This window comes from Eretmochelys imbricata, chromosome 21, assembly GCF_965152235.1.
Source record: "Eretmochelys imbricata isolate rEreImb1 chromosome 21, rEreImb1.hap1, whole genome shotgun sequence".
NCBI lineage: Eukaryota > Metazoa > Chordata > Testudines > Cheloniidae > Eretmochelys > Eretmochelys imbricata.
Window position 1 is genome coordinate 14,806,513 of NC_135592.1, and position 69,797 is coordinate 14,876,309.

General features: G+C 58.0%; 1 protein-coding gene across 1 annotated transcript; it reads right to left on the minus strand.

Moving 5' to 3' along the window:
• Positions 1-1,732: 1,732 nt before the first annotated feature.
• LOC144278174 (receptor-type tyrosine-protein phosphatase V-like) lies at positions 1,733-53,855 on the minus strand. Its single transcript, XM_077839379.1, has 39 exons — positions 53,796-53,855; positions 51,814-51,880; positions 47,894-48,160; positions 46,514-46,783; positions 44,932-45,201; positions 42,696-42,968; positions 41,672-41,938; positions 40,543-40,815; positions 38,965-39,234; positions 35,041-35,310; positions 33,667-33,939; positions 32,239-32,511; positions 31,415-31,684; positions 30,222-30,494; positions 28,023-28,295; positions 25,616-25,888; positions 23,695-23,967; positions 22,960-23,238; positions 22,584-22,718; positions 22,266-22,476; positions 21,727-21,794; positions 21,077-21,203; positions 20,695-20,742; positions 19,909-20,002; positions 19,057-19,147; positions 16,090-16,166; positions 15,092-15,226; positions 14,354-14,476; positions 13,294-13,454; positions 12,658-12,793; positions 11,532-11,611; positions 10,184-10,271; positions 9,394-9,484; positions 8,832-8,908; positions 8,536-8,670; positions 6,708-6,830; positions 5,977-6,134; positions 5,262-5,397; positions 1,733-1,845 (listed from the first exon to the last, which is right to left on the minus strand). Exons 1-39 carry the CDS (start codon positions 53,853-53,855, stop codon positions 1,786-1,788), a joined length of 6,828 nt encoding a protein of 2,275 aa, XP_077695505.1. The 3' UTR covers positions 1,733-1,785.
• Positions 53,856-69,797: the final 15,942 nt, after the last annotated feature.

Sequence of the window (69,797 nt, forward strand, 5' to 3'; positions counted from 1 at the left end):
AGTGCAGGGGAGAGGACATGGGGCAGCGACGGGGTTAACACTCAGCCAGTGGCTGGCTTTGTCATTTGCCAAGGAGCCAGAGGCCGTGGAGGGGACAGCTGGGCTGTGGGATGAGGACGAGCTGAGGATTTAAAAAAATAAATAAATCAGGCGAATTTATTGTCCAAAAACTTCATTTATGCTCTGGCCAGGTTGCCCGATGGTGCCAGCCCCAGACACAGCAAACACAGCTGAGCGTGTGCAGCTCAACGCTGCAACTGGAATCAAGACAAACCCCTCCGTCATTCTTCCTGTCTACTTCTTATGGCACCCCCCCAATATTGGCACCCCGTGCCAGCTCCAGGAGCCAGAGTTAAGGTCCCATTGCAGGGGTGGTATGTTGCTGGCTTCTAGGGCTGTTTTCTTTATTGTTCATGCCCATTGCTTGGTGATCCATTTGTTGAGAGACCCCGCTGTCCCCCTAGGTCCCCAGCCCTGGGTCACAGAGTCCCACATGCCAGTGGGATGAAGAGACAGCTCCTCTGGCGCGAACGCTAGAGGACGTGGCTGATACACATGCTCCCCTGGTAGAGGGTAGCAGTGCGCTGAGGCCGAATTAGTGGACAATGTTTTTCCCCCACATAAACTGGGATCATGCAGCAGGCCTTAGAGACAGGGTTATATGGAGGGTGACTGGCCAGCAAGGGTCTTCTCATTTAATTGCCATTCCTGGTTTTGCTGTCGGGCCTTGGCCCCTGCTCACAGGCCCTGCATAAATGCGGGGGTGACATGACGCTGTCAGGGGGAAGGGAGTCCTGCCCCTGTTCTCCCAGCTAGGAGAGGCGAGAGTCCCATGGGAAGGGTTGTCCCGAGGGTCTGCAGAGGTCTGCTGCTCTCGCGGTTGGGACTCAGTTCTCGGAGCCGAGCTGCCCTTTGGGGATGGTGCACTCCAGTCCAGCTGGCTGGAAGGTCGCAGGCCAGGCCAGGGCGCGCGCTAAAACCGACCCTTGGTTAGAGGACACTGGCTTCTAGGGCTGTTTTCTTTATTGTTCATACCCATTGCTTGCTGATCCATTTATTGAGAGACCCCGCTGTTCCCTTTGGTCCCCAGCCCGGGGTCACAGAGTCTCCAAAAGGCACTAGCAAACCTGGAGTGTCCGCTCGACGCTCTGAGAAGCACTGTGTCGCGCCTAGGCCCTCCACCCCTCCTGCCGGACGGAAATAAACATCGCCCAGCAGCCTATTCTGTAGGACGCGCCGGCTCTGAGCCAGGCGCGGCAGGAAGGGCGCCCCACGTATTCTGTCTTGTACTCAGCGGGGGATGGAGGGCAGTATGGAGGCCGGCAGGATCCCAGAGCAAGTGCTACAGCGACTGGATTCATGGCCCTTCCAGAGTCCCAGGAATCCCGGGCAGCAGGGATGCAGCGTCGCTTCATGCTTTGAATCCTGGACAGGGTCCCGTGCCCTGCACTGGGTACTTGCAGGCTGAGTGGGCTGCAGCACTGCGGGCGGCAGAAGGGCACTCCCTGCGGGAGGCTGGTGCAGATGCTGCATGTGGCAATAGGCTCTCCCACCACGTCCTGGGAGGAGGAGACCAGGAGAGTCCGAGATTCTGAACCGCTCATGCAGGTTAACCCAGCCTTAGCGCCTCATCTGTGCTGGCCTCCAGGGGTGGGGAGCTGACTGGTGCCTCTGCCCCAGGCCGGTCCCCTTCTCTGCGGAGGGAGTTGCAGTCGGGTTTGTGCAAACAGCCCTGCAATGTGCTCTCCTCAGCCTGCCCCCAGCGCCGGGCTCTCTGTGATCTTCCTAGGGCTGCCTCTGGGTGAGGATGTCCCGGATGCACGTGTACAAGAACACGTACTGATCCTGAAGGGAGGCAGGAGCCAGAGAGAGGTAGATTAGAGATCAGATTAGAGCGTAATTTAGGCCGGCGGGGCTTGACCCTGCCTCACCCCATCAGGAGTCACTGCAGTTACCCAGGGAGCCCACTGACTGTCATGACACTGGGCTTCTGCAGTCACCCCATTTCATATAACCAGGTCAGATAAGCTCTGGACTAGGCTCCCAAGGTTAACTACCCTGCGAGTTAGACAGGTTTTGTCGAATACCTGGCTGCCGAGGAAGCCTATTACTTCTTATCCTACCTTCAGTGGACACGGAGAACAAGTCAGGTCCCCCTTCAGTCTTCTTTTCCAAGACTAAATACGCCCAGTGTTTTTAACTTTTCCTCATAGGTCAGGGTTTCTAAACCTTTTAGCATTTGTATTGCTCTCCCCTGGACTCTCTCCACTTTGTCCACATCTTTCCCCAAGTGTGGTGCCCAGAATTGGACACAGTACTCCAGCTGGGGCCTCACCAGTGCTGAGCAGAGAGGGATAATTACCTCCCATGTTTCCCGTATGACACTCCTGTCAATACACCCCGGAATGGTGTATTTTTTGCAACTTCATCACACTGTTGGCTCTTATTAGTTTCCTCTAACCCTAGACCCTTTTCACCAGAACCACCTAGCCAGTTATTGCACCTTTTGGAGTTGTGAGTTTGATTTTTCCTTCCTAAGTGTAGCACTTTGCACTTGTCTTTATTGACTTTCATCTTGTTGATTTCAGACCAATTCTCTAATTTGTCACAGTCGTTTTGAATTCTAATCCTGTCCTCCAAAGAGCTTGCAAGCCCTCCCAGCTGGGTGTCACCTGCAAATGTTATAAACAGACTCTCCACTCCATTATCCAAGTCATTAATGACAATATTGAATAGTACCGGACCCAGGACGGACCCCACTAGATACTCCTTTCCAGCTGGATAGCGAACCATTGATAACCACTCTTTGAGCACAGTCTTTCAATCAGTTCGCACCCATCTTACACCACATTTCTCGAGTTTGCTTATGAGACTGCCATGTGGGACTGTGTCAAAAACCTTAGTAAAATCAAGACCTCACATCTACTGCTTCCCCTCATCCATTAGGTCAGTACTCCCGTCAAAGAAGGAAATTAGGTTGGTTTGTCATGATTTGTTCTTGACAAATCCACGCTGGCTGTTCCTTATAACTCTATTATCCTGTAGGTGCCTACAAACTGATCATTTAATCATTTGTTCCAGTATCTTTCCAGGAACCAGAGTTAGGCTAACTGGTCTATAATTCCCTGCGTCCTCTTTGTTCCCCTTTTCAAAGATGGTAAATTCCATGCCTGAATTACTGGAATACAGGGAATTTCAGAACCCAGCACCATAAGCTGCACTGCGCTGGCCCTGCTGGTGTTTGGATACTCTTCTTGGGAGGAGTCTGTACGAAAAGGTCAGGCCAGTTGTACTGCAGAACAGCAAATGGGTCTGGGTTCCGGTCTAATGACGCGCCTGGGGGAGTAAACACAAGTGATTCAGACGTGGAGAGACCCTTCCCGGGATCTGGGGTGGGGATGTGTAGCAGGAAGTGTCATTCCAGGGAAACTGACTAAAAGGTCGGTAATCACTCAGGCTTCCCTGTTGGTTACTGGCCTCTAGGAGAACTGACCACCCCGGAGTGCGACTGCAACTCGGCCATGGTGGCACCAAAACAGGACCAGCTCTAGGCAACAGCAAAGCAAGCGTGTGCTTGGGGCACAATTCCAGGGGGCATTCTGCCCCCCCCCCTTTTTTTTTTGCTTGGGCAGTTGCGCTCTCGGAGCTTGGGGCGGCAGAAAACCTCGAGCCGGCCCTGCACTAACGTCACGGTTTCACCCAGGGACCCATGTAAAATAAGAGCACCCTAGCCTAGATCCACAGCCACAAGCGAGCGCTCTGCTTCTGCCCCCATGTGTGGTCTGGAGGGCTCAGGTCCTACTGGCCCTTCCCTTGCCCGGCTGAGCAGCAGCTGGGAGGGGCAGGGGGTGTACATAAGAGAACCCCGTGTAACAGCTCTCCTCCAGCTCCCAGGGCCCACGGGGCTTGGATTAATTCGTTAACTGACTGGCTGTTTGCAGGGTGCTTGGCAGCAGGGACGTCACAGAAGGATTTTTATTACCAGTGGGATCGGGAATGTGGGGGAACTCGTCCCTAAAGGCTTCTGAGAAATAAACGAATTAACTTCCAACCCCTGTCCAAAAGCACGTCTGTGGAACCAGAGCTCGGCTCGGGCTGCGGCCAAGCCCAAGCCAGCAGATTCCAGCCTGCGCAGGACGAAATCCTGGGATTGGCACCCTGAGGCTGGTGTCACAGTACCATCTAGTGGTGCGATGCCTCTGCGCTGCTCCCAATGCGGCCTCAACCCAATCTGCCATTGGAATGCGGGCAGAGGTGCCTCTGACGGCCCTCTGGGCTCCTCACCCTGACCTGCGGGCGAGCTGGGTGTCTCCCGCTGGTGCCCCGGCTGCAGGGCGCAGGTCGGGAAGGCTCAGATAAACACTCAGGGTATGGCTGCCCTGCAGCCGGGAGCGAGCGTCCCAGCGCGGCTAGACAGACGCAAGCCTGAACCACCACCCGTGTTAGCTCATGTCTGCCCACCTGGGCTGGGACGCACACTCCCAGCTGCAGGGCAGCCAGACCCTCACTAATGAGCGGGGTGTAAGAACCTATCTATAAGAGAAAGCGGCACAGGATAACCCAAGAGACTTCCAATACCCCAGCGTACCAGGGCCTGTGGTTTTCAGTGCCCAGATCCTGAGGGGGAGGCGGCCGGGGATTTGCCCACATGGGAACAAACTAGGGGTCCATGCCCTGGCTGTCAGGGATGGATGGGAGCGGGGCTAGGATTGTGAGGATTTGATTTTTAGCTCCACCTGGTTGTTTCCTGGGTCTGGGCTGAGTGGAGGCTGCTGGCTTTAACCTTAACATCAAAGGCATTTACTGCTGATCCTCTGAGTTTTTAGGCACCTAACTCCCATTGAAATCAGTGGGAGTTAGGGGCCTAAATGCCACTGAGGATCTGGGCCTGAGAGTCCTTCCCCTGAGCTCCCAGCTGGGCTTGGGGCAGATGGAACGACCCCCCACCGTAAGCTGCTCCCCCCGCCCCCCGAACATCCCCTGGCAGGGCATGGAGAGAGGGGCACAGAGCCCGGGCTAAGAACCAAGCCATGTGTTGGGCTTGGAGCAGGATACCCGTCTCGGTGAGCTCAGTCGGGGCTGAGGCTGGGTGGGGAGAAGCTGCCCGAGGAGAGAGGAGGCTGACAGAGAACTCAGGGGTCCGTGGGTCTTCTCTGAGAAACTCTCCCCTATTGCACCTGGCTCCGGGCCTCTGTTCTGCACCTGGCCGTTGCTTCCCCAGGGCACACCTGGCCCCGACACCCTCCCTCCTCGCCACCTACCGGTGTCGGGGTCATGAGGCAGCAGCTTCTCATCAGCCTGAGGGAGACTCCGTAGATGTCCACACTCCGTTCCGCTTTCATCTGGTGCAGCAGGCAGTCCAGGGCGATCAGCGTCCCCATCTGGTCAATGCCACTACTGAAAGGGGCAGCCGATGGGGGAGAGCCATCAACCCTCCTGCCACCCGCTACGCAACCCAGGGCACAGGCGCAGACGTAGGAGACGGACAAGGCCCGGATGATCATGGAGCCCGTCTCCCAGCAGGGCAGGGCAGGGCACAGACCCTCAGGAGAGAGGGACATTCACAGAGACCATGCCCAGGCAGGGCCGGAAAGCTGGCCTGGCCTCTGAATGAGCACTGAGGCAACCAGGGCATCTGGGCAAGCTGGGGGCTCATGGATGGCTATCTGAGACTGCGCCCTGAACCAGGCTCTCTGGCCAGCCCCTGGCATCTCACATCCCCACGCTCGCTCCCCCGACGGGACCGCATACACTGACTGTCAGCATCTGAGCCGCAATCTGGCCCTGAAGGGACCTCTGGTCCTTACGTCTTCCTGGACACCGGCAGGGGAGAACTGCCAGGTCATTTGGTCAGCTCCAGGCTGCCCCATGACTGGCCCAGCCCTGCAGTTGGCTCTCCCACGGGGATGTTCGTCCAGGGGGTTCTGGCCCCAGGGGACTCACAAGGGCATGGAAGAGGGAGTCACGTGACCAGACCTGCAGTGCAGGAGCAGTGGGCCGGCTCGCTTCCTGTGTGGCATGCACCGTCTAACTGCGGCGAGAAACTCCACCAGAGGTTGGGCATCTGGCTGCTGCTGGCACCCCCACAGAGGGTACAGGAATCGCTGCACCTGCCTCTCCTTCACTTTCTTCTCCTGGCAGGGCAGAGAGAGCTGCTGTGGTTACGGAGGAAGGGGGCATGCGTGGACGACAGGATGGGAGGGTGCTGCGATCAGCACGGACAGGCCTGGACACCAGGGGAGCAGGGAGAGCCCTGCTTCCTAGCCTCTGGCCTGTTAGGTGCCCTGCCACAGTGATGCATTGGGTCCTGTGGTGCCCCGTCACCCGGTCCGTCTATGCTGGGTCAGCAGTGCCTGCGGGGGCAGGGCCCAGCCATCTCCCCAGCAGTGGGGTGCTGCAGTGGTAGCAGACAGAGGGACAGGGGCATAAAAGCAGAGCTGTTCTCCCTAGGTCAGCTCCGCCCCTCACACAGCATCCGGTGGCATCTGTGTGACGAGTTAGCAGGTTCCAGTCAATGTCCCAGGGGTCCGCGACTCCCAGACCACCCCTGCACTGGTTCTCGGGAGAGTCCAGTAAGGCAATGAGCCACCAAAGCTGGAAACGTCTGCAGGCAGTGCCTGTAGGGCAGGGCTGAGGTACATCTGCAGGGAGTGGGGGGAGCTCCCGGGGCTTGAGAAACCAGCTCCCCTGGCCTCAGAGGCACGTACGTGTTTCAGTTTGAGCTGAATGCACCTCCATCCCGAGACGTGCTTCTCCGGGCCCCGCTGGATGGTCAACATCTCTGTGTAGACTGGGCTACCCTCCAGGGGCCAGCATGCCTCACTCAGGACCTGCGCACAACAGCAACAGGTGCATCAAGCTCCCGGTGGCCCCATTTCGGATCAGCCCCCACTCGGCATTGCTCACAGATGCCGGGCCAAGGGCACAGACAGCATCAGGATGACACTGTCCGGCAAAGGGCCATGTGGGTGGCCATCCTCCCGGAAGCCGACAGCCCACCGGTACGTTGGAAACATCGTTGCGGATTGCAGCCACCTTCACCTTAATACAGTGCGGCAGCCCAATGAGACTACAGCTCCCAGCGTGCCATGCTCCACCATAGCCGAGCTATCAGGCTGCATTGCATGCTGAGGGATGTAGTCTCTGGGGGCTGCACCTCCAGCATGAGGAGTGAAGGGTGGCTGTGACCCACTGGGTTTTATGCAAATTCTGCATGTTCTTTGGCCTTCTGGAAAGTTGCCTTTGGGAGCCCAGAGGGAGGGGAGGCAGCTGAGGCCTTGGAGGGGGTGCCCCTTCCTCAGGAGCACAGATTAGTGGAGAGAGATCCATCTTGGACTGCTGTCCCCTGTAAAACCAGAGGTCTCCATCGGGCTGCTGCCCTACTAACTAGCTGGGGTCTACCTCCCAAGGGGGCCACATGGACCATTTACTGCTTCCAGAGTTGGGGCTCATTTTGTTGTCTACCTCAAATGTTACAAAGGGGTGGTGGGGGAAGGGAGCAGACTGTCCCCACAATAGTGCCCACGGTCCCTGTGGTGCCATGGAGCCAGGCATCACCCATGCATGTCAGGGGAGCAGGGTCCTAACCTGGACCACAGCCTGCTCCACCCAGGGAGTTTCCAAGTCTGGCCCAAAGCTTCAGGAAACGGTGGCAGAGGCTGGTGAGACAAACCTGCGTGTGCGACAGTGCAGTGCCATGGAGACCACGCAGAAAATGCAGCACAGCCTGGGGGAGGGAGGTTCAAGGAGCCCCTCCCCTTGCCCCCAGTCAGCACCTACCAGGGCAGTATCACAAGTCACACCTGAGGTGGCTCTAGCCTATTTACCCAGGTGGTCAGCATGGCTCTTCCCCACTGGCAGAGAGCAGAACAACGAGATGCCCATGATGCCAGACTCAGCAGGCCAGTGGGAGGAGCAGTGCCAGGCTCCCACGTGGGCACTCTCCTCCTCCGACCGCATGGCGGTAACAAAGGTGGTAGGAAATTTTCTGTCAAAACTTTTTCAATGGAAAAATGGATTTTTGACCAGCTTTTCTCTGGGCATGCCTGCCCCAGTGGGTACCTCCGCTGGTTTGTTGACAACGGAACACCTGAAACCCAAACTCTTTCCACTTGGAAATGCTGCCATGGTGCCCGGTGGGACTGTAGTTCGGTTGCCTCGTGGCTCTATTGTTATGCATGGGCAAGACTCCCTGATTAGACTACATCTCCCATGATGCACTGCCTCCCCTCTCCAACAGGGGATATTGTGGTGCATCATGGGAGATGTAGTCTGACCAGGGAGCTTGGTCCATGAAGGAAAATGGAGACATGAGGCAGACAAATTACAGTTCCCAAGAGGCACTGTGGCGGCTGCATTTCCAAATTGAAATATTTCAGGGTTTGGCCAAAATTTTTCAGGATTCAAATTTCTGCCAAAAAAATTGAGGTTGTCTGTAGAAAAAAAACCCTCCATTTTTCAACCAGCTGTAGCCATCACCTCATCTAAAGAGACCCCCCCAGCTCTCTTGCTAACCATGCAGCACCTGCGCCTTACCTGGCCCTTCTCCTGGCATGGTAGCAGGGTGACAATGGTGTGGACGCCATGGTCCCACACTAAGCGCCAGAATTCCTCCATGGTTACCTTGTCAGGCCCTTGCACGGCCAGATAGTCCCTGGCTGAACTGCAGCCCTGTGTGAAGAACCAGAGTCTTACTCGCCTGCCCCAGGGGTAGGGATCCTCAGAAGGGGTGAGTTCTGCTCCCCAGGGGATCAGGGTGGGTGGAGGGCCAGGGGGCCAGGCGGGGAGGTGAGGGAGTTCATTTCCCAGGGGATCAGGGTGGGGCAACTCACCGGGAGGAGCCAGGCCTGGCTGAGATCCGAGAAAGGGCCTTGTTCCAGCGGCGAAAATTTCACTCTTGAGCGATCATCTGCCAGACAGGCCAGGCATGAGGGGCTGGGGTGGGGGGTGGGGGGGCAGTTCCGCCTGGCTCAGCTCAGCACACCCAGCCCCACACAAGGAGACCAGCCTTCTGGCTCCAGCCCAAACTCCCTGCCAGCCTGAGCCATAGCTACATAAGGCCTGTCACTCCTGCACTGGGTCTCTCCCTCAGTCCCTCTCCCCTTACTCTCAGCCCGGGGCGCATGCCCTCTGCCTGCACATAACCCCACTCCAGCCCCAGTCCATTCACTTCCATGCACACTTCATCTGTGGCCAGGTCTTGCCTTGGGAACTCTCTGCCACAAGGCTGGGGGGAGGAGATAAGCCTGGAGATGCTAGAGAGGGCCTCATTTCGACAAGCTCCCCTGATCCTGAAGCTGCAAGTCCAACCCTGGTGCTTCCCCCACCCCGACGCCACCCCATGCACACAGCTGGTGCCAGCCCTGGGGATAGGGGCGCGTCAGTGGCACCTACATGGGAGGATGCTGGAGACAGGGCGGCTCTCCTGGATGCCTGAAGATGGTGCTGCAGAGCTGGCTTTGTCCTTTGCAACCTCTAGGAGGATCTGCCACAGGGAACCGGAGGGAGGAAGGGAGTGGGAGAGATCAGGCCCTTTCCAAGCTATGCCCAGCCAGGGCGACGGGGGTGGAGGGAGCGCGCTGGGACTGGGCGGATGGCTGCTGTGGGATGCCCTGCCCCGGAAGACAGCAGGGGGTGAACCCAGTCCACAGGGCACAGCTCCCAGGGCGAGCTTTCATCCGCACCCCAGCTCAGGGAGTCAGCCCCGTGCCTCAGTGTCCCCATTGGGGCTGCTGCCACGCTGCCCGCTAAGTTTGCTTCCCTGGGAGATTTGGTGCAGCAGCCACGGGGGATGCCCGTGGAGTGTAGCACTTCTGCCTGCCCCCTGCCTCCGATTCCCTGTGTGGATCCGCCCCTGGGGAGTCTCAGGGAGGGCTGGTGTCCTGGCCGTGTCTGCTCTGCAGGGGGATCAGGAGGGAAGCAGCGCCGGCCATCCTCCAGCTGGCGGGGTGTCCCAGGCCTGGCAGCGTTGCCATGGCAACGGGTGCCCCCAGCGCCAGCCATCTCCACAACAGTCAGATCTGGCGGGAGCCTGACTGAGCAGGGGCTGCTCGTGGGGGTGCGGGGGGTGCTTGTGCGTCTGGCCCAGCCACTAATGCTCCCGTCACCCCAGCGCGTGTGCGTGCGTGCCTGGGGGAGCTGGCATCTGTGATCCCCAGCAGGGCGCTGCTCCCGGTGCTCCTACCTCATACTCCCGCAGGAAGCCCGCGTTGGACTTGGCCGATTTCTGGGCATGGTGCGGCAGGAAGCTTTTGAGAGGGATCGGGCAGGAGCTGGGAAAACAAGGGGTGGAGGTGGGGGGTTAATAAACCCCCTCATCTCACGAAGAGCCAGGCCACTCGGTCGACAGGGTGAACCCCCTCCCTGGCCTGACCCTGCTAGTTCCATGGGAGCAGCCAGGCACCGGCCAGCTGGAAAGGGCATCCCAAGGCCGGCCAGCTGCCATGAGCCCTGCTGGCCTGCAAGGTGCATCTCTGCTGAGGGTGGGAGACCCAGTAGCGGAGCCCACTGCCTTGGGGGGTGAGCTCCGCGGAGGCTGCCCAGGCAGTGTTAGGCCCCTGCGGTATCAGCGCAGGAATGGTGCTAGGGAGTGCGCGGCTGCAGAGCCGGGTGCGGGGCGCCCCACTGTGGAGGTGTGACAAAGTGGGACTGTTCTTAATGTTTCCTCTGAATAGTGTGGGGGTGCCTCAGTTTCCCCTAGGCAGTTCTTAAGTATCTAGGTGGTGGGGTAAGGGTGTATGATCATTGCAGAGCCCTAGAGGGCAGGTGTATGCAGGGGTCTGGACACAGAGAATGGCCGACACCCTGTTTCCTGGCAACTGATGGCCTGGGCCCTTCCCCCCTGCAATGTGAGAGCTAAAGGGTTGGAGAACAAAGGAATCCGGTGACCTCCTGGCCCAGGAAAGGGACAAAGCCCAGAGGAGTAGGGACTGGAGAGAGATTGAGTTGGGGGCTGGCTGGGGACATGGAGTGAAGTGCAGACGTGGTTGTCTGGCTCACTGCCCCCCAAAATGGACTCAGCTGAGGGGTCCTGTTCTCTGCACCTGCAAACTCTGTTTTAGACCACGTTCCTGTCGTCTAATAAACCTCTGTTTTACTGGCTGGCTGAGAGTCACATCTGACTGTGGAGTTGGGGGGCAGGACCCTCTGGCTTCCCCAGGACCCCGCCTGGGCGGACTCGCTGTGGGAAGCGCACGGAGGGGCAGAGGATGCTGAATGCTCCGAGGTCAGACCCAGGAAGGTGGAAGCTGTGTGAGCTTTGTGTCCTGCAGACAGTCTGCTCACAGAAAGGAGACTTGAGTCCTGACTGGCTATGTAGGGAGCAGTTCCAGAGCACCGCCCAGGGACTCTGTGACAGGGAGGGAAAGGTCCGAGGCCAGACTTTGGCCCTGCCTCGGTGCAGGGAGCAGGCCCGCTTGCTGGGATTTCCGAGTCCCTATTGCTGGGAGCCGAAGCCCAGGCCTGGGTCGGGATCGGAGTCTGAGGCGCTGAACCCGAGCGCCCACACGTCTGGGACGGGCTAGGTGCCTTACATCTCCGTCCCGGACTGGCCCAAGAGCAGCTCCTCCGTGATCTTCTCCAGAATGCAGCTGTGCAGAAAAACATACTGGCCCTGGAAGGCAAGGGCAGGTGGTCAGCACAGAGCGAGCCCACCTGAACCGCGGCACCGCACAGAGCACGGCCTTGTGCAGCGAGTCAGGAGCCCCAGCCAGCCCTGCCGCTGGGTGAGTCAGTCTCCCTCTTTGTCCAGTGGGGCCAGTAACACTGGCCCCATCACCCCATCCTGGCCGGGGGGGAAGCACTAAGCTTTGTGCCCGGCTCTGGGAGCGTCCCGTGTGCCAGTGAGATCATTCGGGTCAAAGAATTCCCAACAAGGGCCCAGCATGGAGTCGAGCAGCAGGATCATGCACGCTGCTCCTGGCCGCCGTTTTCACCATGCTTCGCGGGATCCCCTCCGGGTTACCCAGCGCCCACAGCCAGCCTTTCTGAGCAGGCTCCCGCAGGCCTCATTAGCCCCTGGCAGCTCGTCCCTGGCTTCTGCTGTGGCTGCATGTTCGGGGGTGCTGCGAGGGTCTGGTGGCTGGGGCGAGCCGACCTCCGGGCTGCAACTCACGGGCGCCTTGTGCAGCTTGTCGCGGCCCCGGACGTGCACGGGGCAGCGTGGAGCTGCTCACACCTGGGGTCTGCCGAGTTGTTCTGGGATAGGCTCAGGCCAATCTGATTTTGATTACACACACCCTCCCAGCTACCACCCGGGCCCCCCCAGCTCATCCTGTCCCTGGGTGCTGTTGGCTACGATGCTTCCCCAGACTGATGCTCCGGGCCTGCTCCCACTGAATTCTGGGCCCTGAAGAACCGTGTGTTCTTGCTGGTGGTCTGGCCGGGCCCACAGCTGCTGGGAGACGGCAGGGGAGGGCAGCTCGAACAGGGGCACATCTGAGCCCCGCTCGGGACACAAGTCCGTATGGGGCTGAGTTCAGAGCCGCGCTGGGGCAGGGGGCCGAGGCAGCAACGTCCTGCGGCCGACGGGGGCACGGCTGAGGGATGTCAGGAGCTGGCTGATGTGCAAAGGGGCGGGAGGGCTAGCCGAGCTCTGGGCTCCCTCCCAGGCCCGCTGATTTGGCGGCAGGGCAGAAGGAAGAGGGCCCAGGGCCTCACCAGCGTCTGAATCATCTGGTAGCGGCTCATCCGCATGGTGTAAATGGTATTGAACACGTCCACTGCCTTCTCTTCCTTCAGCTGATGCAGCAGCCTGTCCAAGGCGATGAAGGTGCCGCTGCGGCCCACCCCCGCACTGCAAGAGCACAGACAGCAAGGGGTTAACATGGGCAGGTCTTCCTCCAGCCCTATGATTCCACTGCCCCCCCAGCAGGCAGGCACCAGCCCCAATGAGGGGGGAGGAGATGGCCATCAGCCTGAAGGAGCTGTGGGGTTGTGGGGCCGAGGAGCTGTCCCAAGGTGGGGGGGGATCTGTGGGGGTTGTGGGGCCCAGGAGCGGTCCTGGGGGGGGTTGTGGAGCTGGGGAGATGGCCCCAGAGCTGCACCGGAAGGTGGGGAATCATCTCCATAGTCTCCAGCACTCGCAGAGATAGGGCAGGGGCAGCGTCCCTCACTCACTGTCAGCTGGGAGCTGCCTCTCCAGACCAGACCATTCCCAGGGCTCTCACCGCCCCACGGCTCCAGCCCCCACATACAAGGAGGGGCCCAATTTCCCAGGTCATCTCCCAGCTCAGGGAAAGACACCCCTTCTCCAGCAGCCCCCACCTGGCAGAGCTAAGGCAGGCAGGGCCTCACCTGCAGTGCACCAGCGTTGGCCCAGAACCCTTGGCCGTCTGCATGTGACCTCGTGCCAGGTCCCGGAAGGCCAACAGGGAAGCTGTGGACTCGGGAATGCCGTGGTCGGGCCACGCCGTGTAGTGCAGGTGGGTCACACGTCTCTCCTCCCGTAGGTCCTCCTGTCACAGACGGTGACTAGGCGTTAGTGTGCGGCAAACCCGAGTCTCAGTGGGATATTCATGGGGAACGTTCCCAGACACTTCTGGAGCCCAGGGTCTGTCCACTACAGCTCCCTGAGTTATCTCCAGGGGCCAGAATCAGCTACCACAACTTGGAGAGACTGATGCTGGGGCTGCATCTCTGGGCATCGGAGACCCACAGCCAGCCCTGGGCCCTGGGTCTCCGGGATCCCCAGACGCTCCCCGGCCAGCCCTGGGCATCGGTTACGTCAGCACTGAGCAGTCATGCAAACCCGGCATGGACGAGACACTCACGTCTGAGAGATCAGGTGCCTGACGCTACTGGCCAGAGCCAGGCCCTTGCACTGTTCTGTTCAGGGCCCTGTCCTGCGGCCATCTCCATGGCATGCGATTGCCTGGGCAGGCTGCACCATGTGGCTCTGCCAACACGCTGCCCCGCAGCAAGGCCAGGCCTGGGGAAGCCTCGTGGGCAGCAGCCTGGATACCAGCTGGTGGGGGCATGGAGCTGGCTCATCAGAGCGTGCAGTTAGCATAGTGCTGCCTTTGAGGCGATTGAGCATCTGGAAACAAACAACCCTGGGCGATGCACAGCACCCCCTGATGGGAATGGGGAAGCAGGGCGGGGGTGACGGTGAATGGGAGGGGGATGGCACGCCCGGGAAGCCGTGTGCTGCCCGCCCTGGTAGCTGTGGATTATTGACAATCCTCAAGATGAGTCCCGGTGCGGACCGACCCGTTTCGCTTGTGGCCTCGTTGGAACCCTGCTGGCCAGAGGCGAAAGGGCAGGCCGCCCCCGGGACACCTCCCCCAGCGAGACACCCCCACGGCAGTGCCCTCGGCGGGGGCCTGCGCCAGGCTCCTCTCGGCCGCTCACTCACGTGCCAGAGCTTGAACATGCGCGTGGTCCACTCGTCAGCACTGCTCTGGGAGAGCAGGGCCACGCGGATGTGTCCGTAGGAGACCGGCGACAACTCTGAAGGCCAGTAGTGATCACACAGCACCTGGGGGGAAGGCAGGGCGTGGGGACAGGGAAACCAGCACAGGGAGAGAGACCGGTGCCCACAGAAGACAGCTGCAGCCACTGGAGAGATGGGCCCGGATGAAACTCCCCAGCTCAGCATGCTCCAACGCCAAGCTGAGGCTTTGGGCCACATCTCGTCTCCTGCAGGGGGAGCAGAATCTGGGCATGGAGACAAATGCAGCATGGGCTAGTGGTTTGGCGTCTGCTCCCCACTGCGTGTCTTTGGGCAGCTCACATCCCCCCTCTGTGCCTCAGTTTCCTCTTTGGTAGGACGGGGCTAGGGCCAGCGTCCTCCATGCCGAGGGGCCGTGTGGGTTCATTAGTGCCCATGCACAGTGCTCGTCTCACAGCTAAGTTATTGTCTGCACCTAGATATTAGACTAACGGGCGCTCTGGAAATACCCAGTGGAGACAGACGTCGCCTGGCCGGGTGACCACACATCCAGCAGTACCACTGCCCCTTCCCCCTGCCCTACAGGCCTCCCGTTATTACGTTGCTGGGCCCAGCATGGCTGCACGAATGGAGCAGCATTAGCCTCTGGCTGTGGGTCAGGCCCCTCCTCGCCCAGCAGCGCGCGCCCAGCACCAGCCCTACCCGTCCGTTCTCCATGCCCACTGTCAGCATGATGATGTTGCAGATGCTCTGCTCCCAGACCAGCCTCCAGAAATCCTCAATGGTTTTCTTCAGCGGCCCCTGGGTGACAACGAACTCCTGTGGGGAGGTGTAGCCCTGGGGCAGAGACCAGAGAGTCAGTCAGCCTGGGCCAGAAGCTGTGAGACCCTGGATTTGGGGATAAGTAGATGACCTACTGGGTCCCTCCAGGAGAGGGCCAGGTGCCCGTTGACCTCAGCATTGCTGCCAGGATGGGCACACTCCCTGGGCAGCAGGTGGCAGCTGGGGGCTATTATCGGATGCCCTGGAAGAGTGTGTTTCCCTCTCTCTGGCATGAGAGAGATTGGACGCCCCTCAAACCCCTACAGTGCGAGCCTGCGGGGAGAAGCATCTGCCCCAGACTCCTGCCGGCCGCTGCTGGAGAGCAGAGACGACTAGATGGACCCTGGTTCTGATCCAGGCTGGCCATTCCTGTTTACTGCCTTTGACACACTTATGCAACACGCGTACATGTGCACACACGCTCCCCGGCATGCTGGGTGCCCCCTGTCCGTTACCTGGGGAAGCCCCCTGGACGGAGGCTGGGGGACCAGGTCCAACATCAGTCAAGTGCAGCTGTACAGATTCGGAGGAGAAAGAGGAGACAGACAGATCAGGCAGTGAATCCAGAGAGGCTGAGAGTGAGAGTGCCCTCAATCGGCAGAGCAGCAGCTGTGACCACTCCCCCATGCACACAAGCGGGGGCACACACACAAACACACACTTCACAGACCCCAGGCCACAGCCAGCCTGGCTGCGCCAGTCCCCCGTCTCCAACACCTTCCACCTGTCCCAGCTCCAATGCCATCTGCCAGCCAGCCCCAGTTGTTAATGGGACTGAGCCCCTCCTGGGACCGAGCCCCCTGCATGTGCCAGCTATGCCCCCCTCGTGTGCGGGGATTCCTCGGGGGCTGTGGTGGGGGAGGCGAGCAGGCACTCACGGGGATGTAGTTAGCGTTGATGTAGTCGGAGTGGGGCTCCTGCCCCAGCTGGCTCAGCCTGACTCTTGAGTGGTCGTCTGCAAGAAACCAAAGCAGCGATCACGCCGTGCGCTGCACCTCGCCGAGCCAGACCCCAGTCCTCCGGGGAACCCGGCTCAGGGGCAGCATGCTCTGCTTCCTTCTCAAGCCCCCCCCCTTCTCCAGCTGGGCACAAGGAGGTCAGAAGGAGACCAGGGCCCTTCGGCCTACACCCCTTGCCCCACCCAGGAAGGTCAGCCAGGCCTGTGGGTTGGGTTAGGCCCTTCCCACCCAGGTCCCTTGGCCTGTCCTTCAAAGCTCGACTGTATTTTGGAGAACGCAGGTCACACTAGCAAGTGGGAGGGCTGGCCCAGGCTAGGGTCCTGGGGCCGGCCCCACCTCTTTCCTGTCCAGGCAGCACCCTCAGACGCCCGCTCCGTGCCTAGTGTGAGATGGTCAGTGCTGCTGAGACGCTGGGGAGGGGCCATCACACCTTTCAAGAGGCAAATCATGCCCGGGAAGGAGGAGGAGGAGGAGTACCTCCATGGGGCTGTTCTGGTTCCTGGGCCTGAAAGGGGACGCCCCAGGGGTTGCTGCGTCTCACCGACTCACAGGGAAGGTGGGCTCATGCATAATGTTCAGCTGTAGCAGCGACGGAGCCAGCGTGGGGCGGTGACTCTGCAGTGCCCAGCGAGCTCGGGAAGAGCTCCTGGCCCGACCCAGCCTCTCCCAGCTCTGTGCACCTGTACCCAAGAACCCCTCAACGCCCACTAGCAAGGGGGCTATTGGACTGTCCTGATTCTCCTGTGGACCTTCTGGTCATGTGAAGATTTAAATGAAAGCCAGGGTGACACTGGTCATTGTTACTGCTGTGAAATGTATGCCCAGATACTCGGGAAGGACTTATGTACGTCTACTGCACATATGTTCTTAGAGTCAGTATCACAGCAGAGGTGGAGAACCAGGTGTCCTGTCAGACATGGGATGTTTAGTCTCCTGCCCCTCTGTTGAAATGTAAATGAAGTATTGTCTCATTCACAATGGGTGCCCCATCACCTGTCTAAGCTGAATGCAGATGAAGGATTGCCCGAATGTCAGAAAGCAACTAACAGGTAGAGAAACACAGCAGGGAAAGAGAACTTTATCTGGAGATACACTTCAAAGGTTCGCTGGACTCTTTTTGGGGAACAAAGAAGACACCCCATCATCCTGCCCCTAGGACATAAACGGGCAGCACGTTTACATTCATGAAAACGGGATCACAACCAGCCTGGACTGAAGACACTTGTAGAAGGCTTTGGGTGAGACACACTTCATCAGACAGGAGGTGAGTCTGTTAATTAAGTTTAGTCGCTAGAAAGGGTGTGATGATTTTGTTTTATATGTCACCTTTTGTTTCCTTTATCGTTACTCACTATCCCTTGAATCTTGAGTCTTTGAGATACACTGCTAGTGAAATCAAGGATACGTGTATTACCAGTGCTGGGATACTGAGCAAGGTGCTGATCCTGCCTTGAATCGGACAAGCTGGTGTGTGCACTGTTCCCTTGGGGACAGCAGGCCTGGTGATGCTGTGAGTGTTCAGTGGATAAAGGCTGAGCAGTACAGGGGAACGTTTCAAAGGGGCCCGGAGACTGGGGTGCACCTGTTGTTAACCTGCAAGGCGGAGTCAGGGCTGGCAGAGCCCAGAGGAGAGGGCTTGGGTGGTGCCAGGGAGCTTACACCCGGTTAGGCCCAAACAAGACTCCCTCATACTGGAAGCAGGCGGTAACAAGGGGACTCACAGTCCTGGGCACCCCGAGAAATGTCACAACACCCCTCTCTCCTCCTCTCCCCTGGCACACCGGGGTGTGTGTGTCAGAGCTAATGACATGCACACAAGGTGAGATGGGAGCTGGCCCTGGCCTGGGGGGTCTTCTCAGCCTCCCATGGGGCAGTATGCCCCAAAGGGCGGGATTCTGCCCTGAGCTCCCCCCGCCCCCTCCAGGAATAGTACAGGGACAACACAAGTGGTGGGAGGCTGGAGGGGTCAGGGAGCAGCCCCCTGTTGCTCGCAGCGCCCCCTGCTGGCAGATGCACAGACCACAGAGTTGTCCTTATGCTGTGGCCAAAACTTGGGGGTCATTGGAAGGAGGAGGGGAATAAGGAGGGGGGCCATTCAAGTTTAAAGGATCAGTGAGATCTGAGGTGGGATGGGAGACCCAGCCCTGCTCAGGCTCACCAGGCCACCTCAGGAATAACTGTGGGCAGGCTGTCAGTGATCAGTGATTGTGGGTGCCCCACCAGAGAGGCCGTAACCGGGCCTGATTCTGAGAGGCTGAGCACCCACAGTGCCAGCAAACCAAAGGGATCTGCAGGGGCTCAACACTTCTGAAAACCAGGGCCTGGGTGTCTCAAACTGGCATGCAAAATTATAATCCCTATCTTTTATATAGCGCCTTTTCACCCGCACCACCTCGCCATCCTTATCCCCAATTTACAGATGGGGAAACTGAGGCACAGGAGATGACGTGACCCTGCTCTATCCAATAGGCCATGCTGCCTCCCACATTGGCCACTCTGGAAATCAGAGTAACAGCCGTGTTAGTCTGTATTCGCAAAAAGAAAAGGAGGACTTGTGGCATCTTAGAGACTAACCAATTTATTTGAGCATGAGCTTTCGTGAGCTACAGCTCCGATGCATCCGATGAAGTGAGCTCACAAAAGCTTATGCTCAGATAAATTGGTTAGTCTCTAAGGTGCCACAAGTCCTCCTTTTCTTTTCACTCTGGAAATGTCTCCTGAAGCTTTCTGTGCCTTGGTGTCCCTGGGTGTGGCAAGGAGATGATAACCCCCCTGCCGCTGGGGTGGGGGCTTGGTTAGTGTCCCCCCAAGATCCTGGGATGGAAGGTGCCAGGGAAGGGCAGAAGGGCAGGGAGGGAGACATAAGGGCTGAGCCCCTGAACTTACAGGGCAGCACGTGGGGGTATCTGTTCTTGGACATGTTGGCTGGAAGTTCCGCTTCCACCTTAGGCTGCTCCTTCCCTACCTCCTTCAGCTCCTGCAGGGCACAAGGATAAACCCAGTGACGCCTCTCTGGGACAGATGGGCTGGGGTGGAGAGGGCCAGCTAGGAGGCCGCCCAGCAAGAGCCTCCGCAGCCCCAGCTTGCCACACGCAACCAATGGGCCTCCATGGCATTTGGAGAGGCAGAGCTTGTTTGGTCTCCTGGGGCCACATTTGGCTTTCACAGCAACATGGATCACGAACAGCCTGATGGAGACTCCCCAGGGTACAGCCCGGGAGCGGCAGGGGAGAGCTCGGCCACTCAGGAGGGTTCAGCATCAAATCCCCCAGCTCCTCGGACTCCCGAGGGCAGCCGTGGTCAGACCTTCCCGCAAAAGCGCCCCAGCACCTGTGACTTTGTGCGCCAGGCTCGGGGGCAACGGAGGTGGCACCGGTAACAGCGTCAGTGTAGACACGGCCGCACAAGCTGGTGACCCGAGTGTACACCCCCGGTCCCCAGCAGGCTTGTTCTCCGGTTGCCAGACCGGGCCACCAGGACCTCACGACTATTGTTACCTGTGCTAGCGAGCCTGGAGCTGGGGCGGGCATGCCACGCCACGTTGCCAGCAGACGTCCACGGGCAGTGTAGACGTAGCTGCTTTTTCTGCTACGTCCCCTCCCCACCCCCTTCGATGGGCAACTGTACCCAGCGAATGCAGAACCGCTCGGTTATTTCCCCAACCCCCATGTGACGCTGACGGCATATCTCCACTGTCGCCGCCCCCAGGAGCACGCTCTCCTTGCACCCGATGCTCACCTCAAAGTCCTGGAAGAAGCCGTGGTTGGCATTTGCCGTCTTCGCCTCGTAATACTGCTTGAAGCTCTGGATGGGGATCGGCCGGTGAACATTTCTGCAGGAGATATAATTGTGCCCTTGGCGATGGGAAACAGGCAGTGCAGGGGTTTACTACCATACTGCCCCAGAGAGTCCTATGGCCTGGGTTATGCAGGAGGTCAGCCCAGATGATCTGGCCTTGGAATCTATGAACCCCAAACCTAATGACCTGTGACACCTCGGTCTCCTGTGCCGTCTTGCACTGGGACATCCACAGAGCGATGGCACTCGGCCTGTCCCACCTCCTGTGGCAGGGGTTCCTCCCAGCCCCTTTGGCTGCAGGCCTGTAAGGACGTTTGCACTCTCAGCTAACGGGGTTTCTCCTCTTTTCGCCCGAACACTAGCATAGCGGCCCCAGCCCATGGAGGGGCCTGGCCTTCGCTCTGTGTCGGTGCACTGGTTACTTAGCACTGGATGCATTTCAGGGTGATGAAGGCTGTGACCGACCTTTGGAACGTGGGAATCTGCCCAGAGGCGGCTGGGGCTTGACATCACAGCTGCCAGTGACTTAGATAAGGAAAGGTTAGCAGGTGAGCGGCGTGGCAACTGCTGGCCCTTTAAAAAGAAACCCGATGGACCAGATTGGCAGGAGCAGCCTACAGCCATGCTCCCTTTGTGGCTCGTCGTGGAGAGCTGGCATGTGGGTAGGCAAGGAGACAGCCTGAGTCCCCGACACCCGCCCGTCCCTGCCAGGAGCAGCACGCTCACCTCAAGCTGTACGTGGCCATTTCTTGCGATAAGTTACTCTTCTTGGTTCTAAAAGGAAAGCACAGGGGATGTCACCCGTCCTGGCAGCACCGTGGCTGGGGCCAAGCGCCCTGTTTAGCAGCGGGGAGGGTCTGCGAGAGGGCACGCCTCCCTCCCGCTCACACAGATGACGCGGGGAACTTTTCAGTGTGGATTCCCCATCACGCCCAACAGCTCACACTGGCTATGCTGGACCTGGCCCACCCTTTTCGATACACATCTGCTGTCGGGCAGCTCCTTGTTCAGTGAAAGCCAATCGCATTGTCTTTGCTCTCAGCAGCTTTTCCTACCACTTCCCAGGCCCATCCTGGATCTCATCCCTCGGGAGACAGGCCTCCTTTACCTTTTCGTTCGGACCCGCTTCCAGTAGACCCAGCCGAAAATCGCTGCAAACGTCAGGAGAAAGCCGGCGACAATTCCAGCCACGACTGGCACTGTAATAGGACTGGGGTCTGAGCCAGCTCCAGCCGCTGAAGACAAAGACCGTGGGGATTCTTTGGATTTGTACTGTGCGTTCCAAAAGATTCCGCCGTGCTCCGCAAACTGACCCAGACACGCCCCCTGCGAGTCACCCACCCCTGCTTCACAGCCAGGATCACCGGACATTGGGATAACAGGGGAAGGAGGACCAAGCGGTTAGGGCACTAACGGGAGACTTGGCAGACCTGGGTTCAAGTCCTCGCCCTGCCACTGACTTCCTGTGCAGCCTGGGGCAAATCCCTTAGCTGCTCTGTGCCTCAGTTTCCCATGTGTATAATGGGGTTGATTGCTCTGCCCTGCCTTGCCTTACAAGGTCAATACAGTAAAGGCTGTGAAGCGCTTTGAGATCCACGGATGACAAGCGAGTGCTAGGTATTATTATTAAATGTAATCTACACTTTCTGAGATTTTCTGCCCTGCCATTAGTGGCAATTAAGGAACTCTCCTAGCAGAGACAACTAGAGGGGATAGCTAGTAACACTACTGCTGAAGCAGCATGAGGAATCGCCTTACCCGAAAACGCCGTGAAGGACACAGAAGGATCCACCAGGTTGTATTTGGTGAAAGCAGCAATGCTGAACCTATGGCAAAGCCAAGAGCAGAGGTTAGTCCCAGACGCTCAGAGGAAACAGGATTGGCCTGACCCTGGCACTGGATTTCCAGCCCCATACAGAAAGAACGTGGTGCTGGGGAAATGGAAACCAGCAATGAGATGGTGCCTGTCTGGGCCAGCCGGGGAGATGGGTGCCAGGAAGGCAACATGGGAGCTGGTTTGTGATATTTTCCTATTGGGAAAGTCTGATTTTCCTACAGGGAATTTTGAAATGTGGGAGGGTGGGGAAGGTTTCCAGACATTCGTACATTTCCCAGTCTTTTCCTCGGACCACCACCCAGGGCAGCCACCTTGGTCCCACTGAGGCCCCCTGGCGTAGGTGTTTGGGGTGTGAGGGAGCTGCAGCCCTGTTCTCACCACATAGCCGTGCTCCCTTTCCCCTTCCAGCCCTCCTTGTCTGCCAGCATCTGCCAGAGCAGGGGTCCCCTCCTGTGCTCACCTGTACTGAGTGTTTGCCTTCAGCTTCCCATTGCAGATCTCCCGGGACTGGCCACACTCGTCCGTTCCCACTAGCACTGACAAGGTTTGAGGAGTGCTCCTCTTGTCCGCATGGAAGGGATTGGGGAACAGCACAGCCACGTAGGAGTCCTCCTGTCCGTAATAGTGATCATACCAGGTGCTGGACACGATTTCCTGGGTGGGCCTCGACACTGGAGTTGAAGACACAAGCGTATCAGCAGCAGCCCCCACGCCTCGGCGGGCAACTGTGCACCCCGGGTCTCAGCGGAGCCGGCGCGGGCGAGAGGCGGGCACTCACGCGACTCGTTGCTGGTGACGATGACAGCATAGTACTCGATCCGGCCGTTCTCCTCGCTGAACGTGTCCGGGGAGATGAGCACTCTGGAGCCAGGCTCAACCCGCGGGACGTCTGCTCGTACTGGCGGAGGCAGGACTGAAACGGAAACGCGGCCGGCCCGGGGCGGTTAGGGCTGGAGCTTGGCTCGGTCCTGAGCAAGTTGCACCCCACAGCCCCAGTGCAGCAGTTTCGCTACAAACCAGTCCCAAGCCCCAGCCTCCTCTCCGCATTCAGGGGCTCTGATCTCTGGACTAGGGCCCGCTAGCTAACCAGTAAACCCGACCTGGCAGCTCTTCCTGGGGGCCGTGGGGAGAGAACAGGCCAGGCGGAGACCTACCCTCTGCTGACGTGTTGCACACCAGAGTCACGGCCCGGCTCCTCAGCCCATTCCTGCCCACTGTGCTCAGGCTGATTCGGTATGAAGAGTCTGGCTCCAAACCCCACAGGCTGGCCTCGCTCCCGGGAGCGATCACTCGAGCCTCAGCCTGGGGGGGGCCCCCGGACAGCCTCTCTGCTGCCAGCTCACAGGCCTCCACGTCTCCAGCGGGGAAGGTCCAGTTCAGGGAAAAGCCCTTTGAGTCAGGCTGGCACCGCAGATCTTCCACTGGGTCAGGCGCTGAGAAAGGAGACGCGCTGAGCGAGGCAGACCCCACACGGAGTCCCCGAACCAGGCCGTGTGCCCCACAGCAGTTCCATGCCTGCATGGTGCAAAGGCACAAAGCTGGATACCTGGGCCTTGGGACCCCCGGCTTGGTGGCCTAGGGCTGGAGTGGGTTGGCCAGGGCCTTTGCAAGAGGGATGGTGAGGTTGGACCGGGACAGGGGACCACACGGGAGGCCAGGGGCCGGCGTGGCTGTGCCCAGGACCTGCAGGGGAGGGACATGTCACAGGAGGACCAGGCTAAGGAAGACTCTCTGTGGAATCCGGTTTATTTCACAGGATGCCAGGCCACTATCTGGCTCCGTGGGGGCATCTCCCTCCAGTCACTAGCTCACCCCCCTCCCTGCCCTACACACACCCGCTGCGCGTTCCAGCCCTTGCAGCCTCCCGCCCAGCGCAGGCCCACACCCACCTACTGGCACCACTAAGATGCCCGAGCTGCTCCAGTAAGGCCCAGCCACGCAGCTCAGGGAAACTGAGTAATTTCTTCCTGGGACCAGCCCCTGGAAGAAGTGCTGGACTTGCCCCCTGGCCAGGGTGTGCCTCCATGGTAGTGTGTTGTTCCCGGGATCTCGCAGCCACAGCTGGCAGTAATCCTGCTGGCTGGAGACGTGCCCCCAGGACACGGCCAGCACTCTGCGGCTCTCCCCAATCACCGCAGAGAGATTCGCTGGAACCAGAGGGGCTACATTATAAAAACAATCCAAGGGAGAGAGAGTCATTTCCTGAGTCTGCCACATCGACCCCTACCCCATCCCGGAGACAATCCCTGTATTCTCACGTCCCACGTCACAGTCTCAGATTGCCTGCGGGGACATTTCTGGACTCGTCTCTTTCATTAGTTTCCTAACTATTTCAGATTTTCCCTATGAGATTATTTTCCTACCAGGAAGCGTCACCCTTTAAACGCTCATCTCGGCTGAAACACCCAGCTCCCCTCACCATCCTGAGCCGGAACAAAGGCGACATGGATAAGCAATTAGCCCCAGCTACATTTGCAAGCAGCATGACCTCCCAAGATGTGAACGTCCACGAGCCAAGAAAGCTGAAGTGCTTTGAGAAGGTGATGCTCCTCCGTCAGCCTTTGGAAGAAGTAATGGGCTTAGTACAAGAAATCAGGGGCTTAATCTGCAGCCAGGGAGATTGAGGTTAGACATTAGGGAAAACTGTCTCACTCTAAGGGGAGTTAAGCTCTGGAACAAGCTCCCAAGGGAGGCTGTGGAATCCCCATCACTGGAGGTTTTTAAGACCAGGCTGGACAAACCTACCAGGGATGATCTAGGTTTACCTGGCCCGGACTCAGTGCAGGGGGCTGGACTTGATGCCTTTTTCTGTGGTTCTGTGGCTGGAAGCCAAAGGATAAAAGGTCCATCTATCCAGCCGCTGGGAGGTATAATTCCCATGCAGGTAGACGTACACGCTCTAGCTCTGCTCAGGCTAGTGTGCTAATAGCAGTGTGGCTGTGATATAATCCCCCCGCCCCCCGGGTACGTACTCAGGCAGCTAGCCAAAGCCACCAACTGGGCCACCATGGCCATGCTGCTATTTTTGGCATGCTGGCTCCTGCCGAGCTCGTGCATGTCCGCTTAGGGGCTTTTGAAGGTGCTCAAATCTAGGCTCGGGCACCTAACATTCAGCTACTCTGCTGAATAGACGGGCCCTGGCTGCAGGAAAAAGCTCTGGGAATGCCCTGAAAGCTGAACCCGCTGTCCGCTAACGCCGACGCCATGTTTCGTTTTGACGTGACAAAGATTTGATGCCCCTGATTGGAAAGATTGGAACAAAGATACAGTTTGAGCCCCGGGAGCTCCCATCCCTGCTGGAGTCTCGCTAAGTTCTTGGCCTCGACGACACCTTGCAGGCGTGTGCTCGGGGTCTCTGGCGGAAACGGCCAGTGCCTGGCTGGGGAGGAGCAATGGCTTTGGGGCGGCGCTGTTATGATTAAAAGCACTCGCTGCAGATGGTGCAAGGCCCTGAGAGCAAAGGACGCCGGGAACCCAGAATGCCTGGCCAAAGAGAGCAATCCCAGACTGCAGGCTCCCCTCTGGCTGCTCCCTAGCCAGGACTTTGGGGTCCTCAGGAGCCACCGGCTCCCCCTCAGCTTCCTAAATCAGAGCCCAAACCCACCACCTCCAGGGAGCCTGCAGCCCACAAGCTGTCACCCAGCAGCACTAGCTACTTTCCTTCCAGCCCACTGCTCTGGCCGCTGTCCGGCAGTATCCCAGGCCACCCCAGTGCCCGCACTGCGAGCGCCAAGCGTGTACAGCCCCCCCCAGCTCGGCAGGGTTCTATCTCACGCGCCGGGCAAAGGCGCTGGGGCTCCCACCACTCACTCGTCCAGTCGCTGATGTTCCCGGCGGACGTCCGGTAGGGCCCAGCCGCGGAGGCCACCTCCAGCAAATACTTGTGTCCCGGAGCCAGGCCTGAGAAGGTGAACTTGTGGGCGCCCTTCCCAAGAGAGGCATTTGCTGCCACCGTGCCCGCTCGCGCGTGGTACAGGGTCAGCGTATAGCCGTCTCGCTCCCCGGCGGCTGCTCCCCAGGATGCGCTCAGCCTGTCAGGGCGCCCCTGGTTTGTCAGGTACACATTAGAGGGTGCCAAAGGGCCTGGGGAAACACCAGGAGAGACAATGAAAGCCACAAGCACGAGCAGGGGTTCGTCAGCCACCCATGCCTGGCTCTGTCATCATTCGCTAACTGCACATGGCTTTAACTGCCTTCTTCACTCATGGGTGGAGGTGACATGTTCCCAGCTCAGGCATAGGGCAGAGGATTCCCATTTCCTTTCCCCGACCAGCCCAAGTGCAATTGATTCTGAGATCAGGTCCATGCAGTGATCCCTGCAGAGACATGATGCGGCCACGTCCCACGGGGGACATGCACAGGCAGCCCTGACCCTTCCCAGATGTGTTCGTACCAACGGGGAAGAGTTTACAGCTGCTCACAGCTGTCTCAGTACAGCGATAGATTGTGCCCTTCAGCACCAGCCTGTGTCGGGGACAGGGGATGCTGCGCCAAGATCCCCAGGAAAAGATTGTGCCCCACTGGCAACCCCCCCACCCCTTTTGCAGCAGAGAGTACTCTGCTGCAGCCCTTCTCAGGATGCAACATGCTCCCCCCCACTGCTGGGGAGGCAGCCCCAGTCCATCCCTGCCCACGCGCTCCCAGATAGCGGTAATGGGTGCCCACAACCCTGGAGCTCAGCCCAAGAGGGTTTAACACAGCTGTACTGGGGAGCGTGCCGTGGGGTTCACTCCCCCTTACCACTCTGTGCTGTTAGATCTGGCCAGGTGTAGCCCAGGGCATCTGAGCTTCTGTGTCAAACTGAGGCCAAACTGGCAGCAAAATCCCCGGGGAGCCTCCTGCACCAAGAAATCAGCTACACGCACCAAGAAATCCCCGGGGAGCCTCCTGCACCAAGAAATCAGCCAGTGCCACCTCGCACCAGCCCAAAGAGCCGCACGCACCGGATCCAGGGGCCTGCTACTGTGACTTAGCCTTCAAATCACACCTCAGCATCACCAGGGCTCTGTCATGGCAGGCAACAGCGCAGTCCCTAAAGCAGAGCGGGGAGCGGAAACAGGCCGGGGGAGGGCACACCTGGGTGCGCTCTGGGTGCCCGAGATGGCGCCTCCTGGCAGAGGGGACACAGGACGCAGCAGGCTGACAGGGATGAGGGGAGCTGACTGTGTGTGTCTGTCGCCAGGTATAGTTCTGTTAATGGTTTGGGGTCTCAAGCTACTTTTTAGAGGATTATGGGTAAAATGTTCATAAACACCCAGGGGACTTAGGAGCCTAAGACCCAGTGACTCTTCCTGAGTCTTGGGCCCCTCAGGCACATTTGATCCTAAATCTCTCCCGCTCCCCTCTCAGCACATTTGGAAATGGCCACAGTTCTATTAGCAAGGGCCAGATCCTTCCCAATGCGGGTCAACTCAAAGATGGGCCAAAAGGGAATCGGGGGGGGGGTCTCACGTCCATTGTGTCTCAAGGAATCCCAGTTAGATTAGCTCAGTTTATACATATAAAGATGCTTTTCTCTAACGGCCGGCCCATCACACTCAGCCTGGGAGCTGAGAGTCAAGCCGGCCTCTTTCCTCCATGCACATCATCCTCAGGAACTCGGACCCAGGTGAGGAAGTTATAGGTGTAACCTGCAACGGAGACAAAATCCTGTACACTCATCAACTGGCTCCTAGTTACTGGGGAGGAGGCATGAGATGGAAAGAACCCAGCTTGACTCTGAGATCCCAGGTGGAGTGGGCAGGGCTGGCTGTTAGGAGAAAACAAAAAACATTTGCTTGTGAAACTGAGTGGATCTGATACAGAAATCAGTGACAGACAATAACTCCAGGGCTCATCTTACAGAACTGATTTCCAGAGTAGACACAGGTTCAACCCATCATGACCACTGAGTATGAAGTCATACCCCAATCCTCCCACGGGGCAGGTCTCAGCTTCCTCGGCCTGAATTCGCGGAGCAGATGCTCCCTGGTTCTAGGTTCACCTCTGGATCCCACATAGCCACGGAGCCAAAACGCATATGGTTGTGGTGACAGGTCACAGGATCCAGAGGGAACTGGGAACTCACTGATCAATGCCAGAGACCATCTCTGGGATTCACAGCTGGGAAGGGCGGACCAGTTCTGCTCGGCTCCCAGGGCTGTGAACTCAGAGACACAGCTGCTGGGGAACCCATATAAGGCTCCGATTCGCTCATTATGAAAATCCTGCTACTCACATGTCCAGTCGCTGATGTTCCCTGCAGACATCCTGTAGGGCCCAGCTGTTGAAGCCAGCTCCAGCACGTACTGGCTTCCTGGGGCCAGGTTCACGAAGGTGAAATTATGGGTGTCTTTCCCAACGGAGGCCCTCACTGTCACGGCGCCCGATTCCACGTGGTACAGGGTCAGCGTGTAGCCATCCCGGCCCCCTGCCGCAGCTCCCCAGGACGCACTCAGCCTGTCGGGGTGCCCCTGATTCACCAGGGAGATATTAGGGGGTACCAGAGGATCTGGGGAAACACCAGATCTTATATCACAAACGGGGCAGAGCGGATGGGATCCTCAGCATGACAGGCATTGCACTGAGGGGTATGTGCGTCCTGAGGTTAAGGGGGGGCCTTGCTGCCACACACCTCTACCCCCACTCCCCTATCTGGGCCCCATGCACTGCTGCGACTTTGCCATCTGCCCCTGTTGTGACAGCCTGTGACCCACAAACTTCTGAACGCCAGCTGGCAAGAGGGTTACAGGAATCTCCTGATTCTGGTCTGTATTTCTGGTTCCCCAAAGACTGTCAGGTGAAGTTTGAAATGAAAGCCGGTGTCACTCTGCTCACCAACATCGCTGTGAAAGGTCAGCACAGATGCTACTTGAGGAGTTATGTATACACTGGAAATCTGCTCTGAAAGGCTGGATCAAGGGATTAGTCACCAGCAAAGAAGGAAACCCGGCTGAGAAGTGTTTCTCTCTCTCTGTTGCAATGTGAATCAAGCCCCCTAAGCTAACACAGCCGACGCCCATTTACATACAAAGTCAAATGTTAAACAAAGAGCTGTGAAATCACCAGGAAAGGAGTTCAGGGGAAAACAAGCCACGGGGGAGTTCTCCTGTCTGGGAGCAAAGACAATGAACGGGGCGGGGCGGGGGCAAAGATAACACCCGGGGAACCTTCACTGAAGAACAGAAAGGACACTGCTTTTCACTCCCCGAAGGCAGGTCTCAGGCGGTCCTGGCTGGAAAGGCAGGAGAGAGCTTTGGGTGAGATAAAATGTCGTTAGAGTGGAGGTTACCTTGGTAGTTAAGTTTAGTCTCAAGAAAGCGTGTTCCGATTTTGTTTGCTACGTAACCACTCATTTCCCATATCCTCACTCACTAGCCCTTGAACCTTGAGTCCCTGATCATCCGCTTAGGCTATGTACACACTACAGCTTAGCATGTGTGTGAGCAGGCAGGTGTCCATGGGTGCGCGTCTGTGTAAGTGGGCGTGTGTGATCGGCACGTCAGCGTGGGCACGTTCTGTCCTGAGATGCCTGGCATCTTTCTGTGTCCTTGGGCACGTGGGTGTGTATACAGGGTGCGTGTCTGTGTGAGTGTGTATGGGTGTGCACACACTTCTCCCCATGGGAATGGAGACGTGTGCAGGGAAGGGTAGCCCACCTCCCCTTAGCCCAGGGGTGGGCCAACTTTTTGGCCCGAGGGCCACATCTGGGTATGGAAATTGTATGGCAGGCCATGAAATGAGGAGTTCAGGGTGCAGAAGGGGGCTCCAGGCTGGGGCAGGGGCTTGGAGCGCAGGGAGGGGGGTGAGGGCCCTGGCTGGAGGTGCAGGCTCTGGGTTGGGGCTGAGAATGAGGGGTTTGGGGTGCAGGAGGGTGCTCCAGGCTCAGATCAACGGGATTGGAGGGCAGGAGGGGGATCAGGGCTGGGGCAGGGGGTTGCAGTTAGGGAGAGGTTCAGGGGTGCAGGCTTTGGGCGGCACTTACCTCAAGCAGCTCCCAGAAGCACGGGCATGTCCCCACTCAGGCTCCTATGTGGAGGCGCGGCCAGGTGGCTCTGCTGCATGCTCCTCTGTCCACAGGCACCACCTTTGTAGCTTCCCTTGGCCGCAGTTCCCGGCCAATGGGAGTTGTGGGGGTGGCGCTTGGGGTGGGGGCAGCATGCGGAGTCCCCTGGCTGCCCCTAAACATAGGAGCCAGAGTGGGGATATGCAGCAGGAGCTCAAGGGCCGGATTAAATCAGCTCACAGGTCGGATGTGGCCCATGGGCCATAGTTTGCCCACCCCTGCCTTAGCCACTGATGTCACCGCCTGGCATCTGAGTACCTGCCAGCACTAGGCAGCTTCCCAAATGCTGCTCTACGCTTGCAAGGGCCTCCTGCTCCATTCGCGAGCAGCGCCCCCTTTATGCGTCCCCCCCTTTACAACCCCAGCACTCACAGGTCCAGTCGCTGACGTTGGCTGCGGCCACCCTGTAGGGCCCGGCGATGGAGACCACCTCCAGCAAGTGCCTGTAACCTGGGGCCAGCTCTGCGAAGGTGAATTTGTGGGCATTCTCCCCAGCGACGGCCCTGGCTGCCACCACGCCTGATCCCGCGTGGTACAGGGTCAGCACGTAGCCCTCGCGGCCCCCGGCGGCTGCTCCCCAGGACGCGCTCAGCCTGTCGGGGTGCCCCTGGTTTGCCACACGAACAGCCAGAGGGGCCAGAGGGCCTGGGGGTGAAACCAAACACTTCAGGGTACAGAGCCTGCAGCTCTGGGCCACCCGGCCCAATCTCATAACTCGGCCTGCCAGAGCCGGGCACGTCCGAGCTAGGCTGGGGCCCCTGATCTGTCCCACCAGGCTCTGTTGGGGCTGGCGGGAAGATGCCGATGGCCACGGCTCTGTCACAGAACCGCCTCGCCACCATTGGGGCTTCTGAGCCAGCCTCGGCTGGGACTCCCCCACCTCCCCCTGCCCTGCCCCAGCCTTCCTCTTGGATGCCTCGGGCCCATGAGATCCGGCCACGTTCCCAGCAGAGACTGCTCGAGCTGGATATAGTGGGATGTGAGTGAAGGGTGTTGCGGGGGGGGGGGGGGGGGGAATCCAGCGGGCTGATCTCAGAACAGTCCCTGCTTTGGGGTGGGATGATCTGCAAGGCCCTAAAGGGCTGGCCCATCCCCCACACAACTCCAGTCCCGATCCAAGGTATCGGGAACTCACCGCCCAGAGCATGGGGTGCAGGCAGGGAAGGCAGGCTGCCCCCGACACCCCTCTGGCATGTTGGGCACGATCCCGGTGTCCAGGCACAGTGCAGGAAGGGAGCAGGGACAGAGCTGTAGGGCTGGTAAAGCAGTCCCCGTGCCCTGCCCTGCCCTGCCAGGATCCAGGGGGAAGGCCTTAGGAAAACACTGGCAATATACGTACTGCTCCCAATGGCTGACCTCCTCGTGGAGGTGCCCTCCCAGTACCAGGCAGGATTGGGTGGCATCCCCCAGGTCCCAACTGCACACGGGCAGATGGAGTGGAAGTGGCACCCAGGACAGGCCCTAGACACCATTCGGGACACGACTCCGGGCGGAGATGGGTCTCCCCAAGCCAAGCCTGTGCCAGGAGAGCCAAGGGGTCCCTGGTTGCAGGGTGGGGCACTCACGTGTCCAGTGGGTGAGGTTGCGGGTGCTGGAGTGGTAAGGCCCTGCCGTGGTGCTCACTCCCACGCTGTAGCGGGTGCCCGGGGTCAGGCTCTGGAAGGTGTGGTTCCTAGCGCCCCAGGGGAGCAAGACGTGGTCGACGTGCCTGCCGGAGGAGGCATCGTATAGATCCACGGTGTAGCCCTCTCCTCCCCCCTCCGCCCCTGTCCAGGAGACCTGAAGGGCGGAGGCAGAGGGGCTGGCCAGGGTGAGGTTGGCAGGAGCCAGGGGGTCTGGAAAAGAAGGGGAGACACAGTCAGCCTCCGCTGGCAGAAGCAACCACAGCTTCTGCCCCACCCCCCCTTGCCAGGGGCACAGCCCACCCCAGCAGGCAGCCTCCTCTCATCCAGCAGATGGGAGCGCTACCAAGCACTGGTCTCCAGCTTGCAGACCCCGAGAGCAGCATGCAACACAGACACCAGGGACCAAGCTGGTCCCACGGCAGCTCCAAGGGGGCTGCCTGCCCGTGCAGCACAGAGGGCAGCACACCTGGGACCTGCAGCCGGGTAAGGGAGGAGGTGCGGGGGTCAGGGACTGGAGGGAGGGACTGGCTCCCAGGGATAGCAGGGTCAGAGTGGGGCCTGGCACCCAGGGGCCAAAGGCAGGGATGCTGCAGTGGCGCTGGGCAGAGGGGAGCGTGGGGGTGAGCTGGGGGCTGTTCCCCAGGGGCAGAGGGGTCTCTAGAGGTGTAGGATCAGAACTGGGGAGACGGAGCCAGGCTCTGAGTAGGGCAGAGGGGGGCGTAGGGTCAGAGCTGGGGGGTTGATCCTGAGCCCGTCACACTCACACGTCCATTGGGTGACGTTAACAGAGGAGGATTCGTAGGGACCTTTCACAGCAGTGACTTGTGCAGCGAATCTGCGGCCCGCTGCCAAGCGAGTCCAGGTGACGTTCTGGGCGTTGGGTCCCAGGGTCTGAGCTGTCTCCCTGCCCCAGGGCACCAGGCTGTACAGAATAACCCGGTAATGGTCCCTGCCCCCAGCGGGCTCGTCCCAGGCAGCGCGCAGCACCGAGGAGCTGCCTGAGTTGGTGAGGCTCACGTTGGCAGGAGGAGCTGGAACTGCAGGGAAAAGGCCGAGAGGCAGGAGTCAGGGAAAGAGGGAGCCACAAGTGAAGGGAAAATCCCATCGCTGACGTGCAGCCACCTCTGAGGAGGAGCCTGACACCCCTGTGTGACGAACAGGACTGTTCTTAATGTTTCCTCTGAACATTGTGGGGGTGCCTCAGTTTCCCCTAGGCAGTTCTTAAGTATCTAGGTGATGGGATACGATCCTTGCAGAGCCCTAGAGGGCAGGTGTGTGCAGGGGTCTGGACACGGAGAATGGCCGACACCCTGTTTCCTGGCAACTGATGGCCTGGGCCCTCCTCTCCCCCTCCCCCCGCCCCCGCCACCCCGCAAGGTGAGAGCTAAAGGGTTGGAGAACAAAGGAATCAGGTGGCCTCCTGGCCCGGGAAAGGGGAAAGCCCAGAGGAGGAGGGTCTGGAGGGAGTTTCAGTTTGGGGCTGGCTGTGACATGGAGTGAAGGGCAGATGTGGTTGTCTGGCTCACTGCCCCCCAAAATGGACCCGGCTGAGGGGTCCTGTTCTCTGCACCTACAAGCTCTGTGTTAGACCACGTTCCTGTCGTCTAATAAACCTCTGTTTTACTGGCTGGCTGAGAGTCACGTCTGACTGCGAAGTTGGGGGGCAGGACCCTCTGGCTTCCCCAGGACCCCGCCTGGGCGGACTCGCTGTGGGAAGCGCACGGAGGGCCAGAGGATGCTGAATGCTCCGAGGTCAGCCCCAGGAAGGTGGAAGCTGTGTGAGCTGTGTGTCCTGCAGACAGGCTGCTCACAGAGAGGAGGCTCCCCCAGAGTCCTGCTTGGCTACATAGGGAGCAGACCCAGAGCGTCGCCCGGGGACTCCAGGACACCCTGCAACAGCCAAGAGCAACAGCTCGGGACGTGAGGAAGGGCACTGTTCAGTTGAAGGGGCGGGGGATGGAGGCAGACAGCAATTGTTCCTACAGAAATCTGAACCGGCAATCATCTTTTTATACATGGTGCCAAAGCATGGCACCTCTGGCAGGACAACACCTCCAGCCCTGCACCGGGGCACCCCCCTCTCTCATGCCATCACCTCTCCAGTGCTCCCGGCTCTTCTGCCCTCTGAGCCAGACTGAGACCTGGGAGCCCACAGCCCGGCGGGCCAGCAGCAGAGCCGGCAGGGCTCTCACCTGTGCAGCCAGTGACATTCTGGGGGTCGGAGCTGTAGGGTCCAGCGAGAGCGGAGATTCCAACATGGTAGCAAGATCCCGGGGCCAGCCCCGCCAGGGAGACGCTGGTGTTGCCCTTCCCCACATTCAGGCATCTCCTGGCTGCCAGGGAGCCCTCCTCATCCACGCTGACCAGGTAGCCGTCTCTCTGTCCAGCGGGGGCCTCCCAGCGCACCGCCAGAGCGGAGGTGCTGCCCCCGTTGGTCACGGCTAGGGACAGCGGCGTCAGAGGGGCTAGCAGGGAGAAAGAGCGTCATGGGGGCCCACAGGGACAAACACGGCACGTGCCCTGTGTCCTTAGAGCAAGAGTAGGAGAGCCAATGCCCCAGGCACTTCACAGCCAGACTAAGGCACGGTGGATGCTCGAGATCTCGCCTCCTCACCCCGTTCCATGTGGCTGTGCGGTGACAGTGACGGCCCAGGGTAATAGCACGTGTCTGACTGGGGTAAGGGCCAAAGGACCCCATTCTCTGACACCTTCCTGGGCTGCAAGGGCCTGGGGTTAGGGCAGAATGGCACTCCTCCCCCAGCCAAGACCCCCCTTTCCCCCCGTGCCGTGCTCTAACGGCCAGCCCGTCACACTCAGCCTGGGAGCTGAGAGTCAAGCCGGCCTCTTTCCTCCATGCTCAGGAACTTGGACCCAGGTGAGGAAGTTATAGGTGTAACCTGCAACAGAGACATAATCCTGTACACTCATCAACTGGCTCCTGGTTACTGGGGGGGAGGCATGAGATGGAAAGAACCCAGCTTGACTCTGAGATCCCAGGCGGAGTGGGCAGGGCTGGCTGTTAGGAGAAAACAAAAACCATTTGCTTGTGAAACTGAGTGGATCTGATACAGAAATCTGTGACAGACAATAACCCAAGTGCCGTTCCCCTGCAGCCAGGTACCTGCTAGCACCATCTCCCGGAGACTGGCATGTTCTGGTGCACTATGGGCCCCCAGGGGAGCGCTAAGTATCGGAGGGGTCGGGTCTGCTGAGCCCAGCCTCAAAGGTAAAGGGGCCTCGGGGGGGCACTTCCTTGACCCAAACCAGCCCACAAGCAGGGGCTGGGTAAAGGGGCCTCGGGGGGGCACTTCCTTGACCCAAACCAGCCCACAAGCAGGGGTTCAGTTTGGATCAGAGGCCTGGCTGAGATCCCCGGGATTCTGCCCAGGGTTGATATGGATGAGCGGGGGCAGCCTGAGTCAGTCAGTCTGTGTACCCCAAAGCAGTGCCCCGTGGAAGCCCCAGTGTGACGGCCGCCCTCTGGGCTGACAGAGGGGACTGAACCAGGGACCTCCAGAGCTAAGAGCAGGAGTTGCTACACCCATACCGCCGGGCCCATGCTATACCTGTGTAGCCAATAGCTGTCTGTGAGGAGGTGCGGTGGGGTCCGGCCTGCGAGACGATCTCCACCCAGTACCGCGCCCCGGGCACCAGGCCGTCCAAGTCGACGTGAGCAGCTCCACGCTGTACGGACACGTTCCTGATGATGGACAGAGACTCATCCGCGTAGAGCTGCACCCAGTGATCTCCCTCCATGCCTGACTCCATCCAGCCCACGTGCAGCTCCCAGGGGCTCAGCCCACGTGTCACACTCACGTTGGCCAGCGACACAGGGTCTGGGGAGGGGAAACAAAGGCAGGAAGATGCGTTAGATGGGGGAAGAGAAGAAAAACAGCCACAGCTCATGGGGGTGCTGGGAGCCTGAATTCATCCGTATGGCAGGTGCCCAGATACTGTGGTGATGGGCACCACAGAACCTTTTGATGAGTCCTAGACTGTGAACCCAGGATCTTCCTCTCTGCAGCACAAGCCACCTGGGTAAAAGGAGATGCTCCATGCATGGGCAGCAGCAAAAGCAGGCTTTTATCTAGCAGGCCAGCCTGCAGCGGGGGACACAGAATACACTTTGCCAGTGCGTTACCCAAACTGTTTGGGGCACAGCTACACAGTGACACATGTGCTCTGAGGTGCCTTGTGTGCTTCCAGGGCTACACATGGGGCTGGCATTGCCACTGAGGGCAGACAACTCTCAGCCCAGCACCCCCGCAATGAGAGCGACGGGCAGACACAGCTGGCCCCGGAAGCTGCCTCCCCTCCTCTTACAGTTTCTCCGCTCCCTTCACGCCTGTTACAGCGTGAGCTCCCATGTCCAAGCTAGGACCCCAGTTCCACCTGTGGATGCTGGAACTGGCAGGCAGCGCCCTCAAAGCCATCCCAGGCACTGAGGCTAATGCCAGGCCCCTAAACCCATATTAGGCACCCAACGATTTCCAGCAGCACTGAGCATTCATGGCTCCTGCTGAACTCCTCTTCAGCTGTCCGCTTTCGCCTAGCAGCCTCTGCAACACAGACTCACAGACTTTAAAGCCAGAAGGGGCCATCATGATCATCTAGTCTCACCTCCTGCATGTTTCAGGCCACAGAACCTCCCCCACCCGCTCCTGCTATGGACCCCTAGCCTCTGGCTGAGTTACTGACATCCTCAAATCATGGTTTAAAGACTTTAAGTTACAGACAATCCACCACTGACGCTAGCTTAAACCTGCAAGTGACTCATGCCCCATGCTGCAGAGGAAGTTGAAAAACACCCAGGGTCTCTGCCAATCTGAGCTGGGGGGAAAATTCCTTCCCGACCCCAAATATGGTGATCAGTTAGACCCTGAGCATGTGGGCAAGACCCAGAAGCCAGACACCTGGGAAAGAATCCTCTTTAGTAACTCAGAGCCCTCCCCATCTAGTGCCCCATCACCAGCCATTAGAGATATCTGCTGCTAGCGGTCGTATCATTGCAAATGCTGGAAGCAGAGACAAAGGGGATACCTGCACCACAGTCAGGAGGAAAAACCACAGCATGGGCAGACGTACCCAGCTAGCTCGGATACTGATAGCAGTGCGGCCATGGCAGTGCAGGCTACCTGCCCCAGTACATACCCAGTGCAATAGAATGCTAAAGCATATTGCACTGCTCAGCCACTACATGTAAAATGTAGTGTAAAACACCTTATTTAAAGCTTACCTCAGCAGACAGAGCATTAAAACATCTTATGATGAACCTATCTGGTATAGAAGCAAACTCCCTAGCCAGTCCATATCTGGTACAGAAGCATGACATGGTGTCAAAAGTAAACTAAGAGCAAAAAAAAGAAGGAAAACAGCAACAAAGGTTGCAGGATATTATCAGCATGCCACTCTTCAATGCTCCAGAGAACTGCAGCTTTCACAAACCTTCCCAATGGACAGTCTGGAAGCAGTATTTTGCAAGATTTCAAATTGTAAACAAGCTGCACAAAGGAACTGAAGATATACAGGTATCTGCTTTAATTTCTTCACGGGGAAGCAGGTAGAGCATATCTTTAAATCCTTTGACTTTACTAAAGACAGTCACAAAGATGACTATGAAAAGGTTCTGGCTATGTTTGATGCATACTTTATACCTCAGAGAAATGTGGTTTATGGAAGAGCATGTTTTCACCAGAGAATTCAAGAAATGGGAAAATGTTGACTATTTTATAAGAGCTCTGCATACACTGACTGAAAACTGATTTGGGGAATGCAAAACATGAAAATATTTTGTATAGCGAAACTGACAACTTGAAAGTCCTGAAACCAGCTTAGAAACTGTAAACAGACACTTGGGTGTTAAAAGTCATTATCATAAAATCCCTGAGGCAAGAAGAGAGAACTTCCAGGCTAAGAAGGACAAATTCCAGCCTACATGCACAAGGTGTGGGAAAAAAATCATATCCCAAGAGATGATGTATGTCCAGCCAGAGGCATGCGGTGTAATAAATGCATGAAATATGGACATTTTGCAGCTGTTTGCTGCAACAAAGCAGTCAGGGAGTTGACTCATATTGCAGACAATCAAAAGCCATTGTTTCTGTAATCTATCACTTGTGATGACATAGAACCTGCCTGGAGAGTGAAACTGAATATTCTCGGCAAGACTCTTGACTTTAAAACTGACTCAGCTACTGATGTGATACTCATATCTCAGAAGGTACTTACAACCACCTTCAACCCCTCCCAGAGCTAAAGTCACCTGACACAGCTCTTACTAACCCTGGATGTATTCTTTGAACTGCATGGGCTAGTTCACCACAGAAACAACTTACAAAGACAAAAGCTGGGCATTCAGATTGTATGTGACCAAAAGACCACAGACCAACAGCCTTCTCAGCTGCAGCATGGCACCACGATGGGCCTAATGAGAAAGGTGGAAGAACTCAATAGAATATTTGGTGATACTGGACTTTTGAGAGGAAATCCAGAACAAATAACCTAACAAGACAATACTGACCCATACAGTGTACATACACCTCACAGCATTCCTATCCCACTACTTTATAGAGTGGAAACTGAGTTAAAGAGAATGGAGCGGATTGGCATAATTAAGAAAATCTCTGAGCCAGCAGCATAGTATCCCTCAATGGTACCGGTTATAAAGAAAAATGGAAAAATATTAATCTGTGTGGTTCTTAAAAGACTTAATGAAGCAGTTGTGAGAGAAACAATCTTTCCGCCCAACACTGAATGACTTCCTCCCCAAAGTGAAAGGAGCAACAGTATTCTCCAAGCTGGATGCCTCAAGCAGATTCTGGCAAATTCCTTTAGCCAAAGAAAGTGCTAAAATGACTACATTCATCACACCATTTGGATGGTTTTGCTTTCAAAGGTTACCTTTTGGGATTGCCAGTGCCCCATAAAATTTTCCAAAGAAAGATGGCAGAACCGTTAACGAATACAAATAGAGTTGTAATTTTCATGGATGATATTCTGATTATATGGATCTTCGATGGAAGAACAACAAAACCCTCAACAAAGTCCTAAGCCTAATCAGTCAGTCTGGACCGAAGCTAAACAAGGAAAAAGGCATTTTCCGCCTTCCCCAAATTGTGACATTGTGAATACTGTAAATGGTAGGAATGCAGAACTTAAAGGGGGAGATGTAATGGAATGCTAAACTGTGTTATATTGTTCGGTGTATGCCGTTATACTGTGTGTAAAATATCTTATTTAAAGCTAAACTCAGCCATAGCGGGCAGAGCATTAAAGGATCTTATGCTGAACACATCTGGTGTCTATAAGCAGGCTCGTAGCCAGTCCACATCTGGTCCAGGAACATGACACCTGCCCATGCTGCCGCAGCTTCACTGCTATTGTTATTGGTGCCAACTAGATCAAAGCTACGTCTACACATGCTGCAGCCACACCTCTGATTGCACTGTGGACAGACCCAGAGTCTGCAGGAGACCGCAGCCCCTACTCACACGTCCACGCCATGGCAGATGGTGCCGAGGCTCTGTAGGGTCCCGCCAGGGCCGTCACCTCCACGAAGTACTGGATCCCGGGGAGAAGCCCCAGGAAAGTGAAGTTCTGAGTGTCTGGCCCCACTGAGACATTCTGTTGCACCAAGAGTTCCTTGCTGTAGAGGTGAAGGAGGAACCGGTCTCTGTCCCCGGAAGCCCTGTGCCAGGCGGCAGAGAGACCCAGGGCATGCCTTTTACTGGTCAGGGTCACATCAGATGGGGCCAAAGGGTCTGAAAGAAAGAGATGGGTAAGAGGATAATAGCTACCGTACCATGGATGTGGGGGAATGAGATGCAGAGAGTGGGATGGGGGCCCTGGAGCTGGAGCTGTGGCTCTTGAGGGAGAAAGGCTGGGCTGGGGGTTTAGACATGGGGTCGGGGGGCAGGAGATGTGGGTTCTATTCCCATCTCTGCCATGGTGCGAACCTGTCAGCCAGCCTTGGCGCGCCTCCATCCGTAAAATGGGTATAACGCCTCCCTTGCTCACGGGGGTGCTGGGAGGCTGAACCTGATGGTAGGGAAGTACCAATTATTCTGGTGATGGGCACCATAGAAAAGCCCCACTAATAAAATAAGTTTGTATGAACCACAGTCCTAAAAGGTCACAGTGCAAGTAGGGGACTGGGATTCCAGCTGCATTTGTCTCAGATAATCTGCCCAGCCAGGCCCCACAAATAGCCAGCCTTCTGCTAAGCACCAATGATATGCCGGCGGGATCGAGCAATCTTGCGCCACATATGAGCAACATCACTGCACGGAGCGGCGTCCTCACGCCTGAAGCTGGCACCCGCCTCACCGCTTTTAAAATGTTTGCCAGCGAGAGTTGGGAGTTCCTGTAACCCCAAACGGAATGCCTTCCACTGAGCGCGCGGCCTACATGTGGGAAGCCAGAAACACCTCCACGTGCATGGAGACAGGGCAAAACTACCGGATCTCACCGCTCGGGTGAAACACACACATGTGATGGGAGGGATTTCAGGGGCATCAAGCTCGTGTGCAGAGGAATGCTGCACATGTGTCAACACAAAGTACCATGGGACCTACGGAAACTTGGCCTGGGAATAGGGGTGGATCTAAACCAGAACCAGACTCCAGGCCCCATTGGATTCTGCCTGGCACCCTGGGTGCCATTTACACCTGTGCAAAGGGAGTGTCAAACACTGGGCATCCCAAGGGGTTGGCACTCATTTTGCACAAGTGGGCAGGACACACAAGGGAAAGGGAGGGGAGAATCAGGCCCATTTGGGGCTACCTTTCGTCTTGGTTTAACTCCGCCAATTGCACTGGAGTCTCCTCTGCTTACACCAAGGCTGGACTGGGCCCTCAGATTCCTCCTGGCTAGCCACCTTCATTCACATGTCTCTGACCAGCCAGCCAACCGGCCACCTTCTCAGCTCCAGCATTCCCAAAGCGCCCATCGCTACACTGTCGTCTCTAGACCCCCGGCTGTCACTCTTCTCCATTCCTCTGGAGCCTAAACTGCCCACGCTACAGCCAGCTCAGGAGACAGGCAGGTCTGGGAGAGCGGTCCCCACTCACATGTCCAGTCCGTGGCCGTCCGCACAGGCGACCTGTAAGCTCCAGCCACGGCAGCCATCTCCAGGGTGTACTGATGCCCGGGGCTCAGCCCCTGGAAGGTGACGTTAGTGCAACTCTCCCCCAGGGTCACATTCCTGAGCCACGCCTGCGACTTGGCTTCGAGGAGGACACCGCTGTAAGTTACGCTGCCGGCAGCAGCTCCTTTCCAAGAGGCGTGCAAGGAGGTGCTTTGTCCCTGGTTGCTGAGGCTCAGCTCTTCCACAGGCGAAGGATCTAGGGGAGAAAAGGGACTGGAGTCAAAGCCGGGCAATGGATCGGGAGCAGACTGCTAGAGCCTCCCATGGGCTCTGCCATGGTCCCAGACTTGCCTGGCCTGGAACACCCTCCCCTGTGCCCGTTACTGCCACAGCAGGGTCCACAGCCACAGGGGACCGGGGGAGAATCCTGCCCCATATTCTCAGGGCAAACAAACCTCAGCCGTCAGGCCCCCTGCTGAGGGCCTAGCGGGTCACCTGCCGACCCTCCGCTCAGCGCCAGCAGGGCACCGTGATTTACGTGCATTTTGGGGAGTTTCGCTTCCCAATGAAGTGCCAAGTGCGGGTCCCCGCAGGAGGTGGGATAAAGGACTGACAGTCTGATCTAGCGCGGTAAGAAGGAGAGGCCAGCTGGCTGGGCTGACAGCCTGAACTGGTGTGGTGGGGGGTGGACACTGGACTCAGTCGAGACCTGTGGTCCAATCTAAGGCAGGAGGTAGGTGGATAATGGACCAGGTGGACACATGGCCCAATCAGGTGCAGCAGAGGGGAGATAGCTTAGTAAATGGGCCTATGGCTTGATGCAGCATGGCAGGGGCCTGGGCTAGACAGACCTATGCTCTGATCCTGTGGGCTAGTCCAGACGCTGGATTGGGCTGACCCATGGGTTCCAGGTGTCACTAAACCCCAGGGTCCTTCTGATCCTTCTGCTGCTCTAGTCAGTCAGGCCACAAAAGATGCACCAGGGATGTCACAAGCACTGATCTGTGACATCACCAGGACGAGCGGCTGAGAAGCCCACTGGGAACTCGCGTGTGCCCCTGGCTCCATCTCCATCCCTGTCAGCCCCCGTGGCGGGCACCGGTGGCACTCACATGTCCAGTTGGTGACACGCAGGGGTGGGGAGATGTAAGGCCCAGCCACCGCGCTGACCACAAAGGCGTAGCGGGTCCCCGGGCTCAGCCCCTCGTAGGTGAGGTTGGTGACACCTCCCACTTCAGAGCTATTCTTCACCAGCGCAGGGGGCTCCAGTGAGTACAACGCCACCACGTACCCAGCTCCGGCCACCTCCGTCCAACGGGCATGCAGGGTGGAGGTGCTCCCCTGGCTGGAGAGGCTCACGCCAGGCGGTGCTAATGGCTCTGAAAGGCCGAAAGAGCCCCGTGTTGTCAGTACACTCAGAACCACGCTGCACGGGGGCAGCCAGGGGCCCCTCCCCGTGCAGCACCCAGGGGCTGCTCCACGCGTGGGATCGCGGGCACAGCCGTATGGCACTCTGGGGGCAGCTGGGGGCATCACTCTGATGCCCTGTCACTCATTTAAAGGCACTTCAGCACTGTGGAGAGAGGCAGGACTGATGGCCCTGGAGATAGAGGACCTTTTGTTAGCCACATAGCCAGGGTGACCCCAACGGGGAAGCTCTGTCTTCGCGGCCGATTCAGGGTGAGGGCTGTGCTGTGCAAAGCCTGGCCCTGCGTCGCCCTTTGGCACTGCTCTCCAGGCCAGGCCCCAGGCTCTGGTTTCTGGTGACAGCAAGAAGCAGGCTCACAAAGCTTGCCAATCCTGAACACCAACCACTTCATCAATGGCCAGGTGACCTTGTGTCAGGTCAGCTGATATATCAGAACTCCTCTCTCAGATCCTTATTCATCACAGTCACCCAAGAGTGACCCCAGTGCCAACAGCATGCCCAGCCAGGCAGCTAGGCAGCCCGGCCCTCCCTCCTCGAGGACCTTCCAGTGACATTGCCCACCCCAGAGCCACGCATGGGCCAGGCTTACCCACTGGGACCTCTAACACCCCAGCCCATCAGCAGCGAGGGGTCAAGGCGCAGGCCATTGTCCTGGCCTCCCTGACCCGCCAGTAACTTCGGGTCGCGAGCACGGGATCGCTGCTTACGTGTCCAGGCGGCGGCACTGGGAGAAGGTGCCCTGTGAGGCCCAGCCACGGCTGTCACTCGCACCGAGTACTGGTTCCCAGGACTCAGCCCGTGGAAGCTGACGTGAGCGCTGTCTCCTCCCACAGACACGTTCCTGGCCAGGGCTCTGCTCGCTCCCTGAAGCAAGGTCACCAGATAATGGTCCCTCTCTCCAGCGGGTGGGATCCAGCGAGCCTGCAATGAGCCAGCCTCCCCAGTGATGCTCAGGGTCAGGTTGGCTGGGCTCAGGGGGTCTGGGAGGGAGGAGAACACAGGGTGGAGGGTCAGTGCCCAGCAGCTCAAATATCTCCTAAAAAGAACCCCCAGGCACACGCTGCCCCCAGACAGCCTCATCCACTCACCCAGGGCAGAAGCCGTCTCCTTTTCAGGGAGAAGTCAGTGACTGCACTGGCTAGAGCAGGCAGTGCCACCCTTGCCCCACATCTCTGTCCTGAACTCCCCAGCCTCTGCCCCAAAGAGAGTTCCCCCAGAAGAGACAGAAGCATGAATTAGAGATGTAGGAGACAGAGAAGACTGAGATCAGCTAATCCTTCCCTCTCACACAGGCCAGAGCAGAGCTGTTCCTTACACCATGTTATACCAGACTCAGTTTAACTGTCCCAAGTAATGGCACCCGCACCCCGCTCCCCTGGGAGACAAGCCCACAGCCTCATAGAGCTCATTGTGAGTTCACCAATCTGGATTGTCAGCCTAAATTCTCCCCAGCTTCATCTTATCCTGTTCCTGCTACTGTTTCATTCTTTGATTCGGGGCCTGTCCTTGAAACTAACTCCCAATTCGGAACAGACCTTGAATGTTTTGGCACCATGTAACATTTCGTTAATCTCTAGGCAGCAGCTGCATCAGAGAATGAGTCTAGTCAGAGACGCTCTATGGCAGTAAGCAGGCAGCTGATGAGATGCACAGCTCCCAAAAGTAACTGCACCACAATTAACAAGAAGCATTTTTCCGAGATGTAGCTACCTGGATAGTTAGTTGAAAAGAGGGTGCAGGAATATCTGTAATCTCACAAATCAGCAGTGGGGCACCAAAAATCATAGGGTTGCCTTAAAAACAAGCCATGGGATGTTTTCAAACGATTCATTCTCCCTCTTCCTCTCTCCACTGTCTGACCTGAGCATCAAGGGTTCATAGTCTCAGGCTCTGCTCCCCAATCACGAGGGCTGGAAACGGACTCTTTTTAAAAACAGAAGCCGATAGTCTAACGTCATCACCTGACTCCAGGAGCCAGGGCTTTCAGAAAAGCACCATCGCAGGAGCTGGCCATGCTGCAGTCTGGCTCCTGAGCTGTCCCTGCTCCACAATGACGGGCCATGGCATAAGGCAGATGCTGCATCACCAGGGGTCTAAATTAGCTGTCACCACTCAAGAAAGAGATCTTGGAGTCATTGTGGAGAGTTCTCTGAAAACATCCACTCAATGTGCAGCAGCAGTCAAAAAAGCGAACAGAATATTGGGCCTCATTAAGAAAGGGATAGATAATGAAACAGAAAATATCATATTGCCTCTATATAAATCCATCTTGAATACTGCGTGGAGATGTGGTCGCCCCATCTCAAAAAAGATATATTGGAATTGGAAAAGGTTCAGAAAAGGGCAACAAAAATGATTAGGGGTCTGGAACGGCTTCCGTATGAGGAGAGATTAATAAGAGTGGGACTTTTCAGCTTGGAAAAGAGATGACTACGAGGGGTTATGATTGAGGTCTACAAAATCACGACTGGTGTGGAGAAAGTAAATCAGAAAGTGTTATTTACTCCTTCTCATAACACATGAACTGGGGGTCCCCAAATGAAATTCACAGGCAGCAGGTTTAAAACAAACAAAAGTAAGTATTTTTTCACACAACACACAGTCAGTCCGTGGAACTCCTTGCCAGAGGATGTTGTGACGGCCAAGACTATAACAGGATTCAAAAAAGAACTAGATAAGTTCATGGAGGACAGGACGATCAATGGCTATTAGCCAGGATGGACAGGGATGGTGTCCCTAGCCTCTGTTTGCCAGAAGCTGGGAATGGGAGACAGGGGATGGATCACTTGATGATTCCCTGTTCTGTACATTCCCTCTGGGGCACCTGGCACTGGCCACTGTCAGTAGACAGGATACTGGGCTAGATGAAGATTTGGTCCGACCCACTCTGGCTACTCTTATGTTCTTATGCCCCCTCCCCTGTCCCTGGAGAGCTGTACTCACATGTCCAGGCGGTGGCATTGGGCCCCGCTGCCCAGTACGGCCCAGCGGCGGCGCTCACCCCCAGGTGGTACGGGGTGCCGGGGCGGAGGTGCTGGAAGGTATAGTTGGAGAGACCCCTCTTGGCTGATACTGTCCTGGTCACCGTGTGGGAGAGCAGGTTGTGGAGGGTTAAGTGCAGCCAGGCAGCTCCTTCGGCACCGCTCCAGGAGGCAAAGAGGCTGGTGCTGGAGCCCAGGCTCTGGAGTGTCAGAGCTGCCGGGGCGGTGGGTGCTGAGGACACAGATGGGAGCTGGGGAGATTTGTGGCTGGCAGTGCCCAGCCTGCCAGGGGTCTGGGGTGTGTGGGTGGGGAGGTAGATCATTTTACCCGGTGGAGTTGGGGGGCTTGCACAGCACCAGGTTCCAGCACTGGCGGGGCAGGCGGGCAGGAACCAGAGAAGCCCAAGGGGGCTGAGTGGCTCCCAGCTAGGCAACCCCCAGCACGCAAGGCAGAGGATGGGGATGGCCTGGCCATGGCTCCCTGATGGGAGACTCCTGAATGTCCTTATGAGAGTGACTGGGCTCCTCCCGCTGAGATGCGCCCAGAGGCCAGAGCGGGATGCTGGGGGCCAAGAGGTAACCTGGCAGAGCTGGCAGGAGCCATTACAGGCTGCCCCAAGCAGATCTCACACCTGAGCCCCGTGCTGAATGCCTGGGGGCTCCAGTACCCAGCGCTGCGGACAGCCTCACTGCGGTGGGACTCGCTGCGTCCATGCTAGAGACAGCCATGCAGACAGCATCCTGACCCACCGGCCCCTCCGCTGTGCAGGGCGCTGCCGATGCTGATTGCCTCCTGTTTCCTTCCCAGCCAAGAGCAGCCCCTCGCTGAACCAGGGCAGCCTGTGTCCTCTGTGCAGCCCTGGTGTTCGGGCACGTGCCAGCCCGGGGCTGGGCTGCCCCAGGCGAGGGGAGGGTTAAGCAGGGGTAGCCGGGCACAGTCCAAGTCAGATTTTCTTGCTCCATAGGAAAGGGCCTTCTTGGGGCGCTGGGATCAGTGGGAAGGGACAGGCCTGGACGCTGAACCAGCTCCATGGCTCAGACTAGCTGGGGCCCTTCTGCCATCACCCCCAGGGCCAAGGCTGCTGGAGGGAGGGAGGAGGGCAGAGCAGCCAGTCTGGGCCGGGCAAGGGGGCAGATGTGAATGGCCTTGGGGCTGGGCGGGGCAGGTGAGATGCAGGTGTCACTAGCTCTTCCCGCCACGGGGATGAGCACCTCACGGTAAATAGAAACAAACCCACCCAGTGCCGGGATGGGAACAGAGGCGAGCAGGCGAATCCGCTCTCTAGGTCTCAACCACCAGTCAGGGGCGCCCCCCTCCCATTCACATACATACAAAGGGGGTGGACCAAACCTCCCCACCCCATGCTCAGCTCACACTCGGGCCAGTCTCACGCCCCACAGCCCCAGCTCACACAGATAACAGGCTGCTGGCCCAGCTCTCACATACTCAGGAGAGCCCGTCCCCACCAGGGCACAGCCATGCCGCCATCTCTGGCACATGGCCCCGCCCGGGCTCACGGCTGCAGCCCACCCGCTCTGCTCACCTGTCCACTGATGGGCGCTGGTGCTGGCCTGCCTCGCTCCAGCCAGCGTGCTGATCCTCAGGGCGTACTCGCTGCCAGGCAGCAGCCCGTTGAACAGGAAGGTGGAGATGGCTCCGGGGACAGACTCGTTCCTCACGGCCCCCTGGGAGTCGAGGTGGTAGAGAACGAGCCGGTAGCCGTCCTTCTGGCCGGGGGCGTCCGTCCAGGAGGCTCGCAGGGCCGAGGGGCTCCCGCTGCTGCTCAGACTCACGTTGTGCACGGGAGCAGGGCCTGTGCCAAGCACAACAGACAGCATGTCCTGGCAGCCACAGTGTGCCTGCCGCCCGGCCATGGCGTGAGACTGACCGGGCGCCCACAGAGCCTGGAGAGCGTCCTTGTCAGATCCCCCGACATGCTGGATCCATCTAGCTGGACTCCATGCCAGAGCCACCCCCGAGCCCCTTCGTCAGCCCAGCTCCGCCACCGCTCTGTCCCTGAGGAACGGTTTGGCAGGGATTTCTGTGTGCCCGTACCAGGGGCCCAACGGGATCTAATGGGGTCTGCCCTAGAGTCGGGCTCTGGGAATTCACTGGGAAAGCCGGGGCTTGGAGCATCTCCCTCTGAGTCCGCCTGGTGCCATTTCTGCAGAGTGACCTTCCCAAGAAGGACATCCTGTTAAGTGTGACCATAAATAGCCCCCAGCTCCCCTCCTGCCAATCCATGCCCCTGGGAGCCCAGTGTCTTCCCCGTCTCCCCATCTTCATCCTTCGGTCACTTTCCTTTCACCCCTCATCACTTTGCTCTCCCTTCCTCAGCACCGTTCCCCACCAATCCCCCCTGCCCCGAATCTCCATGTTTCCCTCCCCCACCACCAGGCTGGAAGAGTGTGGGGGGGGTCTGCAGCACAGAGCAGTCCATGCCACGCCCCTGGGTCTCCCAAACACTGAGGGAGCTGGGGGGGGGGCGGGGGGGAGATCCAGGTACCCTGCCCTAGGTCTGGATCGCCTTCCTCTGCAAGGTGGAACGCCAGGCTGATTTGGAAAGAAGCCAGCAAGGGGTGCCATCGGCTGGTCTCTGGAGCCCTGGGGTGAGTGTGAGCTGGTGCTGGTTATGTGCTAAGGGGGCAGGAAAAGGGACTAACCCTGGAGCGGGTGGGAGATTAATGGGGGGACAGGCCGTGCTTCGCTCTGCGTCCCCTTCTCCTCTTACATGCAGGGCTTCTCCTGTCCCCTTTGCAAGCTCTGGACAAGGGCTCCTCCCATACAAGGGCCAGTTGCAACCACAGCCCCTGGATTGGGGTTAACATGAGACCTGCTCCCTCAGTGCCTCCCTCGGGGCTCACATCGCTCCAACCTGGGGCAGGGGAGGGAGATAGCAGCGGGGAATGTAGGGAGCCCTTACTTGTCTGGCCACTGACTCTCTGGCTTGCGGTCTCCGCGCAGGCCAGAGCAGCCGTGACCTCAATGCTGTAGCCTGCCCCGGGGACAAGCCCCTGGAACTGGAAGCTGGTAGCGTTGGGTCCAGCCGATCCGTTCTGCAGCAGCACGTCTGGCTCCAGCGTGTAGATTGCCAGGGTGTAGCCCAGGGCACCCCCGGCCAGCTCGTCCCATGACAGGAAGAGGGAGTCAGGATGGCCCTGGTCGCTGACGCTCACGTTCAGGAGGCTCCCTGCAGAATCAACGCCGGCGCGGCTGAGTGAGGAGCCATGGGCCCACCCAGCCCCAGCCCGTGGGTTTGCGGGAGACTCCGACAGGCTTCGCTGCCAAACGGATGGGGCCAGGCTTTCCCTGCATGCTGGGCTCTCCTGCAGCGCTGGCCCCATGGCGGGTGCTGGGCCCCGCAGGAAACTCCAGCCTTGCCAGCCACTGCCCTGAGCACCTCAGCAGCAGACCCCATTCCTTGCCCCCGAGTGCAAAGCTTTACATTAGAGTTAAACCCACTTTCTACCCATCTGCTCCAGCTGCCTCCTCCTTGGGGGTGGGATCACTAGAGCTCCCCACCCCACATAGAGTGCTTAAAGGGCGCCCCCTCAGCCAGCCGGCTCCATTTTTAATTTGGGGGGGTGGAGTTTGGCCGAGTCTGTGACCCCTTGAGACTCTCCTCCTCCTGCACACTTTAAGCACTGCCCCCGCAGGCCTGGGTCTCACCTTCTCCCATCTCTGCGGGGTAGAGCCTCGGCCAGCGGGAGGGAACGGTCATTCCCGCCGCAACGCAGGCTGCACCTCGGCTAGCTCGGGCAAAGCCGCACGATTGCTCTGTGGGGCTCCGGACTGTCCCCCTCCACGTCAGCACCTGGCCTCGCCTTCTCATTGTCTCGCCTGGTTTCTCTAGCCCACTTCACCCTCCCGCTATTTCGAGAGCCAGCTACTAGGGGATTGCAAGTCCCCAGCTGCAGGTGAGACATGAGTTTGGGGGTCCCAACCTAGATCCCAGGAGACTTTGTCCTTGTCCTGGAACCAACTGTCTCTGCTCAGGGTCTGCACAGACCAAAAACTGATGGAGCTGGTCAGGCAGCGGCAGATCGGGGTAGGGGGAGGGAAGGAGGCAAGAGATCAGGGTTGGGATAGCAGGGGGGCTCTGGGTCAGGAATACGGGGCATTTCCAAGGCTAGGGAGAAGGGGCAGGGCTGGAATCACAGGGGGAGGGATGGCAGGTTAGGAGTGAGAGGCATGGGCAGCGCCGGGGGGCCTGAGCGGTGAAGCAGCATGGAGCGGGAAGGGGCAGAACACTGGGGGGCCGTGCACTCACAGAGCTGCACGCAGGGTAGCTGCATTCAGCTGCCCAGAGCAGACTCTTCAAGGCCCTGCTGGGATACAGTGCACAAGAGCCTCGCAGGGGGGTAATTTACATCCTCACTGTTCATTGCTCCAGACCCCTCAGCACGGGAGCCAGGGGCCTCCTGGGAGTGCCCCTGGCAAGGGGAGGGCAGCCCAGATCCCCCAGGGGAGGGCAGCCGCCCATGGGGCAAGGCACGGAGAGGCTGGCTCCAAATCCCCCCGGCTCAGGGTGGGGGTGGCAGAAGCTCCAACACAGTGAGCAGGGCTGGCATAACCCAATGCTTGGGGGAGTCACTGCTGCCCAGGCTTGGGGCTGCAGGGCAGAGCGGGGACGTGGGGTCTGCACGGGGACAGCCTGGGAGCAAGGGGGGGCGGGGAGCACCAAAATGTTTGGGAACTGGCTCATTTATGGTGACATTATCAAAAATGGTTTCTAACCCAGAGCTCTCACAATTGATCAGGCACCATCAATACAAACGGGAGCAGGGAAGAGCCATAGAGTAAGGATAGAGTAAGGGGGGAGGGATAGCTCAGTGGTTTGAGCATTGGCCTGCTAAACCCAGGGTTGTGAGTTCAATCCTTGAGGGGGCCATTTAGGGATGGGGCAAAAATTGGGGATTGGTCCTGCTTTGAGCAGGGGGTTGGACTAGATGATCTCCTGAGGTCCCTTCCAACCCTGATATTCTATGATTCTAATCTATCTGGGCCAGCCACCGGCCTCTTCTATCCATCCCCATAAGCACCCCCTCTGTCCATTCCCACACACTTCCCTTTATCCCTCCATCCATTCCCACCCTCCATCTATCCCCACACACACCCCTCCATCCATCCGTCTATCCATCCATCAACATACATACTCCTCCTTCCATCCATCCCCATACCTACCTATATGTACCCTCTATCTACCTATCCAACCCCATACACACACCCCTCCATCCATCCATCCCCATCCACCCAACCCCATAAACATCCCTCCCTCCCTCCCCATAGCTACCCATATGTACCCTCTATCTACCTATCCAACCCCATACACACACCCCTCCATCCATCCATCCCCATCCACCCAACCCCATAAACATCCCTCCCTCCCCATAGCTACCCATATGTACCCTCTATCTACCTATCCAACCCCATACACACACCCCTCCATCCATCCATCTCCATACACACCCATCCACCCAACCCCATACACATCCCTCCCTTCCTTCCTCCCCATAGCTACCCACATGTATCCCTCCATCCATCCATCCATCCATCACTCTTCATACCTCTCTATCCCTCCATCCTCAGACACACCCATCTATCTATCCATCCATCCCCAAACTATCCTCCATTCAGCAGAGGACAGCCCCAGACTCCCCTTGCTCTCGAGCCCCATCACACTCTGTAACTGGGGACTGAATGTGTGCCCTATCTGGGCAGTCAGACCTGCCCCCTTTCTAACCCTTTCCAGAGAAAAGCTCCCCCACATGGGTGTTAGGACAGTGCTCCCCCACCCCCCGGAGAGCATGCGCCAGCCTGCTCAGCGCCCCCCTGCACTGTGCACTCTGCCTGTCCCTGGCCGGCTGCCATGCCGTGCCCTGGATCTGTAACAATGGCGTGAGGATGGCTTTGGTTCTTGGCCCATCACAACCCTCCCTGCCCAGGTTAGCAGCAACGCCAGCAATCCAGCCCCCAAGTCAGGAGAATCCAGGTGGCAGGTGTTCCCCAGCCCTAGGTCAGCCCCTGGCCCAGCACTAATTAACACCAGCACCATGGCCCTGGGCTCCCCTTACCCGGGATGGCCAAGCTGGCCCGGGGTGGGAGCTGTCCCACCAGACCCCCTCCTGTGGCAGCCCCTGCTCTCATCCTCTCAGCTCTGGCTCATGCTCAGGGCTTGCACTTCGTTTCCCCCTTTTCTCTTAAGATAAAACCCAGAAGGAAACTGATCCCTTTTCCTCCCAGCAAAGGTGACAAGGGGAATATTTAAGACACTGACATTGGTTTCAACAAAGAGAACATTGTCGTTCCCCGGGCTTTGTGAACAAACTTGACGCAGAGGACACAGCTGTTGGGCTGCATCCCTTTCAGAGGCATCGCTTGGAGAGCTGGTGACTCCTGCCCTCTGCCACTGACTTGCTGCGGCCTCGGGCAAGTCGCTAACCTGGGCCTCAGTTTCCCCAGTCCGCACAATAGGGATGGCGGTTGAGCCACGCTGTGGGTTTTGTGGGTGTGATGTGGCTGCCCCCTGGTGACCATTCGGTGCTTCCCGGGAACCGTGGAATCAGAACTCGGATCCCCCTGCTCCACAAGGGGAGCTAAAGGAGACTCTCCGTTAGTTACTAACAGGGCAATGGCTATGACACACAATAAGGAGTTCTGAGACCATCCAGCAGAGGGTGGTGGTGACATCTACACTACTCCATTCGTTGTAATACTTCCTAGGGGTACTGTGAGCCTCAAGCAAGGCCTGTAAAAAGCGACGGAGATGCTCCCTGAGCTAGCCTAGTCCCTCACAACAGCTCACAGCCCAGCCCCAGCGGAGAAGAACTCCCTGCTGCTCACCTCTCCCACCAGGCACCGCTTCGGCTCCTGCACGCCCCTCGGAGGTGGTCCGGTTACAGCCCTTGCCCTGTGGGATCGGATGCGGTGTGAGTGTGACCCGGGACACACGGCCAAGAGGTGACTCAGATAGTCTATCAGGAGGAGGTTTCTGACCCCCTTTTTAACTGGGGTAGGAGAGCGGCTGACTGGAAGTTGAAGCTAGACAAATTCAGGCTAGAAACAAGGTGCAGATTTTTAACCAGTAGGCGAATTAGCCATTGGGGCCGATTGCCTAGGATGCAGGGGATTCTCCATCACCCGTAGTACGTCTACACTGCAATCAGACACGCGCGGCTGGCCTGAGTCAGCTGACTTGGGCTCACAGGGCTCGGGCTCTGGGACTGTTTAATTGCTGTGTAGATGCTTGCCCTTGGGCTGGAGCCCGGGCTCTGGGACCCTCCCTGCTCACAGGTCCCAGCGTCACTAGGGTGACAGCCCAGGGTATCTGGCAGGCAGAGACAGGGGCTCCTGTTACAGCCCTGCTGGGGGCCCTGTCACAGCAGGCTTGTCCCCGTCGCCGTTCAGCAGCGCAGCCGGGACCTAGTCTGCCCCATGCAAAGCCCTGAGCTGGCCAGGCCTCTCGCCCAGGCTCTGGGGCCCTGAGGGGGGGAGTCCCCCTGGTCTGGAGGGGGCCGGGGTGTGTGGGCACAGCAGGATCTGCAGCATGGATGGGGCTGCCGAGGTCCCAGACACCATGGGAGGAAGATGAGTGGGGAGTCAGCAGAAGCTGGTTACCTTGGTCTCTGCCCCAGAATCCCTTCCCCGTCAGTGACCCCCAACACGAAGCAAGTCCCCCTCCTCCCTCCCATGGCAGGTGCAGGGCTGACAGCCTGGAGACTTGTCCCTCCCCAACCCTGGCCCTGCAGGGCCAAACTCTGCTCTGGTGTAAACGGGGACAGCTCCACAGAAGGCAATGGATTTACACCAGGGCTGACTTTGGCTGGGACGGAGGAGGTCTCACCCCTAGGGACAAGAGGGGGGGTTCACCCCGCACGGCTCCCCCGCCCCCGACCTTGGCCTCTCCCAGCAGGGGCACAAGGCAGTCAGTGCCCTAGGAACTGGACTAAGGACCCCCCACAGCCACTGCCAAGCTGGGCCAGACGGGAGCAGAAGCCCTTGTTCCCAGCCCCACGGAATGACCCCTGCCAGAGCCACTGGTCTCCGGCAACCAAAAATCAGACCAGCCGGCTTCTGTCTGACCCCTACCCCTGCGCCTACCATCAGGGTGCCGGCACTGTGGCCAGGGGGGCTGCCCATAAATCACCCAAGGCACTTGAGCGTCTGCGGGTCTTTCATTTTGCATGTTTGTTTCAGTGTCACAAGGGGGGGGAGGTCTTGAAAAATCACACCCAAAATGCGTTAGGTAAGTACGGACAGCCCCCGGGCACCGCGTGGGCTGGAGGGGCTGCGGGGGGGGAGCACCCCGAGGAGCCTGGAGCACCCAGCGCCCCCAACAGCAGTGCCAGGTGTTCAGCCCCTCTTGGGAGCACCCCCCACCCCTGGATCGGAGACCCTGGGGGCGGGGGGGCTGACTCCTGCCGCGCTAAGGGAAGGTCTCTGCTCAGTCCCATGCCCCCAGCAGAGAACTGACCATCTCTCTGGAATCTCTTCCCTCTTAGCTCCCCTGCCTGCCTCATCCCCGGACCATGGGGAGAGGGAGGGGTGGGGGGAAGGGACCGGGGGGGGGGGGGCACAGCCTGCAAACAGCCGATTCCCCAAGCGAAGTCGTGGCAACAACAACCAGCTCTGATGGCAGGGGCGAGAGGGCACCGAGGGCGGAGAGGAGGAGGAGGAGGAGGGAGCCAGCCAGCCCGTGACTGCAAACCTCGCTAATGCGCCGCAGCTGTGCAGCCCGCAAGAATGCGGAGCGGGGCAGGGCCGGGCGGGCCCCGAAACCTGAGTCCTCTGCGGAGAAACAAGGGGTGCAAGAGACACGGGCTTACCTCGGCCAGGGTCCCCAGGAGCCAGGACGCCCACAGCAGGGGCAGCAGCGGCGGCTTCATCGGGAGCAAGGTGGGCTGGGGAGAAAAGGAGCAGAAAGTTTGGGCCCCTCTTCGGTGCAGTTGTCCCCGGCCGGCTCCGTTCCCTCGTCTGCGTCCCCACACGGGATCCGAGCCCACCCGGGGCGGGGTGACAGCGGTGGGGCGCCAGCCTGGTGCAAGCGAACTCCAGCCGGCCGTGCGTGGGCAGGGGCCGTGTGTGTCTGCCGGAGGTGGGGGGGGATTGTGTGTGTGTGTGTGTCAGAGAGAGAGCGAGATCTCCACTGCCCGCCTGCGTGTGTGTGAGTGTGAGTTCGTTCCCCTGGGTGTTTGTCTCCTGTCTACGAGTCTGCCTCTAATGTTCCTCTGCGTGTGTGTGTCCCTTGCCTACGTGGGTCTGTTTTGCAGCGTGCTGGGCTGAGCTCGGCGGCCCGGGCTCCGGGACCGGGTCCAGCGGGGAGAAGACGGTCTGCGAAGCTGCAGGCGCGGGTGCCGCGACGGGAGGGGATTGTCCGGGGCTCCCAGCTGGCGAGGAGCGTCCCGAGCAGCCCCCCCCCCCGCCGCCCCCGGAAGGGAAGGCGGGTCGGAGCCTGCGGCCAGCTGTGTGTGTGGTGTGCAGGGGTCTGCCCCGGGCTGACACAGCACGTTTGGCTCCAGGCTGGCTCAGGGTGGCTGGGCTGGGCCCTTGAAGGAGGCGGGGGGGGGTGAGGGGCTGGTTCAAAGACGTGGCTAGTCCGAGCTGGTGCGGCGTGCGGCACCCGGTGGAGGGGAGCGTGGCCCTATAGCCAGCCTGGTGATTCTGGCAACGCTCGGCTAGTAGCCCACGCGGCCGGGCAATGGGACGAGCCGTCGGGCTGGTCCCAAGGCATCCCCAGAACCCGGAGGGGCGGGAATGATCAAGCCCCGCTTCCCAGTGGACTCCCCCTCCAGCTCTTGTAGGCATGCTGCCCTGCATGGGCCAGAGCTAACTCCTCCAGCTGGCGTGGGCCACAGGGCCCGCCGTACACAGGACTTGCCCACCCAGACGCAGACATGAGCCAGGCAGGACCTGGAGAAGGGCTGGAACCTGCCACCCAGTGATGGGGGGCATGCAGAGCAGAACTGCCCCAAAGGCTCCCAGTTCCCAGCCTGGCCCAGGCCGTTCCTCCAGCAGCAGGTGGTGGCTGGCAGCCTCATGCCTGGGGCAACGGCCAAAGCAGGGTGGGGCTTGGGAACTGATTCAGGTGAAAGAAAAAACAAACTCAGCTGCCCCAACACCACCCCAGACTCCAAACTGTCCCCCCAGTCCACCTCCCCTGACCCTGAACTGCTCCCCACAAACCCGCCAAAGCACCTGCCCCAAACCCAGCTCCCACAACTCCAGACGTCTCCCCAGACTCCAAACTGTCCCCCCAAATCCATCTGCCAACTCTGAACTGAACTGAAATCCATCTCCCGACACCCCCTCAGACTCTGAACCATCCCCCTAGCCCTGCCCAGGCCGCGTGCAGCCCTGACTGCCTGGTCTGGGGCTGCACTGGGGAGAGTGGGGCCAGATGCCCACGGGGCCAGCGCCCCAGAAGTTGCTCACAGAAATCCATGAAAATGAGAGTAGTCACTAGAGTCCCAGACTGCAGTCACAGGCCCGGGAGTGCTGCCAAGGCCCCAAGGGTCCCCGGGGTCACACTTCCAGGAGTGGGTACCGATGGGGGTCACAGCCAGAGTGGGGACATGGGTGGTCCTGGCTGCCCTTGGATTCCTGGGCTCCAGCTACACCAGGACATGGGACCTGCTTGAGTGGGCCCCCCCACACACACACAGCCTGCCCTGGCTCAGCTCCTCCAGAGTGCCAGGGTGAGATGTTCCTGCTCAGAAACATGTCTGTGCAACATCAGCTCCCACAGTGCGTATCCTAGGGCCCTAACTCACGGAGCACATGCCTGACATGGAGCCCACGGGCAAAGCAAGGCAGCGCAGACTGGCAGACACTGAGTTTAATGGTGGCAAGAAGTTAAAAAAAGAGCCTTAAACACGGGCCTGGCCTGATTCTCCAGGCTGCTGGGGACCAAAATACCTGAGCGTCACGACTGCTCAGAGCCGTCGGGACTCAGACAGGAAGTAGCGAACAGCCCCGGCAGGGCAGGCCTGGGGGCTGAGCTCGGAGAGGTCACGTCTGATGGCTGGAGAAGTAATAAGGGATCAGGAGAATCGGAGCACAGATTCCAGTGTGGGGTGGGGAGCGCCTGGAAGGGGCATGGCGAGGAAAGGGGGAACATCGACCAACGAATACCTACGACAAGAATCCTCGTTGGTGCTACTGTGAATAGGCTAGACTGGAGAGGATAGACAAGGTAGGAGGTCGACAGGTAGGAAGGAAGGAAGCTCGATGCCCACAGGTAGCTATTCACAAGGAACAATTATAGGAAAATTCTGTCTTTCTGGTTTGTATTTTGCTTCCTTAGTGGTTTCTCTACAAAGCACATTGAAACCCCAGGGAAAGCCAAAGAGACACTGCCCAGACGCTCCCTTGCTCCCTGGGCCAGGGCCCCCTGCTTGCAGGACGACCCCACACACACGCTCCCCCCCCTGCGCCCCACCAGGTGTGTGGCCAGCACTAGTGCGAGCAGGGTCCCTCAGTAGGCAGGGATCTGTTCTTAAAGCAGAGGACATGTGGCCTGAAGCAAAGCGATCCCTGTAAGTGGTTTGGCTCCTTCTGCAGGCGGTAGGAAGTCAAGGGGAGGGCTGGGTGCTGGCAGGCAGGCAAGGGGCTGGAGTCTCTTCCCATTGGCCAAGGTTTGGGCTCGCTGCTGGAGCTGGCTGGCTGAGTCAGAGGCTGTTTAGAAAGGCCCCTTTCCAGCACTCCCTGGTTGCAGTCAGGAGAGGTTTGGCTTTCAATTTCCCTTGGAAACGGCACGGTCGTCAGCTTCGCTCCCCGCGCCCCAAGGCGTGGTTAGGAGATTTAGGCTCATCCAGTGCCCTGCGACATTCGCACAGACACTTCCAGCCTTGCTGTCGAGCCCGATGTTGCTTGACAGGTTTGTGTGGTGGGAACACGGGGTGTGCAGCAAGGTAGCCCCAAGGGCACCGGGGTGGGGTACAGGGGACATGGCAGCGCCCCCTGGGAGCCACAGCGAGGCGTGCCCAGAGGGAGGGAGAAGAGGAACATGGGTGAGTGGCATGGGCAGCCTGGGGCTTGAATAGGGCCAGGACTGAGGGGGAGAGACAGAGCTAGATGGGGAGCCCAGGGCTGGGAGAGATGAGGGGCCCGTGGGTCAGGGTTGAGGGGCAGCAGGCCTGCTGTCTGGACTAGGAGGAGGCAGTGCAGAGGTGTATGCAGGGTGGGGAGAGCCAGAGATCTGGACTAAAGGAGGATGCTGCGAGTCAGGCGGGGGATCCAGTGGCTGACCTGTCTGGAGGCAGCGTGCTGGGATCACTCTGCTGCTCCTGGATCTCGCTGGGAGGTGAATCCGCTCTGCACTGAAACCTCTACGGCTTGCTCCCTGCTCCTGGGTTTTCCCCTTCTCTGGCGGTGACGTTACAAGGGTGTGACTCCACGAGGAAAGGAAAGCAGGTGCCTTCCCCCCAGGGCAGCCACCGGTGCAGAGCAAAGGGTGGGGCCCCACTGTCTTTGAGCACAGCAGGAAATTTCAGGCCCCTGAAAAGTGTGGGGACCGAGTTCATTAGCTGAGGTCATGACCTGGGCCGTACCTGCCTCGCTTGGCTCGATGGAGACGCTGCCCTTGACTGCAGTTTGAGCTCTCCTTGCCAGCCTGTCCCATCCCATCTGGAGGGGAGGCCCAGCTCCCCTCAAACGTCCCCTCTGCCCACAACTCCAGCGCTCCTGCCTCTCCCTGGGAGCAGGAGCTCAGAGCACTTCAGAGACTAATGAGTTCAGCCCCTGGGGAGATGGGGACCGATCTCCACCCCCATTTCATAGCTGGGCAAACAGACACACGCACGCATGAGTGAAGCAACTTGCTCCAGGCTACACAGCAATGCTGGGAATAGAACCCAGGAGTCCTGACTGCCCCCCGCCCGCTCCCATGGCTTAACCACTAGGCTGTGCTCCTCCCTCTAGAATAGGTCCCACCCCTGATAATGCACCAGCTGTAGTTGCCGCTGAATCCGCTCAGCTCTTCTGACTCACCCTGTTGGACTGGATGGAATCGCACAGGTCTGAGATGTGTACGGCTCAGACAGCTGGGAACACGACAGTCTGGCCACACCAAGTCCCTGAGCTGCAGCGAGGATCCCCTGCAGGCCAGTGGGGAGCGCAGATCCGGGGGGCTGAGTCAGAGAGAGACCTGTACGAACAACTGAACCCTGATGTCCTAGACAGCACGGAGCCAGTGGACGGAGCTGGCTGGGTCATGCTGGGGCACTTGCTGCTCTGCTAATCTCTCACCGAGATGGATGGAACTCGCAGGCCCTGTTCTGAGTGGTTCAAATCATCCCCTAGCCCCCAGGTCTCTCCCCCTTTGCAAGCCCCACTTGGCAGCATCCAGTGCTGGGCACCATTCTCCCTGGGCGGGCAGGCAGGCAGGCAATGAACCAAACAAGAGCAGGATACCTTCTTAGCTGAACTGAGTCCCTCAGGACAAAGATGCACCTTTACAGACCTGAACCGCTCTGCCTCCCGCTGACATGGGTGGAGTTGCACTGGATTTAGTGGGGCATGGTGCCTGTACGTTACAGGGGTGTAGGATAATGCAGATCAAAGCACTGGGTCACAGCTTCTTAATCTTAACACAGTGGCTAATCCCGGATCACTCAGTGGCAAGTGACAGCACCGGCCCAGCTCTGCTGCGTGGCTCCTTCTGGGCCTTTGCAGAACAGGCCGGGGGGCCGGGGCTCCTGTCGCTTGGGCAGTGCAATGGCTAGTGGGATTGTGGAGTGTGCAGCCCAAAGCTGCAGTGTGGGTACAATGGGAGGCTGGGGTTTCTGGGGGCTCCTTGGCTCAGAAGCTGTGGGGTGCTCCTGTGTGCGCCTCTCGAGGAGCTGCAGGGGGAAGAACAAGCCACAGACTGTGGGTAAATCTCTATCACCCACCCACAGGTTATGAGTCTGTCTTCACTGCAGGCTTCGCCCAGGCCACCTAGGCCAGGTGTAAAGCGCCAGCACCCTCGGGTGAGAAGGCTGTGTGTGTGGACAGGAGGGGGCAACACCCAGGTAAAAGCCTGGGTTCACTCCAGTGAAGACCGACCCTAAACCTGTAATGGCTCGCTGGAATCCGCTCCCGCAGCTCAGTCTCAGAGAATACAGCGTCCCCCCTTCAGCCAAGCCCCATGCTGAGGGACCAGGCCAGCAATGTGGGTAGATAGTAAGCTGCTTGGGACAGGGAACGTCTCATTGTCCTGTTTTGCATAGCGCCTAGCCCCATGGGGCCCTAGGGATAGCACCACGTGACTAAAGAAGGAGAGGGAGTGACAGCCAGACAGATGGAGCAAGGGAGGGATGGAAAACCCCAGGGATTGCACTGACCTGTAGAATAGTCCAGGCATTTTTGGTGTGAAGAGGTTAATTAATGTTTCTCAGGGGGATACTGAGTGGAGTCTACAGACACCCCCCCCACACACACACACACACCAGATCTTTGCCACCAGATCTCCCAGTGTCTTTTCTCCTGTGTAACAGCAGCCAAAGGCTCAGAGTGGGGGCTAGAATTAAGCTATAGGTCTTGTCTCCAGCTGATTTGGGATCCCCTTTCCCAGTTACAGCTAAACCAGATCAAAGACCCCTGCAGCATTCACCAGGCACCTGCCCCACACGCTGCCCCATTCTCACTAACCCACCCACAGAGATGCGCATTCTGGGACCACACACCCTCCTTCCTACCTGACTTCGCTTCCCTCAGGGCCAGCACATCATTCATAAAAGGGGGACAGATCAAGCCCCCTTTCATGCTTAGCAAGAGCAGCCCCCAGGGATTTCCCTACACCCCCCCGAATTTTCCCAACCCCCCCCCCACCCCAGTTTTGTGAACTAGTTACATGCAGTGTTGCCACTTTAGTGATTGTTTGGAAATTTGAATTGAAATTGAAACATTAATACACACTTTAAAAGCATATAAAGTATATGATAAACTATGGGTTTCAGAGTAGCAGCCATGTTAGTCTGTATTCACAAAAAGAACAGGAGGACTTGTGGCACCTTAGAGACTAACCAATTTATTTGAGCATGAGCTTTCGTGAGCTACAGCCAATAGCCATTGATGGACCTATCCTCCATGAACTTATCTAGTTCTTTTTTGAACCCTGTTATAATTTTGGCCTTCACAACATCCCTGCCAAAAAAGTTCCACGGGTGACTGTGCGTTGTGTGAAGAAATACTTCCTTTTGTTTGTTTTAAACCTGCTGCCTATTCATTTCATTGGGTGACCGCTGATTCTTGTGTTAAGTGAAGGGATAAATAACATGTCCTTATTCATTTTCTCCTCACCAATCAAGATTTTATAAGAAGCTATCCTATCCACTCTTAGATGTCTCTTTTCCAAGCTGAAAAGGCCCAGTCTTCTCTCCTCATATGGAATCTGTTCCATACCCCTAATCATTTTTGTTGCCCTTTTCTGTACCTTTTTCAATTCCAATATATCTTTTTTGAGATGGGGTGACCAGAACTACATGCAGAATTTAAGATGTGGGCGTGTCATGGATTTATATAGTAAAAGGGGAGGAGCTTTGTTTGCCAGACTGATCAACTAAGCCAATACTGACAACTTACAAGAAAGGGCTGCAAAACACCATGCTTCTGGACTGCATCAACGTGCAGAAAGCCTTATAAGCCAGTCACTGTCAAAGCCAATTTTAGAAGAACTTAATGAGGCTGTTAAGAATGCTGGAGACACAACTCAGTTTATGTGAACCAACATGGCTATTGTATCCTACTTTCTATTTAAGCAAGAGGTACCACACACTGCAAACTAGAGGCCTATGTTAAGTGCATTGTCACGTGGTCATCCTGAAGTTGGACACTGGTTCCGAACAAGACTAGCAAATGCTCAGTATCTTTCTGCAAAAAAATCAGCTGACTCTCTTGAAACACATGGTGCAACAATGAAAGACTCAGGAGTTGAAAAAGTAAAGAAGTCTCTCACTATATTCAAACTATGAGCATACATGGCCGTCAAATGCACCAATGCAAATAGACATCAGTATTAAGTCATTGTATACGTTATCTTGATGTCAGTGGTCGGCCAGTCGATGCGTTTCTAGATGTTCAGGTTATAGAAGACACATCGGCTGTATCTGTGACAACCCACATCTTAGAACAGTTACATGCTTATCAATTGGACCCCAAAGAGATGGCTGCTTGTGCATTTGATGGAGCTACAAACTTCTCTGGAAGACTTAGTGGAGCACAAGCTTTGCTCAGAGAAAAGTGTAACCCTAATCTCTCCTATCCACACTGTAGAGGCCATCTACTCCAGCTAGCGCTAGTACGAGCTGCAGAATCTTCGAAAGACATTCAAAAGCCACAAATTTAATGGCTTTTTTATACTCTTTTTTTTTCAGCAAGAGTCCAAAAGGACTGAGCATTCTGGAAACAAATAGAAGATACACTGGGACTGAAGTTCGAATGAGTCCACCCTGGGAAAACCTGCTGGCAGTTGTCTTAAAATTACTGCAACTGTTATTACTGGCTTTGGAAAGTGTCCACCAAGATAGGACAGATCTAAGTAGTGAGCCTGGTGGACTACTTTTGTTACTAAGTTCAGAGAAGACTATCGCCTTTCTCTCACTTGTAAGTCTACTGTTGAAACCACTTGGGTCATTAAACAATGTAACCCAGGCACCTGCTACAACAGTAGTAGATCTTTGTCCAGAAATAGAAGCTATCTTTGGATCAATCAGAGAAATATCCATTGAAAATGTACTGGAAGAAGCAAAGACTTCAGTCCAGAAGCTGACTAATGAAGGTCCTTATATTGACTCCGTAAGTGAAGAGGACAAGAAGTGTTTGTTAAGCCAGCTGAAAAAGTACAAAGACAAAAATGATTAGGGGACTGGAACACATGAGTTATGAGGAGAGGCTGAGGGAGCTGGGATTGTTTAGCCTGCAGAAGAGAAGAATGAGGGGGGATTTGATAGCTGCTTTCAACTACCTGAAAGGGGGTTCCAAAGAGGATGGATCTAGACTATTCTCAGTGGTAGCGGATGACAGGACAAGGAGTAATGGTCTCAAGTTGCAGTGGGGGAGATTTAGGTTGGATATTAGGAAAAACTTTTTCACTAGGAGGGTGGTGAAACACTGGAATGCGTTACCTAGGGAGGTGGTGGAATCTCCTTCCTTTGAGGTTTTTAAGGTCAGGCTTGACAAAGCCCTGGCTGGGATGATTTAATTGGGGATTGGTCCTGCTTTGAGCAGGGGGTTGGACTAGATGACCTCCTAAGGTCCCTTCCAACCCTGATATTCTATGATTCTTACAAATCTACAATAGAGATTTCTGGATTCTATTCAACCTCCACGTAGCTTTTACAGATCCCTGTCTTATAAAACACCGACAGTTGAGTGGAGTGAGGCACTACCAGCTATGGGGCTGACATGCTCAGGACAGAATAGAGAATTTTGAACACATAGTGGAATATCATACAATGAACGAATGAAGAATTAACTTTAACTTCTTTATCATCACTAGTGGTACGACCCAATCTTTGTGCTCTGTTTCCTGGGATGAAAGTAGGAATTCATCTCTTGCTACTCCCAGTCACAACAGCTACAGTTGAGCATATTTTTTCCTCATTGAATAGAATTTTGTGTTCTGAAAGAAGTCGTCTTCTGCCTGATCATGAGCATATCACAAAGGACTGGAAGTAACAGACACACAAGAAGACACCAAAGAGTGCAAAATTACAACAAGAAACCAAGACAGATGTGGGATAGCTCTGTGGTTTGAGCATTGGCCTGCTAAACCTAGGGTTATGAGTTCAATCCTTGAGGGGGCCATTTAGAAATCTGGGGCAAAAATTGGGGATTGGTCCTGCTTTGAGCAGAGAGTTGGACTAGATGACCTCCTGAGGTCCCTTCCAACCCTGATATTCTAGGATTCTGTATGTAGTGCTTCATAGTAGGCTTGAGTAGCCAACTTTAATTTTTGTGATGGTTTTAAAACATGAGTTAAATCTAATAAAATGGTCGTGAAACATTTTTCAGTTTTTACTATGGTGCCTTACAGCCCACCTTCGCCCTCATGGTCTCAGCCCTCATCGGCCCTCATCCCGCCTTGAATATTCCAACACCCCCTCTAATTTCAATTCCTGGGGAAAACACTGGCAGCTCCTGATTTCCAGTAACGTATTAGAAAGGGATCCAGCCCTTCCTTAGCTGCCGGGATGAAGCTAGGGTTGGGGTCAGTCCCAGGAGGCTAAGAGCTACCCCTGCCCCAGCAGATCCGCCTTTCCAAGGAATTGCTTGTTCTCCCTGTCCCTTTAAGGGGAGATAGGGCCAGCCACAATTAATTAGCTGCTTCCCAGCCTAAGGGGGTCAGGTGATCGCAGGAGGAAGACCTGGGCTTTATAAAAGGGCTGAGCTCAGCAAGCCAGCCTAAGGAGGGGAATCCCAGGGAGTAGGCAGGTTCACGGGAAGGCTCTGAACCAGGGTCTGTAGGACGCTGGGTACTCTAGTCTAGGGGAACCAGTGCTCTTAACTGCAGCAGGGAAGGCTTCAAGGACCAGAGACTAGCAGGGGTGAGAATGGTGATCCAGAGGAGCTGGCCCAGTGCTCTATACTGGAACCAGAAGGACTCTCAAAGGTAGCTCAGAAAGGGGCAGGAAACAGGGCCTAGAGGGTGGGTGGAAGGGAAGCCTCTGAAGAGTAGAAGAACCTCCTTGTTTGTGGGGACTCCTAGGCTGGACTTTTTGCTACCCTAAAAGGGGTCAGATTTGTTTGTGACATGGCCAGAGGGCTAAACTGCCTCTCTAGCCCTGGATTGGAAGGGTCAGGCAGAGGGCGGGGGCTCCCTTCTCTTTTCCTCTCTCTTCCCCCACCGTGAAGCAGGCCTTGGGGAAGCAGCGCCAGGCGGGAGGAAGGAATGACACTTCCACCCTGGGCTACGCTTACAAGTTAGGCTGGCAAAGCTACGAGAGGAAAATCCACACCCCCGAGCGCCCAAGCTCTGCCGACCTAACCCCTGGGGCAGACGTGGCAGGTCAGCAGAAATCTTCCCTTGAGCTAGCTAGCTTGGCCACAGGAAGACCCCTCCCATGACAGCGGTGTCCCTAGCACCCATGGTGTAGCCACAGCCTCCTTCACCCACCCCCCTAGGGCTGCCCCCGCTGGCTGAGCATAGCTCTTCTCTCTGCCCCACGGCTGCTAGACAGCTCTCAGCAGGGAGCGCAAGGTGCAAAGGGCTTTTCCCTTTTCCCCCCAAATCAATGGGGCTGTGCCCGGGAGCGGGGCAGCTCGAACTTTCTCGGCAATGTTGGACTCGACCGGCGACAGCGATCAAAACTGCTCACATTGCAGACAATCGGAAAAACCACGGCTCTGCTCAGCCATGTGTAGAGCCCCGGAAATGGCTCGAGCCTGCTAAAATCAGGGTCCAACGAGGGGGCAGGGGATGGAGCAGCAAAGGCAACATCTGCAGGAATGGAACCCACCTGCTCTGCCACCCTGGAAATCAGGGGAGAGGAGCCTGTGCAAAGAACCGCGATGATGACCAGGGAGGTGAGTGGGTACCAGCCCCTGGGGTATTAGTCAGTGCCCCCCGGCGCTGGTCCTGGGCTGAGATATCTTCCCCACCCTCCCGCGTGTCACATGATTATTACATGTGCAGGAGCACATGCACGCGGGATGAGTGACCAGCATGAGGGCAGGGAAGCATCATGCAAATGGATGCAAATCTAATGGAACAGCAGCGGGGGGAGGTCAGACTGCCCGGGTGGGGCTGCCACCCAGCCTCACTCAGGGCAGGAACGGGCCGGATCTGATTCCCTGGCTCCAAACTCTGCCTCCCAGAACCAAACCCTCGGGTCCAAACGTTCCTGCTGTGGAGAGTTTGAGCTCTGGATCGGAGCCATCCCAGAGCTTGGGGGGGTCTGGATCAGGCCTGTTCTGGAGACCAGCTCAAGCTGCTCACTCAAGAGCCGCACCCTGACATAGACGCGCCCGGACGTGGAGCCAGGCTCCGTCCCGGCCCCGGCCCCGGGCCATAGGGCTGTGGCGGGCAGCAGCAGCCGTCCATACAGGAGTGATCAAGCCTCTCATTAGGGCCGAGCACGGCACAATGCACCGCTCACCGCAGTGCAGGCCGGGTGCTGGGAGAGCCTGCCCGGGCTGCGGAAGCCAGAACTCCCCTTCCTGTTGTCCCCCTGCCCCTCCCACGCCAACACCAAAACCTCAAGCTGCGCCTGACCCAAAATAATCTCGGGAGGCTTCTCCGCCCAGCAGCTGGACCCAGGCCAGGAAAGTCCAGGGCTGCTGAGTCATCACATTTCCCACGAAGCAGCAAAAGCCGCCCGCCGAAAGGAGCTGGGGGTGGGAGCCCCTGAGCAGCCCCAGGCGTAACTGAAAGCAGCGGTAGCCAGCGCTGGGAGCGCCGGTTCCTGGGCACGGTGCTGGTAGGCTGTGGGAGGGGAGGACACTTAGGAACTACGCTGCGATTGCTAGACCCCCTCACGACAGCCGGGCCGCCAAGCCGCCACCAGCTGGGAAAGACGCTCTGCTGAGCGGGGTTTGAAGGAACTGGCCTGGCCGGCCGTGCCCAGGAGTCAGACTGGGGGACTCGGAGCCAGGAGCTCGCTCTGGTCTGTGAGTGACTCACTCACACTGTCACTTGCGTCTCCACCTGCCCATGGGGGAGAACCCCGCTCGGCTTGGGCCCAGGGAGGAACCGCTCAGCCGGGAAACGTTCAGCACTCGGGATTAGTGGCGTTGTGCTGAGACGGAGGGGGCCAGGCCGGCAGGGAGAGACAGACACGGACAAGGACACGGCAGAAATGCGGGTGGGAGCCAAGCCATGGTCGAAGGCAGGCAGCTGCCCCAATGACCTGAGCCCCTCCCTCCCATCCAAAGGGCTCGCTCCTCTCCTGTGCATCACTACCTGCCTCTGATACCTGCCGCAGCCACCCTCACATGCTAACACCAGCCCGGTGCACTAGCCGCTCGCACGCCAGCTGGCCTGGGCTTCCCCCTGGGCTGTGCCCTGTAAGGATAGCACAGGCCTAGCCCAAGGCGGGGCGGGAGCTGACGGCACCATTCGCAGGCAGGGGATGGACTGGGAGGGCTGCACTCTCCCTGGGTCCGAGGGCCCGTTCGGAGACGCATGTGCCCAGACTCTCCAGTTCCAGGGCTCGGAAGGGACCATGGGTCAGGCTCCCAAAGGATTACGCTACGGAAGCTCGCCCCGCTCCATCGTCGGGTCCTTACGGGACTCGGCGACCACTGCTGCGCCCCCCTTCCCACGCTGGCCAGTCCATTTGCACCGTCGTGCCGCCCCCAGGCTGTGCACTGGGCCCTGCGAAGGCTGGTAGGGGAGCTGAGGCAGCTCCAGAGCCAGGCTCCTCCATCCAGCAAAGCGTATGGGGCGAGGGGAAATGCATGGCCTAGCTGGGGAGCAAGGCAGGATGTGAAACTAGCGGGGGGGCTCCCAGGTCCCACCCCTCTGACAGGCTCAGGCGCAGGGAGCTGTATAATCTGCAGTGCCCTGGGGTGGGGGGAGGGATAGGGCTACATCAGGCATGAGCACTGCCTAGGGTGTGGGCCTGACACCCAGCGCTAGCTCCAGGGCAGCAGCCCTGGCAGAACCCGCTCCTGGGTTGCTGCTATACGGCAGCCGCATTAACCCTTTGAGGGCCTATGCGGTCCCTAGCGCTTCTCATCCCTAGCTCTCAAAGTGCTTCACAAAAGAGGCCAGGATCATTACCCCCATTTTGCAGATGGGGAAACCGAGGCACAGAGCGGCAAAGTGACTTGCCGGAGGCACCCCAGGCGGCCAATGCCAGAGCCAGGAATAGAACCCAGGCACCCTGAGTCCCAGTCTATCCACTAAGCCATGCTGCCTCCCCTAGAGCACCAAGCAGAGAGACGAGCCCAAGAGCAGGAAGCTGCAGCTGCCGGGCAAGCTCCGTGGGCCTGCATCATGTACAGCCCTGCAGAGCGTGTGAAACGTTCTCCTTGTGCCCCAGCAGTGCTTTGCACCCACTGGAGCTCGCTCTAAGGACCAGCCAAGGTGCTGGGCAGTGGGGACCCAGCCCCTGCAGCATGCGGCCCCGCTGTGAGGCAAACCACAGCTAGGTGGGTTAGGGGCCAGCAAAGGGCCAAGCTGGTCTCTCCCAGGAGTCACGCCCCCCTGAGCTGGCAGGGGTTGTGCTGAGCCGGTGTGGGCCGGGCGTCGCTGCCCCCTGGCCAGGCCAAGAGGGGCCATGCTGGCCTGGCGCAGAGTGTCATGTGATGCTCTTGCCCTGGTTCCAGCAGGGCACACGCAGGGTGCAGAACAGCGCCCCCATGCCCCGTCCCTCTGGCTCTCTATGCTCCTGGTGATGACAGGGCTGCCTGGCACTCTCCCCTCCCTGCATGGCCCCGTGCCGAGTTCACCCACAGCAACAGGAAAAATCCCCTGGCACCAAACTCCCCAGCACAGCCCACGGGCAAGAGCCCTGTTCCCGGCAGTGCCGCCAGCCACCCAGAACCCCAGGGCCAGCAGGGCCCCCAGTGGAGACCAGCACAGCCAAACCCAGCAGGGATGATGCCCACTGCTGCCGGGCTCTCTCCCAGCATGCCATTCTGCAGGCGCACGGTGCAGAGTGGCACCAAGGGGGCATTGTGCCCAGCTCGGTTGCTTTAAGGCTGAGCAGCTCTTTGCAGCACATGGCTCTGCCTGGCTCCCTGAGCCGCACCCTTCAGGGAAGCCAGGGGGAGACTGTCCATTCCCACCGGGAACAGGAGCCTCGTGGCAGGCTGCCCCAGTGCCCCCACCAAGCCCAGCCCGGCCACAGCCTGACCCGACAGGGCTTGGCTCATTCCGTGTCCGAGTTCAGAGTCGGAACGGATACTTCCCCCGAGCAGCCAGGCCCAGCCCCTCATGCTCAGGGGGTTGCCGGGGCAGGGGGGCGACACGGTTACCTTTCCTGGCTGGCGCTCCCCGATCGGCGCCCCGGCAGGGGCTCTCCTGGTGAGGCTAGCTCTGGTGGTGCACGCTCTCTCCTGCCTCGCCTCTCTGGCAATCAAGTCTGAGCTGGCCCCTGCGGAGTCCCGCCTGGGCCTGCCCTGCTCCTCTCCCCGCAGAAGAGGAACCAGCAGGACAGGGGCGTCCGCCACTGCCTGGTAACCACGGCGCTCTGCATCCTGGGAGCGGGGGGAGCGTTGTGTTCTGCCCGTGTGCCCAGGGGCGTCACCCCCCACACCTGCAGCCTGGGCACGCCTCTCACCTGCCGCTGGCAGCATCCCTGGCCACCCCACACCGCCCTCCTTGCCTCTTACATTGCCCATGCCAGCGCAGGGCCCTTCGTGCGGCTGGCACAGATGCCAAGGAGAGACCCTAATGAGCAGGGCCTTTCGTAAGCCTCACACCCCTGGGGGCTTAGTATGCTCAGATGGGGGAACTGAGGTGCCCGGGCCCACCCACAGTCACGCAGGGGGCACAGGCAGAGCTGGTCTCCTGACTCCCAGGCCTGTGCTCGGGCCACAGAGACACTCACTCCCACTAGCTAGGATTAGGTGGGTACATTTCCTCCGCCAGGCCCAGGGGTCCTGCATGGGCCAGCTCTCCCCACACCTCCCCCCTCTCCGCCGCCGTGCTGTCTGCTGAGCAAGAGACCTCAGGGCCCATGCCCTTCTTTGCCACCCCCTACAAGGAGCAGAGAGGGCAGCAAGGAGCCAATACCCAGCTGAGGGCAGAGCAGGCAGGAGACAGCGCCCAGCATTTGAGGGCTGGCTCTGCCACCTTCTCCCTCCTAGCAGCTCTGAAGGGGGAAGGGGGAGCAGGTGTCAATGCCTTGATCTCAGGCGTGGAGGGGGGGTGAGGGAGCATGCTGGCATCTTGAGGACCCATCAGTGACTGCATGGTGCCCGCATGTCTGCATCACGGCCCTCAAGTCTCCCCCAGGGGTGGCTTGTGTCACATGCTGGCTGGTTTGAAGGCTGAGAAGGAGGGATGGCAGGGGGATCTGCCATCCGCTGCTGGCAGCGGAGGGGAGGATGGTACAATGGGCATTGCCAGACTGGGTCAGACCCGACGTCCAGCTGGCTCTGATGGTGGCCAGCACCAGCTGCTTCAAAGGGAGGCAGTAGAACCTCACAGTAGCACATGGGGGATAATCTGCCCCCATATGGTGGCTTAATCCCCGACGCAGGAAGTTCAACACCCCTTCCAGAATGTTTGTTAACATTAACTACAATAGCTCTGGATAGTCTTGTTATCCATATACATCTCCAGTCCTTTTTGGAATCTTGCTCCATTCTTGGCCTCAGTGACTTCCTGTGGCAGTGAATTCCACAGGTTGCTCTACATTGTGTGAAAAAAGGATTTCCTTTTCCCACCTTTCAGTTTCAACGCACATTGTCTCCGTGCTCGTGTGTTGTGGAACAGACAGTTAAAAGTCCAAATCTGGGGGAAAGCGGGTTCCTCTCTCTGGGTTTTTGGTCACACACCGGCCTCCTTTCCCGCACTTTGTAACTTTTCAAAACATCTCCAGCTTCAGAATCTTTACCACATGGACAAGAAAAAAATGAAACTCTGTGACTTTGTGACTCTGTGACTTTTCCAAACATCCTCCACTGTTACAAAGTGGCAGCGTGCAGTACGGGGAAAGCGTTAGACACCACTCGTTCTATCCTGGTCAAAAATGTTTGTTTTCAGCCAATCCGGAGTGACTGCACTGTTGTCACTGAGAGCAGACTCTGTCCCTATGCACGGACATCTTTGCATTATTTAACACCAAGAGATCTCCCTGCTAACCCCCATTTGGAAAAGTAAATTGCTCCCTGTCACGGAGTCCCTGGGCGATGCTCTGGAACTGCTCCCCATGAAGCCAGTCAGGACTCTGGGGCAG

Bases quoted from the DNA above. Each gene is read 5' to 3' on its own strand.
- LOC144278174 (XM_077839379.1), bottom strand. From the start codon at position 53,855: ATGAAGCCGCCGCTGCTGCCCCTGCTGTGGGCGTCCTGGCTCCTGGGG. The intron at 23,239-23,694 runs GTGGGTGTGGGC...CTCCTTTCTCAG, and splicing joins CATCTTAGTGGTGCCAGTAG to CGCCTGACCCAGTGGAAGAT. The intron at 1,846-5,261 runs GTAGGTGGCGAG...GCCTCCCTTCAG, and splicing joins GCCTCATGACCCCGACACCG to GATCAGTACGTGTTCTTGTA.